The sequence below is a fragment of the Mustela putorius genome, unplaced genomic scaffold (genome assembly GCF_011764305.1).
Source record: "Mustela putorius furo isolate JIRA1106 unplaced genomic scaffold, ASM1176430v1.1 tig00000129_pilon_pilon_pilon, whole genome shotgun sequence".
In the NCBI taxonomy this organism is placed as follows: Eukaryota; Metazoa; Chordata; class Mammalia; order Carnivora; family Mustelidae; genus Mustela; species Mustela putorius.
The window spans coordinates 52,356,200-52,412,691 of NW_025421290.1; the positions used below are offsets into that span (position 1 = coordinate 52,356,200).

Genomic DNA, 56,492 nt, shown 5'->3' on the forward strand with positions numbered 1-56,492 from the left:
GCTCTGTCGGGCAAGCCCTGGCCGCACGCGGGCAGCAGGCGGCTCTTGTGCTCTTGTGCGGGGCTGGCCCGCAGCCTGTAGACATCTGGGGGCTTTTTCCCCAAGAGACTGCAAACCTGCAAGTACAAAATTAGCCACAAAGGCAGAACGGAATGAGAGAAGAAACCGTTTCCAAGGACTGAGGAAGGCGGATGCCACAGGCTCCAGGACGGCCGCCCGCCAGCTGCCCGAGGGACAACCCGCCCCAGCCCGCGAGCCCGTCGAGGGGTCGAGGCCACGCTGTGCGGCCTTCGGGGCTGCCAGGCCGGCGGGGCCCGGGGTCCACCGGCCGGCGGTCCGCTCCGCCCCGCCAGGCTGCCTCCCCTCCCCCAGGCTCGGGGGCAGCGGCGTGGAGCCCCGCGTGCCCTGCGCGCCGCCGGCCGAACCCCGGGTGCCCGCGGCTGCAGAGCGCTGGCGGGAGCTGCGCACGCGCGGCCCGGACCGCCGCCCTCCGGCCGCTCCCCTGCGCAGAGCGGGGGCCGCAGGGGGCGGGCCGCGGCCCGGACGGCGCCTCGCTCCGAGGTGTGCGGGGGCTCGGGTCCGCCTGGAAGCCAGGGCGGAGCGCCCGGAACCGAGCGGGCCGCGGGCCGCCCACCCGCCCTATCCCCGGCGGCCGCGAGCCCCGAACCGCGCCAGCACCACGGCCCAGCCTGGAACGAGCCGCGCGGGGCTCGCGCCTCTCCTGGGCTCGCGGCCGCCGAGGGCGGGGCGGGGCAGGGGGCGGGGCGGGGGCGGGGCACGGAGAGCCCTTGGGAGCGAACTAGGCTCAAAGTACAGGGGCCCCTCATTGGCTGGGCCGGGACGGCCCCTCATTGGCCGAGCTGTTGCCGGGGCAGGAGGAAACCTTCCTTCCTCCCGCTGGGATGGTCACAGGGCCCAGGGGCAGGGCATGTGGCTTCCTGGTGGATCTGCAGTGGTCAGCGAGTGGCGTGGCGTGAGCACTGGCCCCGCCGGCCTCCTGGCGCCGTTCCAAACGAGGAGTCAGTCCTTCCAGCGGATTTGCACACGGCTTCAGGGCTCTTGCTTACTGGAGCAGGTGGACCTCACCTCCCGCGAGAAAGGGCGCTCAGAACCCGAAGAGGCAGGCGGTGCAAGGCTCGGCCTGCCGCGGGCTCCTCCGACGGCACCATCCCTCCCTGCAGCCCCAGGACGGGGGCAGGGAGCGGGGGCTGAACGTGGAAGCCAGTGTGGGGGTCCAAGGGAAACGGGGAAGCTGAACGGACCCAGGGAAATAGATGGGCTCGAGGTGATAACGAACACATGTCCATTTTGTTTGCTGGGTAATTTTTAATTAAGTAATGTGTACATGGCTGATACAAGAGAAAGGTCTTACGCAGGAAAGAAAACAGACCGTTTTGGCTAAGGGCTGGGTAAAGAAGAAAATGCAGAAGCAGGAGCTGGGCAGGGCCGGCCCGCTCACTTATAAACCTGTGAAAAAAATAAAAAAAGGTGTGGGTGTTCCCAGCGTCCGGGGCACGGTCACAGGGAGCACGGCAGGTACCCCAAAGCTCACTTCAGCGGCACTGCTCCACCAACCCCACCATCAAACACCTTCAGGATTGAGAAGTCATATGGGACAAGTGTCCAGATTTAATCCTAGACTTAACCTCTTGCTTCTGTCCCAGCACCAGTGTCACAGGGCAAGTGTGGGCCTTCTCCAGTCCAGTGTCCTATCTGCACACACCGGCATACGGCAGCCTCCGAGCACACCTGCCCAGTGGCCACGTTAGTGTTGACCTTTTCACCAGTGAAATGGGTTTATTCAGTAATGACAGAATTGCAACGTGCTAGGGCAGAACCATAGGCAAGTCCAACAAACAAACAAGAGGAACATTATTTATGGAGAAAGGAGGAAGCTGGAAGGCCTGTTTGGAATGGAAGCCCACTGGAGAGAACCAGGAGTCCTTGATGATGAGGCTTGTCTCTGGCTTGCGGCACTGGGGCTGGTACTTCCTGGTGGGGGAGGCCATGTGCACCTTTTCTGCTGGGGCCCGAAACGGAGTCTTTCCTGTTAAGGAGTCTTCTGCTGGGTCTGTGACTGACAATTCTTGATGTCCAGTGGGACAAAGTGAGGGCCCCCAGTTCGGGCCTCTGCACTCCATTTTACTGAAGTTTCCCTTGATTAATGTCCATACAAGCCGGGGACCCTCTACAGTGCTGAGGGACGCTGGAGGGCAGCGTCTTCCAGGGAGAGGCCCCTTGTGCTGGGAAAACTACACGAGGGGCCCAGAGAGTCAGATCCTCTGAAGGCACCGCCGGAGACACCTGGGGTGGCTGTGATCTTCCGATCTTCCGGTAGACAGGATCTGACCTTCACCTCCAACATATACATATAAATAGGCATAAATAAAACCTTCAGAAATCCCCATATAACTCAGACAAAGACAGGGCTGGCACAGCAGATCTGGTCATGACACCCAAGAATAGAAGATGGGGCTGTGCAAGGTGCCCTGACTGTCACAGGACAGAAGGTTCACACCAGCGTCACATGGAAATTCATGATCTAAGTACACCACATGGAGTGAAGCTTTCTGTAAAAAAAAGTCTTTATTTAAACCCTAAAAAAAGAAATACACCAACTGCAACTGTTTAGGTTGTAAGTTTCTAATGTAGCAGCAGAAAACGTTTATAGAAAAAATAGACTTTTAAGAAAATAGCTGAAAAAATCTAAAAAGATAAAAGTATAAAAAGTTTAAAAAATATATCTTACAACAAAATATTGCCCCAAACATATAAAACTTAATTTAAAAAAGTTCACCTATCTAAAGTTAAAACCAGGCTGGATACAGAGCTGGTGACTCAAGCTCTCCAGAGCGGCAGCAGGACAGAGGAGGCAGATGCCCAGAGCCAGCGGGGGGTGACGACCAGCCTGAAAGAAAACTGCCCAGCCCCCTCAGGGAGAAAGGGGACAGGCCAACCGGATGCTGTTCTGGAACGTTCTCCTCATCACAGACAAGCCAGGCGCTGAGCCAGCAGATGCAGGGCAGCGAGCATCCCAGGCCAAGCACTCTGGATGCCTTAGGAACCCATCCATGACGTGTCCCATCAGGGCACAGCTGCCCGCTCAGGTCTCCACCAGTATCTCCACGGCGTGGTCCAGCTCGCCCAGATCCGACCTGCAGCTGGAACTGGGAGGCGAGGTGGCAGCGGAGGCGAAGGCCTGGAGCCCACTGCCAGGGCCCGACGAGGTGCTGCCCACCATCCCCGTCAGCACGGCATCCAGGTCGTAGTAGGAGCTGTCCACATCTGCAAACAGCTCTTCCACAGAACCCGAGGTTTTGCTCTCCAGCGTTTCAAAGATCTGATCCAGGGACTTCTGAAAGCCCCCTCTGCTCTCTCGAGAGCTGTCCCCTTCCCAGAGGCTGCTCTGCGGGCTCCTTGGCGCCTGTGCCGCGGGCGCCACGGCCAGTCCTGGAACCAGGTCTGGTTGGCCATCTCCCATGTCAGGGGCAGGGCACTCCCCCTCCTGCTCCCGCACAGAGCGGCACAGGATGTCAGTGGCGACGAGGCGGTCCAGCGGCGCCCGCCCTGCTGCCTGCGGTGCCACCGCACGCCAGGTCCCGTCCCGGGTCATCTCCTCCTGGATCTGCCGCACCGTGTTGGCTATGAGGACCGAGCGGCAGAGGTTGGGTTCCACCAGCATGTGGCACAACTGCAGTTTGACCAGGGACATGTCCAAGAGTGACTGGCGCTGTAGGCTGTAGGAGGGCATGGCCTGGGCACCTGCCGAGCAGCCTTCCACGTCCTCCGGCTCCTCGGCACTTTTTCTCTTTAGCCCTCGTGCAAACATCATGCCCTGCCGGAAAGCAAGGAGGAGACCGTTTAGCACATTCCAGAGTGCCCAGAAGACCCTGCCCCGAGACTCAGTCTGCAACTGTCAGAGATGGGCTTGGGACAGGGACAGTCTGGCCCCTGGGGACATGAGGCCCCAGCTTCCGGAGGGAGGGCTCTGATTCACAAAGGAGCTCTAAACCACCACACAACACCCCACCCCCGCCCCGCCCCGTCTCCATCGGAAAAAAGAAGTAGGCTACAAATACGGGAAATACACTCGTGATACCCCCAAATTCTGGGCACTGGCGCCCACAGGGGAGGGGGGTGTGGGGGAAGCGGGGCAGTTGCTGGCCTGGCTGCTGCCACCCACCTGTGCCCAAGCTGATGATGGTGGGTCCCAGCCACAGGCAGCCCCTGTCCCCTCAGGGCTTTCACAGCCCTGCTGAAATGGGCCCCTTGAGTCCAGAGGACTCAACCCTCAGCCCCTCAGCTCTGGGCCCTGGCAGCACCCTCAGCTAGAGAGGGCTGGGGGAGGAACACCACCAGGGCTGATTCCCTGGACAACCGTGTCCCTCCTTCCTCCAAGTACAGCTGGAACTCGGCCTCACTGGGCACAGGTGGGGCCTCCAAAGCCAGCCACCATTCCAGCCTGGAGGACCAGACACCTCGGGGCAGGTTAGGACGCTCCTAGAGGCTCTGGGCAGGCACCGGTCTCATACCACATAGCAGCTCACCAGAACTCTGCTCTCAGAAGCCAAAGTATGAGCAACTGTTCTTCTGAACTGGTCCTAGGTTGAGAGATCTAAGAGAATCACAAAGCAGAGCAGGAAGGGTCTAGGGCCCCGACTCGGTATCTGCACCACCTGGCCAGGCACCTGGAGGGCTACGGAGCCGGCTCTCAGGGCACAGCACCAGCAGGGTGTGAGGACCACCCCTTCTAAAACAAAGATAAGTCATATGCTCAAGTCTCTCTCTTCTCATAAAGTAGCTAAATGTTTTTATTTCAAGTGACTTTCTTTTAGAGATTTTATGTATTTGACACAGAGAGAGTTTGCATGCACAGAGGGAGCAGCAGACTCCCCAACGAGCAGGGAGGCCGATGTGTGACCCCATCCCAGGACCCCGAGATCACGACCTGAGCCAAAGGCAGACGCTTCACTAACTGAGCTACCCAGGTGCCCTTATTTCAAATACTTAATCTGAGTTATTCATAAAGAGGATTAGGTCTTTTAAATTTGCAAATTTTTAGACCCCCCCCCCTTTTTAAGAAAAAGCAGTCCAGTGGCTCTCTATGACTGCTGCAGGGGCTCCCAGAGAGTGGGGGTGGGGGGTGCAGGGGGGGGCGCCCGCGCTTTCTGGGGGCCCCTGAGTTCTGCACCCCTTCCAGAAGCCCCTCTGAGGACTCACTCCTGCCAGCCCCTGTCCCCAGGGTATCCTTTTGATGTCATAGACCTCACCCCCATACATTTAACTTTTTTAGAAATTTTAAAAATTAAGGGACTTTGGGGACATTTATCCTAAAGAAATGAAAACCAACATTCATACCAAAACCTGCACAAGAACGTTCACAGCAGCTCTGACACCAGGGAAACAGTCCAGCACCACCTCGGGCACACGTGGGGCTGCAGCCGCAGAAGGCCTCGCAGCAGCGGGAGGGCAGCGCCCCCAGAGACCCACACCGGGAGGGGTCTCAGAGGAATTATGCTGAGTGAGCAAGCCGATCCCAAACGGTTGCACAAGGTACACACTGCATTTGTGGAACATTGTAAGATGACCTGGATCGGACGTGGTGCGTGCGTCCACCAAGCTACACAGTGCTGGACCGACAGAGCCCCGCAGGCACCAGGGTCGCACCCAGCTGGGAGTCGCAGAGGACGCGCGTCTGTGCACCGGACTCCCACGCGCACCCGGACGGTCCCCGCGCGGTGGCCTGTGCCTCTGTGAGATCAGCGGCGGGAGCGGACTCCCTCCCGGACAGCCTCCCCCAGGACAGCACCCAGGTCTGACTCGCCACTCCGCAGCCCGAGACCCCGGCGCTCGGCCCGGGACCGGCCACGGGCGCGGGGGCCGTTGCCGAGTAAGTGACCGGAAGGGCTCACCGCGCGGGCCCGGGGAAGACTGCTCTGGCTACTGGCACCCAAGGGTTCAAGGGTTGGTTCCGGCTGCAAATGCGACGCTGCAGAAGCCCGTTCTGTCCGTGCGCGCGAGCCCGGGCCGAGAGCTCTTCGGAGGGTCACCGTGAGGGCCCGTCGCACGGCAGGGACCCGCGCTGGGGACAGAGTCCGGCTCCGGGGCGCCTCTTCCCAGCACATCTCACACTCCCGCTCTGGCGACCGGCGCCGACCTGACCCGCTCCGAGGCCCGGGCAGCCGCAGGGGCCGCCGCAACGCCGCCGAGCCGCGCCCCGCGAGCCCCGCGAGGCCAGCGCGGTCCGCAGCGCCGGAGCCACCGGGCGCAGCGACACCCCCGGCCCCGGCTCGCCCCTTCTCGGGAGGCCCAGGGCCGGGGTCTGTGAGCGGCCGGTCCGTGGGGGCCGCCGGCAGCGACGCGGACTCCGGGGCAGCCACAGCCCGCGGAGCGCACGGCAGCGGCGGACACACCGCGGGGGACGCGCAGGCCCGAGGGGGCGGCCACCGGCCCCGGCCCGAAACGGCCGCGCGACCTCCCGTGGGAACCGCCCCGCCTCCGCCCGCCCCGGCCGCAGCGTGCCCGGCCCGGCCCCCGGGAACGCCCGCCGGCCCTCACCGGCCGACCCGCTCCGGGACTAACGAGCCCCGGCCGCGACCCAGAGGCGGAGCTTCGGGGGCAGGGGGCCGGGGACTTCCGTAAACGCAACGTCCATTGGACTAAACTAGAAGCTTAAAGTATAGAGGCTTCCCATTGGCTGAGCTGAGACTCCTCCCTTTGGCTGGGCAGGGACGGCCTCCCATTGGCCGAGCTGTTGCCGGGCAGAGGAAACCTTCCCTCCTCCCGCCGGGAGGGTACCAGTGTCCACCCGCAAAGGGTGTGTGTTCCTGGCGGATCTGCAGTGGTCAGCGCCTGGCGTGGCCTGGGCACTGCCCCGGCCAGTCTCCTGACGCCGTTCTAAACGGTGTCCTTTTACTCATTTTTTACACCTGTTATTCCCAAATCCATTTTTGCTAGTAAAACAACTGACCTTCATTGTTAAGGTGACCACAGAGGAGGAGGTCAGGCTTCCATCTCCATGACAGCCCCAGGAGTCGATGACGTCGGTAACAGTCATCCCCAAGGGACAGGGTCTCAATAACCAACGGCCACCCTAATCCTTGTCCCCACTTCCTAGGAAAACGCAAACGTGCTGCCCACAAAACCTCCAGCCCGCAGCCCCCACCGGGGGCCCTGAAAGCCGGTTCCATCGGCAGCGCTGCCACGCGCCTGTCCCCAGGTGTCACTCCGCAAGCCAGGAGGCGGCCCACTCTGCGGCTGCAGCTGCTTCCAATAAGCCGCCTTTGCTCTTCCCCCGCGGTGCCCTGTTTGCCCAGCTTACTGTACCTAACGGGGGACAGCACCAAAACTGCAAGACAAAACTCACCAGGGCCACCCCACGGAGAAGCAGTTATGACACAGGTTCTTCCGAGCATCTCCCTAAGCTCCTTCTCTGTGCGTGAGAGCTCGCTGCCGGCTCTGCAGGTCTTACCACATCTCCTAGGACACGCAAGGGCTGACCATCACTCCGACAGCCTCGCGGTGACCCTCAGCTATAAAGACACTGCAAGGACTGAGCCTCATTCCGCGCATACACACCACTCACGATTCCCCCACGTACAGTGAGGCTGGCTTCGGACTCTGCGTGCTGATACTGGCAGTACTTGGCTCCTTTCTACCAGTTTCCACCAGGGCAGAGGCAGGAGCATCTGTAAGGCACGTGAGTGAGACACATCAAGCCGCTTTCTACAAGGCGCCATCAGTTCACCCTGCACCAGGTTTCTCTGTATGGATTTTTCACATTTGCGGGTAAGTTCCCCTCCACGTTAGCCACTATCCCAGCTCCATCCTCCAGTTCCCTGCCAGGAACCTGTCTGACCACCCCGGATGTAAACATTATTTTCAGATTCAAAATAAGCAAGTCAAATAGGTAAACTGTGGTGTGTCTGACAGTGGAACACTAGCCAGCAACAAAACCCACAGGGAGCTGCGCGACAACACAGACAAGCCTTCGTATGAAGCAAGCATGAAGAAACAGGTACCGCAGGCTTCCACTGACATCCACTGCTGGAAGAGGTGCAGCTAACCTAAGTCCTAAAATAGCAGAATGTCAGCAGCAGAGGAGCAGGGCGGCAAGAACTCTGCAGGATGACGGAAATTCACCTGTCCCGACCGGAGCACGGCGTTCACAGAGCCCCCAGACTGCACCACTACTAAGTGCTCACTGCACGGTATGAGGTGACACCCTCATTACAAAGAAAAATACATGAAGAAGTTGGTGGGGGGGAGGCTACCACACTAGTTTAAGTCTGAACCATTTGAGATGTTGCCTCCCACACGCTGCACGTGCCTGGATCTCGTTCAGCACGCCAGCACAAGTATGTGCTCAAAGCCACTCTAATTACTCCCTTCAAATGTCCCTGAGCAACTGATAATTTATGCTGCACTCCGTGCAAGAAAATGCTGGCTGACTTAGGACCTGAGGAGGGGTAGCTCAAGGGCAGCACATCCAATGACACGAGCCGACAAGCCGTCACCAGAGCCATGTCGGGATGATGGGTCAGGCTGAGGAAGGATCACGGTGGCCGATGAGGATCACCCTCCTCAGACATTTGTGTTTGGGACAAAGTCAGCACCGAGTACAGACGGTTCTGAAGGCGGCGGAAGTGGGCACACAGACCCCTCCAAGCACCGCTTCTCGGGCAGCCCGGGACGGTGGCCTGGGCGCTCGACCCTTCGAACACAGCACACAGGACGTCCCACTTCCCAGGCTGTCCTAACTGCAGAGGCTGACTCACCACGCAGTTCTGGGTAAAGAAAGCGGCAGGTATTACACAGCTCCGTCTGCTCCACAGCCAGCCAGAAGGGCCTGCTGAGTTCAGTCCCATCAGCTCCTCACGGGTCATGGCATTTTGCTCAAAACCCCCCGATGTTAGCGGACAAGCAGGCCATGCAGGGTTCAGCCCCGGGTCAGAGCACAGCAGCCTCCAGACCACCGGCTGACCATACAGAAACTGGAGAAGACAGGACTGAGGGTCCCATGCAGTGGGTGGAGCCAGGCAAGGGCACTGTGCCCGTTCCCCATCAGGGTGCCCCCCAAACCAAGGGGACCCTGGCCTGGCAGACTCCCCGCAGTTCATGGCAAGCGGCCTCTCCCTTTCCTGTAGCTGCTCTCACGGGCTCTGGCCAGCAACCCCGACTCCAGCAGAAGAGCTTGAAGAGCGGGAGACGGACTCAGCTCGGAGCCGACCCGTCACCGCGATCTTCGGCCGCCACCAAGCATGCTGGTGACTGGTTTTCAGGCAAATCAACGTGAACTCTCAGTTCCTGTCACACGCTCAGACTTTGAAATACCCATCAAAGGAAAGCAGGACGACGAGCAAGGCTGCCGAAGTCCTGAGGGTGCTCCGCAGCCCACCGGGGCGGCCTCGTCTTCACTGTCTGAACTTTCCCTTAAGCGATTACTAAGAAAGCAATTTTGAAAAAACATTGCAGGTACTTTTGTTACTTGGAGTGGAATACACAAACTTTCTCTGCCTGGAAGCCCCTTCCCTCAGGAAGCTGGAAAAACCGGGTAGCCCTCTTTCCAGGATCCAGCCCGGCCTTTCCGGGAGGCCATCCGACGCCCCGGAGCCTCCGCGTCAGTTGTAAGAGGCAGGGCTGGAAAAGGGCGTCCGGCACGGACGAGTCAGGGCCTTCAAGCCTCGTCTTGCAGCAGAACTTCTTTCCTCCTCTTGCGTTCAATCGACAGTTAACGTCCTGCGCAGGCAAGGCCAGGCCCCGGAAGAGGGACCAGGGCTGGGACCCGCGGCACGTGGACCCGGCGACCCAGCACGCTGTGACCCGCAGCTCTCTTCGCGGGACCGCGCTCTGCAGACGACGGGGAGCGAAGCTGGCCCAGCCGGGCCCGCCCCGCGCGGCGGAGTGTCGGGGCGGCCGGGCACAGGACGCCCGCGGGAGGCCGTTCAGCGGCCAGCTCTGGCGATCCTCCCGCCCGCACCGCCCAATGTCCGCCTCCGCGGCCCGGGGCAGCTGCAGCTGGACCGCACGGCCGGCGGGCGGGGGAGGCCACCGAGGGCCGCCACCGTGCGCTCCCCGGGGCTCCCCGGCCAGCTGCAGGGAAGCCGGGCCGCCAGCCCGGGGGGCACCGCAGAGCGCCCGCACCCTTCCCCCCGACGCAGCGGAAGCCCCGACACAAAGGGACGGAGCCAGAGCGAAGCCGCCCCCGGGTGCCCGAGCAAGGTGCCCCGGGGGGCCGCCGGGGAAGGCTCCGCTGCCGGCGACACGCGCTTCTCCGGAGCACCCGGGGTCCGGCGTCCGGAAGGCGGACCAGGTCCCCGCGGGGGGCAGTGCGGGGCCGTCCGGGCCGCGCCGCACACCCCGCGGGCTGGGCCGGCGCCGACCCGGGCCGCAGACGGGGGCGCCGCCCGCAGCCGCGGTCCCGCCGCACGGAGCCCGCAGCGCGCAGGCAGCCCCGGGCCAGGCCCCGCTGCGCGCTGCACTCGGCGCCCCGCAGCCCGGGTTCGCCCCGGCCGCCCGAGCCCCGCCGCGCCCCCGCCGCGCCCCCGCCCCGCGCCCCCGCCCTGCCGCGTCCCGGCCCCCGCCCCGCGCGCCCAGGCCCGCCCGCCGCCGCACAAAGCCGGCCGCGCACCGGGGCGCTCACCTGGCCGCCGCCGCCGTCTGCGCCCGCGCCCGCCGCCGAGGGAGGGGCGGGGCCGCGCGGGGCGGGGCGGGGCGGGGCGGCTCCGCGCCCACAAAGGGTCGTCCTGGCGCCGGCCGCCCCGCCCGCCGATTGGCCGAGCGCGGGGGCGGGGCCTCCGGTTCAAACCGCGGGCGGGGCCTGGCGCGCGGTTCCCGCGCGGCCGCGTTGGCCGTTGGGTCCCGCGCCCTGGCCGCCCCGCCCCCTCCCGCTCCCAGGTCTCCGCGCGCGGCAGCAGCGCGCCTGCGCAGGGCCGGGGGCGGGGCGTGGCGGCCGAGGGTTGGGAAGCGGGGCGGGAGCGCGGGGCCTCGGAGCCGCGCGCGGGGGAGGCGGCGGCGGGGGAGGAAGGAAGGGGAGGGGAGGCGAGGAGGGGCGTTGGGGTGGGGGACCGGTGGGCTGCAGGGGAGGGGAGGACAGAGGGACCCGGGGGGCGGGGCAGGGGCGTGCGGAGGGGAGCGGAGGGGATCGGGTCGGTGGGCTGCAGGGGAGGGGAGGCCCGCAGCTCCCGCACAGCCGCGCTCGGGACAGGGGCGGCCCCGGCCGGCACGCAAGACGCGAAGCCTTAGACGTGCACGGAAGTCTGTAGGATCGCTTGTTTGTTTGGGGGCGGCCGGCCCTGCCCCGGGCGGGGAGCGAGGCGGGGCTCGGCCCAGGGTCCTGGGATCACGGCCTGACCGAAGGCAGACGCTCAAGCGGCCGAGCCCCCCGGCGCCGGGTCTGCCGGACGCGTTTCCCGCGGAAGGAGGTCGTCAGCGCAGTCCCGACTCGGCTCGCTGGGGCGGCGCGGCCGGGGGCCCGCAGGGCGGTGGGATGTGGCGTCGGGAGCCCTCGGGTGAGCCGGGCTGGCCGCGCCGGCACCGAGGGAAGGGGCTGAAGAGGGGGAGCCCCGGGCCGGGGGAAGGTGACACAGTGGGAGGGGGGCAGGAGCCCACGGGACCCTGGGCAGCGCAGGGCAGGTGCCGAGTGGGGCTTGGACAGCAGGCGGGCTGGAGAGGGGATCGTGGCAGGGGACAGGTAGGGGTGGAGGTGGGGATCGTGGCAGGGGACAGGTAGGGGTGGAGGTGGGGATCGTGGCAGGGGACAGGTAGGGGTGGAGAGGGGGATCGTGGCAGGGGACAGGTAGGGGTGGAGAGGGGGAACGTGGCAGGGGACAGGTAGGGGTGGAGAGGGGGATCGTGGCAGGGGACAGGTAGGGCTGGAGAGGGGGATCGTGGCAGGGGACAGGTAGGGGTGGAGGTGGGGATCGTGGCAGGGGACAGGTAGGGCTGGAGAGGGGGATCGTGGCAGGGGACAGGTAGGGGTGGAGAGGGGGAACGTGGCAGGGCCCCTTGGCTCCTGCAGTGCTGGGCGTGGGCGCCCGCGGTCTGTGACTCGCACAAATGTCAATGTTGGCCTGTGGGGGTCCCTAGCCCCAGGCCACACAGACGTAGTGCACAGACGGTGCACGCGACAGCAAGATGAGCACACGGTGGGAGCTGGACACGGTACTCGGCGGGCTCAGAGCGGAGGGGAGACAGGCCCTTTCCTAGAGGACAGAAGACGCTGCGGGGCCGGCTGCGCAGGATGGGGCCTCCTGCCGTCCCGCGCTCGGAGTCAGAAATACTGTGTGGGTCAGCCTTCCGGGGCCGCCAGTCTCCTTCACCCAAAATGTCCAGAAAATGAAAAATGAAGGGCGCCCGGTGGATCGGGATCGAGCCTCGGGTCGGGCTCCCTGCTTGGCGGGCAGCCTGCTTCTCCCTCTCCCTCTGCCTGCTGCTCTGCCTACTTGTGCTCTCTCTGTCTCCCTGTTAAATAAATAAATCTGAAATAAAAGTAAGATCCTAAAAAAAAATTCTCCCACTGCCCCTGCTTGTGTTCCCTCTCTCGCTGTCTCTTCCTCTGTCAAGTAAATAAATAATCTCTTTAAAAAAAAGAAGAAGAAGAAGAAGAAAGAAAAATTAACAGACACACCAGAGCATGAAACCTAAAGTAAGGGAAAAAACAAGGCACCCCCCCCCCAAAAAAATAACATACAGAAAATGGGCTCACAAGTGATCCTGATATCGGAGTTCTTGGACTCTAAAAACAGCAATCATTTTATTCATGAAATTAATGACAAGGAGAATGGGAATGTATTAAAACGACTCGGGGGAAATAGCAGCGACCCTACACAAAGATCGCTGGGTAACAGAAGGAACTCTTCTCAACGAAGGGGACGGCGGAAGGAGGGATCCCAGGCTGCTCTCACAGCCACCCTTGAAGCTTCCAGACAGTATCAGCAACTCCAAGTCCCACGATGTGCAGAAAAGAAGGGAAAGCACAGCCAAGGCAGGGCTGCTCCGGGACACAGAAGGTCGACCTTCCAAACCAAACAAATGTTAACAAAATGAAGGTAGAGCTGGAAATCTCAACAGGTGGAAAGAACCCCTCGACGACACTCAACCCCGTTCACGACAAAAGTACTCAGCAAACCGAATGTGCGAGTGTAGGTTACGAACGGCCCACGACACCCCCCTGCTCCAACGCCCACTGCAAGTTTGGGGCCACCACGAACACCCTCGGTTCAATAATTCACTACAAAGACTCACTAAACTTGCCAAAACTCACAGTCGCAGTCATGGTTTATTACTGCCAAAGTCCTGCAAGGGCAGGGTCCAGGCAACCCCCCGTGCCCCCTGCCCAGGGCTTCCACACCAAATGGCCCAAGCTCCTTCCAACCCCCCCGACAGCAGTCACCCCTGGCAGGCAGGACATCCCGGGGGGCTGGGGATCCCTGTCAGGGCCCAGGGGCAGAGACCAGACCACCTTGGGCAAGGTTCAAAGGGACTCCCCTTGCCTGAATGAAGCCTATTTACAACCCATCTACATGTGACCCTGTGGTGCTGTAGCGAAATCATGAGCTGCCTCCCGTGACCAGGAATTAGGGCAGGTTTCTGCCCGCTTTGAGCAGAGGTCTGCGGGGCAAGCAGGCAGAAGAATTAGAAGGTACAAGGCCCTGAAAGGAATTGGGATCATTATTCCCAGAAGATGAGTGTTGGGGTCTAGAAAATCCAAAGAATCTCATCCTAGCCAGCATGGTTGGTCACCCACAGATGGGTTGTCACATAGCAATGGGAGGGGGACACCCTTCCACCCATAGCAAATCTCCACATAAAGAGGTCAAATGAGTGAAAAATTAGGCATGACCATCAGATAATCCTATTTCCATATACAAGTAACAAGTCAGTATAGAATTTTAAAAAATGGTTTAATGATACCGTTTGCAAAGCACCAAAAACATCAGCACCAGCTGTGTGTAGCTAGACGCACGCGGCTGTCCAGGAAGAGCGGGAAACACGGAGGGGAGCGGTCCGGGACGAAGCTGGGGAAACAGCAGGCCCCCGGCTGGAAGACCCCCACTGGAAGGACAGCGGTTCGCTCAAGCCTAGCTGTAGAGTCCGTGCGATCCCTGTCGAAACCCTAACTTGTCTTCCTGGGGACTGACAAGGTCGCTCTAAAATCTGCAGGGAAAGGCCCGGGGCCGGGGGCGAGCGGACACTGTCCTGAAGGGCATCCCGGCCCTTGAGCTGGGACAGCCACTCTGGAGAACCGCAGGGCAGGAGTGCACATGGCCCAGCGGCCAGGGCCGTGCCCAGCAGAGGCACGGACACGTGTTCACAAAAACGCTGGCGTGGGAATGTTGATAGAAAGGGCCCTTGGGGCACCCAGGGAGCTCAATGGGTGAAGCGTCTGCCTTCTGCTCTGGTCGTAATCCCGGAGTCCTGGGATTGAGCCCCGCATCAGTGGGGAGCCTGCTTCTCCCTCTCCTGCTCCCCCTGCTTATGCTCTCTCTCCCTCTCTCTGTCAAATAAATTTTGAAAATCTTAAAAAAAAAAAAAAAAAAAAAGGCTTCCTCCATTATAGCCTCAAACGGACAAGCGGAGAGCAGCCCCGTGCCCCCGCTGGAGAGCGAGCCGGCCGGATGAGCACGCCCGGCACTGGCTGAGGGCAGGCCATGGCCACACACGGAGGAAGAGGCCCGTCCCACAGGTGCGAAGGTCTGAGCGGGGGGCGCCGACCTGTGCAAGGGGCACGGTGGGGTGGAGGGTGGCCCAGCGAGATTTCTGGGACCCCATGATTGTGCATACTTGATCTCAGGGCAGGGGCTTCCCGCTGGGAGCATTCTCTCTCTCGAAGGCGGCGTCCACAGAAGGCTGGCCCTGAGGCTCTCAGTCTCCGGCCATGCACAGACGCAGACCCTCGGAATTACGTGTTTATGACCCGGTCCAAGAGTCCAGTCTTTCCTATAATAAGACCATACTGTGGCTGTCCGGCCTCCTAGCAGAGCCCTTTCCTAGGGGAGCACGTGCCCAGCCCCCTCGAGGCAGGAGGAGGCAGCCACTGTCCCACATACCCCGCCGGGCTGACACCGGGGCTCTCCTGGGACTACGCCTTGGAGGTCCATCTGTCTGCCCCGGTCTCATGGGTAGAGGTGAGGTCGTGGGGTGGCAACAGGCACAGGCACAGAGGAGACTCCGAGGCCGTGGGCCAGGTGACCCTGTCCCAGAGATGCTCCAGGCCTGCCCGCTGGCATGGACCCTCGCCAGACCCCAGCCCTGAGACCCTGCCACTTTTCCCGGCATCTCCTGTCCATTCCTGGAGGGGATCCCCCTGGGCAGGGGACATGTTTGCTGCCAAAGAAAATAGGTCAGAGGGTCTATCACCAATAGGCCTATGACCTCACCCGTCCGGAGTCCTCCCCGAGTCCTTCAGATGTGGCCAGAGTCGGAACTGTGCTCTGATGAGTGACCTCCTCACTGTTGTGAGCGTCACTGTGTGCCCCGTTTGGGGGAGCTCTCCCCACGACACACCCTTCGTAGTTAGAATCCTGGAAGGTTCCCCACTGGGCTCTGTGTTGTCTACAAAAACCCCAGCATGACGCAGAGAGGAGCTGTATCTGGAAGAGCTCCTGCCGCTGCGTCGGGAAGGGCCGCGGGGACGGAAACCTGCCGCACTCCCAGGAAGGGAGGGTGGGCAGGTCTGGGGGGCAGGGAGTCTGGCCTCCTCCCGGCACCCCCGGCCCCTGCGGGCCTCTGTCTGCACGGCTCCCCTGCCTGGGGCTCTATCCAGGGACCCTGTTGTCCTCTCCTGTGCAAACCGCCCCGTAGTTCCCCAGCTTCTGTGTCCTGCCCAGGTGAACAGCCCAGACCCTCTCGGTGCCCCAAGAAACGCTCTCCCAGGGCCAGGCATTGGCCTTTGGTGCCGCCAGTCCCAGCCAAGCAGGGGGCCCCACCCGCCGTGTGGGTCCAGGCCTCAGGGGCAGGCAGAAGGGCATGGGACCCATGGCAGCCCATCCCCCCAGCACATCCTTGGGGAGCCCATGGGCCCATGGTCCCTGAACACACAGATGCCACCAGACCTGGGTGGGCAGCCGAGGGATCGCCCTCGGGGTCCCCTCAGGCCTCCCTCCTCACACTTCTGGGACTTGCTTCCCCGCACGACCTCCCCGGGGGAGTCCTGTAGGTGGGTGCCCCGGAGGGCTGGGAGGAGTTATATTGAAGGGGCCTGGGTTTCCTTACGCGGGCAGCCACTAGCGATTTCCACAGTCACCGTCACCATCCACATCGGCCGCTGGGTGGCCCCATGTCCAGAGTCCCCGGACGCCTGGGGCCGCCTGCCTGCCCTTCCTCCAGCCCGTCTCGCTGGTTCCTCCTCCTCTCCCTGCAGATGTTGGGGTGCTCCGGGGCCCGGGCCTCCAGCCACGTCTGTGCACACCCACTTCCTGGGCTGCCTCACAGTCCCCCAGGGAAGCGCCGTCTACCCCACAGCAAAGAGCGGACGGTGCCCAGTGGTCCCGTTTCCCATCACGTTCACCCACCACCGGGGCAGACGGGGCTCTACCAGGGTCCCCAGGACTCCCTGCGCCAACCCAGAACCTGGGACCGTGACTATGGCACCTTGCCGGTCGGTGGCTGTGTTGTTCTGTGGCAGGGTGACCCACCACCCAGACGTCTGCAAGGGCCTGGCCCGGTCACATGAGCCCCTGAAAGAGCCCCGTGGCAGAGGGGAGGCCACAGAGGCCCAAGCAAGACAAGGACTGGGGCACCCGCCTCTGCTGCTTCTGAGGAGGGAGGGGCCGCGGGAGACGGTGTGTGGGCACCCCGCACCGCAGAGGGCAGCCCCCGGCAGGCCAGCAGCCGCAGGAAGTGGGACACTCCACCGGGCGACCCACAACAGCAGGAATGGAGCCCGGCACCCGCTTCAGCGTGCAGGACCCCAGCTTCAGCCGAGGATGCTCGGGCCGCATGCCTGATCCGTGTCGCACGTCTGACCTGCGGACGGCCAGCGGCGTCCCCCAGAGCCACCCCTCCTGTCTCGCTTCCCTCCACATCTCACGGACGCTGGCAAAGTCACACGCCTGAAACAGAAGTGTCACGTTTCCATCGCCAGTCCGGTCAGCCACCTGCGCTCGGCCAAAGACCTGGAGGTCCTCCCAACACCCCTCTTCTGCTCACATCCACCTCCCATCTGCCAGCCTCTGAGCAGAGCAAGAACCAGCGCGCTCACGCCAGCCCACCGGCCGCCGCCTCGCTCGGACCTGCGCCGGGACCGTCCTTCCGCGGCAGAGCTCCCACGTGCCGGCCGGACTGTCGGCCTCGCGGGCCAGCGGCTCCGGTGGGTGCGTGGCGCAGGCTACTAGCTGGAGGTCCTGGAGAGTAAGGGGCAGTGCTGGGCTGTGAGGCCGGGGAGTGTGGCTGCAGGCCGCCGGGACAGGCTCCTCCGTGGGGACAGGCCCTGCGGCAGGGACTGGGAGCAGAGCTCGGCGGGGTCGGAGGGACGGCTGCGGAGTAACGACGCATGTTCAGCCGCATGCCACCCCCACCACCGTGGTGCCCGGCCCGTGAGCCAGGTCCACGAGGAAGACAGACCCGCAGCCGCACGCGGGGTATGTCATTCTCCACGACAATGAAACAGCGCACACCTGCGCGGCGGACGGCTCTCTGGGCTCCCGCGTTCTGCCGTCTCCTGAGCAGAGGCCTTGGCGGCTCTTCCCAGGGTCGCTGTGAGATCACCGGGAAGGACAGGAGCACCGACTCTCCCTCGAGGAGGAGGACAGACCTGCTGTCCGGGATCCTGCTGGTGCCTCGGCCCGGGACCGGGATGAGCAGGCTTGCCCCCAGCGTCCTGGAAGCCTGGTGGTGTCCGGACACAGGCTCCCGCCCTGTGCGCACCACACCCGCCCGGGCTGAGGGATGCGGCCTGAAACGGACCCGCTGCCCCGCCAGTGACCCTCTCCCGTGTCCCAGGTCTTCGGCCGGCCTCCGGAGCATCGGCCAGCATGACACGGAGCGCCCCTACCACTTGCAAACAGGTGAAACCTCAGCCCTTCCGGCTTCACACTCAGCTCCGTTCCCTCCTTCCCCTTCCGTCCTCGGAAACCAGCCTCCAGCCCCCAAGCCAGCAGGTAAATCCCGAGTGCCAGAGGCAGGGGGAAGGGGCTTGAGGACAGGCTGACGCCAGGTCAGGCCGGGGCCGGACCGGGCTGCAGCTGGACGTCACAGAGCACACGGAGTTTCACGCACGCAGACGTGGAGAGATGCGGACGCGCGTGTGTGTTTGTGGAGGCGCACACACCGTCCAGGCTGGAACCGGCCACCGGGCCCCAGAGCACATCCCCGGCCCGGCTCTTGCTCTCGTCCTCTCCGCGGAGAGGAGCCGGGGCTCCTCGGAGGAAAGGCTGAGCCGAGTCAGCTCAGCACCTGGTCCCAGAAGGTCAGGACGCGTCCACACAAAGCGAGATGTGTCAGGAGGACTCAGGAACCCGCCAGAAGTTACGGAGGGTAGTGCCTCGAGCAAAGCAGCGGTCCAGCGTCCACGCCGACACACATTCAGACGGAAGACACCAGCCTCCTCGAGCAGCTCGCACACTCTCCCCACAAACTGCTTATGAACTACTGAGCACCGTGGGCTCAGCAGCTCCCTCCATGCTGGGGGTGCTGGCAGGTGCCGTCCTACCCCAGCGACAGGCCACCACAGGAGCCGTGCGGGACTCCACGAGCAGTGGGTGATGGGGAGCACAGGGACTCCCTCCCCGGCGGCCTGCAGACGGGCGGCAGCACAGGAGACAGAGCAAGCCCGGCCAGGGGTGCTCTGCAGAGACCCCCGGGGACGTCACCGAGACAGTGCGCGTGTTCCATCGGCGGCGATCGGTTTCCTGACCGTTAAAGCCGCACACAGTTACGCAGGAGAGAGTCCCGTGGCTCCGGAAACACTCTCTCGGGTGATCAGGGCAACGGGCGTCGTGTCTGAAATAAATAATTATACTGAAGAAAACACGACACTCAGGGAATCTTCAGAAAGAGAGAGAACCCAGAGTGTTTTTGTACGAAGTGTACCACTTTTCTATAAATTGGAAATTATTTTGAAATAAAAAGTTGGATAAAAGCAAAACAGTTCCACATAGTTTCCACAGGGGCCTACGTAGGCAAGTAAATGTTTAGGAATCGTCTGGACGGTTGTGCAAAAGCGTGTAACCTCCGACGTCGAGGAGAGCAGGGTTGCAGGCCGCGGCGGGAGGGCGTCAGGGCTGCCGTCCGCAAGGGGGAACGTGGCAGCCGCGTGAGCAGAGCAGGGGCAGAGCGACCCGAGACACAGCAGGAGTGCCGTGGGGGAGGAGGAAGGAGGAGACTGGGTGGGGGCGGCTGCCCCTCCTTGGAGTGGAGCAGGCCCGGGCGCAGGAGCAGTGCTGGACTGGGGGGAGCGTCCCTAGCCCTGATGAGGCCAAGGAGTGGGATGGCAGGGCCTCGCCTCTGCGCGTTCTGCTTCCATGGCTTTGCCCACAGTCTCCGAGTGGCTGCTGCGGCTCCGGGCCTTGCACCTGGTCTCACAGCTGGTCCAGGGGAAGGGAGAGCCTTTCCTCCAGGAAGCCAGCGGACTCCCCGGCCCTCTCACTGACCGGAATGGGATACGAGCCTTTCTGATGGCACTGGGCGGAGACCAGAGGTGCTCGTGTGTGGACTTAAGGTCCTCCTGGGAACTTGTTACAGAGGCAAATTCTCTGACTCAGAAAGCCTGGGGCTGGGTCGCATCCCTGCTTTACCAGGCCCCCTGGGTGACCTGGAAGCAGGCTGCCCTCAGAGCCCACCCGGGGCCCACCCGCAGGGCAGAAGGGGCAGGGCTGCTCCTCCCCAGGCCCGTCAGGCGTGACTGTGACAGAGGACAGTGACTTCTCCCGAGTGAGCCCTGCTGACCTCCCCTGCTGACTGCAGGGGCTGAGGCTGCTGGAAGGTGGACCCTCGGCCGCCCTGCCCGCTCTCCTCCGTGTCTCAAACCGCACGGGGCTGGGTCCGGGCCTCTCCCGGTCCGGGCCGGGGTTCTCAGCCCGCCCTCCTTTGAGCCACGGTGGCCCCGGACTGCCCCTTTGGGACATCACCTCCGGAGGGGCCCTGGACGCTGTGGCGGCCACCTGCCCCCTCCCAGCCCCTAGCTCCTTGGCTCTGTCCTTACAGAGGCCCCGGCTCTGGGGCATTTCACAGAGCTGGAACCCACGGGCTGTGACCTCTCGTGGCTGCTCCCGTCACTCAGCGGTGTTCTCGGTCCCTCCGCGATGCCGCCTGTGTCCCACCATGGGGAAGGCCGCCCGTGTCCAGCCTGTGTCCAGCCTCTGGCCATCGCGAGTGTCCGCGTGCTTCCAGCCGCCGGCGGCCTGGGGGGCGGAACTGCTGGGCGGGGTGGTTCCTGGGGAGCTGACCGAGGAGCCGCACCCGCTGGGTTACCGCCAGCTCTGGGTGGGAGCTCGGGCCTGGCCACACCAACACCCTTCCCCTCTGACCGGCTCTCGGGAGCAAGGGGGCCTGTCTTGAAGGAGGTGTGCCAGACGCGTCCTGGGAGGGCTTCCTCCGCCACCGCTCACCTGGCCGCCGCCACGCTGCCCTGCCCGGGAGCGGAGTCTCTGCCCAGTGGCCTCCACCCCCTCGCCGCACCCCTGCCCCTGCGTCTCACTGGTGGGGGGCGGGGGGGCGATGTCACTGACCACAATACTGTGGCCGTCTGTCCCTTGTCACCACGGCTCAAGGCCACCCCTGTTCCTCCTCTTCTCAGACCCAGCTCTGGGCCCAGGGGGCTTTTGGCGTCAGCCCCAAGGTGGCTGTTCTCCGCCTGTCCTGTCTGTGGTCCCCAGGCCTTCCTCCTGGAGGCCCGGCTGGGCTCGGGGCCGGTCGGCGGTGCTGCCCCCTGGTGTCTGCGCGCTGCACCTCCAGGGCCGCCCCCGGAACATGTGGCCTTTGTCAGGAATGGACCTGGCATCCTCCCCAGACCCCAAGACCAGCGTCTAACTGACTCGGGGCACACCCTCGTGTCAGGCCAGCTTGGGCCAGGGACATGCATGATCTCAGTGTCCCGAGCAGCCCGGGCAGGTACTGTAGCCCTTCCGGGAAACGGTGAAGAGACGTGTCCACGGAGCTGTCCTGCGGGCCCTGCTTCGGAGGTGTGTGAGCACACCTGCGTCCAGCGCTCAGGCTTCTGTTGGGACATTCCATGGCCAGTGCTCCGCACTCCCTGGCCGTCACCCCGGAGGGCCTGCATGTGGCTGCCCCAAGGCCCTTCCCTGCAGCCTCCCTTCCGAGGTCAGAAGGCTTCAAGCTGGGGGAACTGCAGCCTTTCTAGACCCACTTCGGACCACAGCACCCTAGAACTCCCAGGCCACGTCCCCCGCTGTTTGGCCTCTCCTGAGGGACGCACCCAGGGTGCCACCAGCAGGGCCAGGAGACTGGGGTGGGCTGAGGAGGGGCCCGACCCCGTGCCCAACCAGGTGCATCTGTCAGGGCAGGAAGCAGGAGGACGTCTGGTCCATGTGGGTGCTGAAATGTGGGGTGAGCCCGGCTGGGTTCCCGGCCAGCACCGAGCTCACCCACACATGTGGCCGCCTGTCCCCCACGGCTCCTTGAGGAACAGGAAGGGGACAACTCAGGCAAGGCCCTGTCCCGGGAGCTGATGGCAGGACGCTCCCCATCCCGGGGAGCCCACCCCGTCTGAACACACCTGAGGAGAGAGCCCAGGAGGGTAGGGTGTAGGCGTGCGCCCCAGGTGGTGGGGGCCATGCTGCGGGGGCCTCTGGGCTCCCACCTCCAGCACTGACCGCGGGACGGCGGGGGGACCTTCCTGCAGCGCCCCAGGCAGCATTTTGTGGCAGGGACTGATGAACGGGGGAGGAGCGAGGCTCAGAGTGAGTGTGCGTCAGAGGGAGCAGGTGGCTGGGCGAGGAAAGGTCTCGTGCGCGGACACCTGGTCTGGCCACTAGGTGACCCACGGCAAGCACGGCTCCCCAGAGAAGTTTCCGTGAACAACAGGAGTCGGATGGAAAGGTGAAGGGTCTGCGGTCCGTGAGTGAAGACAATGCCAGCATTTGCATCGGGGAGGGAGCACGGCCGGCGGGCGGGCTGACGCAGGCTGGGCCCTGGGCCCTGGTCCCCAGGCCAGCCCTTGCCCGCATCCTCCCCAGCTGGGATCTGGGCCCGCTGCCCTCTGCCTGCTGCCCCCAGGACTTGCCCTGGGTGCCCCCGCATCCAGCAGGTACCTGATCCACGGCATCGGGGCCCCCAGGCAGCCCCCCAGCTAAGGTGGACGCAGCCTGCCCACCGTGGACAGCGGATTGGTTGGTGTCGGAGTGCGGACACCAGAGGGGGCTGGGCCCTTAGCACAGAGCTTCTCCTTGTCCCCATTGGTCACTGCCCCTCCTCATACACATGTTCTAATTTCACGGGTCCCATGCCGTCACTGCAGATGCCCCCCCAGACCCCCCACCCTAGGGAAGGAGACCCTCCTTCTGACCCCGGACCGGGAGCCCTGCCTGCCCTGGCTGCAGCCTCCAGACCCCGCCCTGCCAGGGCCCCGCCCGTAACCGGCTCCGCCCCCATATCCCCGCCCACGCGGGCCCCGCCCACGCAGCTGCCGACCTGGGACCTCTCCATCACCAGGGTGGAGGCTGCCCCAGCACCGGGCCACTGGCCACCTGAGGAGGCATCCACCAGATTGTGCCAGAGCTGGGGCCACTCGTGCCAGCGAACCCTGGCCCACCTGCTGTCCTTCCCTCCCGTCTTGAAAACACTGGTCCCAGGGCAGTACCGAGGCTCCACGACCGGGCGGCTTGTGGCAGCTTCTCAGGCTGAAGCATGGAAAGACCCAGGAAGACCCCCCCAGGTGGGACACTTGTGCACCTGCCAGGGGCCCTCAGACAGCCTGCTCACCCTGGTGCCCAAGGGGCAGGCTCTGAGCTCCCCGAGGAAAGAGGACAGAGAGTGGTCGCCCCGGCAGGGCACACTGGACCGGCAGCACCTGTGCGTCCAGATGGCCACTGGAGCCCACATGTGGCCGTGAGACAGAGAGGAGATGCAGACAGGCTCCCCCAGAAGGGCCGTGTAAGGGAGGCAGAGACTGGAGGAGGGCTGGGGACGGCCAGCATCACCGAGGCTGGGACAGGTCCTCCCCAAGCCCCCCAAAGGAGCCAGCACTGCCCACACCTTGATCTTGGACTTCCAGCCCCAGAGCTGGGAGAGAACACGTCCCATTTCGAGCCCCCCGGCCTGTGCTAATTGGTTACAGCAGCCCCTGCAAAGCAGCGCACGGCACACCGTGGAAGGCTCATAGTGCCTGCCGCCAGCACACAGCTCTCTGCCCAGCACAGAGCACTCCAGACGGTTCCCGGAAGCCACGGCCCATCACTCGGAGAGCCCAGGGGCGCACACCCCTCCACGAGAGCCCTGGAGGAAAGCGTGTGCCCAAAGAGGTTAAGGATATCATTTCATCAGAAAGGAACTTGGGGCGCCCGGGGGGCTCAGTGGGTTAAGCCTCTGCCTTCGGCTCAGGTCATGATCTCAGGGTCCTGGGATTGAGCCCTGCTTCGGGCTCTCTGCTCAGCGGGGAGCCTGCTTCCCCCTCTCTCTCTCTGCCTGCCTCTCTGCCTGCTTGTGATCTCCGTCCAACAGATAAGTAAGAAAGGAACCTGGGACTGGCGTGCATTTTGCATCTTTATTTCCAGGCTTATTTTCTAAATGTATCTGGTCGGCGTCTCTCGCAGCAAGAAAGGACAGCGGACAGCTAGCTGCCTTACAGACACGAGAATGTAACGTGGCACCATGGCCCCATACCTGTAAGGGCAGATGCCTGGGGGTGCCTGGGCCCTCCGTGGGGCGTGCAGCCTGCCGGGCCCCTGCTTCAGAGGGCCTGAGTGGAGGTAGTGGTCAGCCCCCGAAGCTGACTGGCGAGGTAGGTGTCATTGACCCTGTACAGGCGGGAAAGCTACGCCGCCCCATGACCTGGCCGTGACGAGGCTGGCCGGGGAGGGGCGGGACCCGAGTCCGGGCCTCGTGGTGGGCCTGGCTCCATGCCCCACCTGCACTCCTCATCTTGCCGCAGGGCTGGAGGCCCGGGGCGTCACCTGCTCCCTCCTGATGCCCCTTTCTGAGTCCTCAGCGTCCGCTTCCCTGACAGTAAGGCCAGGGAGCCTCCATGCGGAGGATTTCTAACTCTTCTCTGAGACCCTTTGCCGGCCCTGTCACCCCCTACCGGGGTGTCCACCAGCATCTCCGACCTGGGCACCCTCCAGGAAATACACTGGCGGCCCTGCTGGGAGCTCGCCTGCGGGGTCCACAGCAGCCTACGTCCTCTGACCAGCTCGGCACAGAGCAGCCTGGGGCCCCCGGAGCTGGGCTGCTGCCCCCACTCGCAGACCTCGGTGGTCCCCCCACGAGCAGGCACCGTGTGGACGGCCCAGTTGGCCCAGGGCCATCTTGAGGCAGAACACAAAGGTCCCATGTTGTACAACCACAGTCATCCAAGCGGTGCTTGTGGAAGAGCACGGAAAAGGAGGGTATCACGGTGCCATGCCCGGGGCATGGCACGGGCCAGCTGCTGGCAGCCCCAGGCAGCCCTGCTGTTTGCTAATAGCTGGGTGAGCCAGCGAGCTTTAGAGCTGAGGAAGAGGCCGTCCTGCCTGCCCTGCACCATCAGGTACCCACATGCGGCCACCTTCTGTGTGGGGCCCAGTGGGACAGCCTAGGCGTGCCGGGATCCCGAGGGTTAGGGCTCATGGAGGGCATGGCTCCAGGAGCGGGAAAGCGGTGGCGTGTTTTCCAGAGGGGACTTCACAGCCAGCACCGTGGACCCTGGTCGGCAAGTTCAGTGGGTGGGGAAACCACACCCCAGGCCCTCCGGCTCCCGTGCCGGACACCCTGCCCTGCAGGACACCGGGCTCAGCGGGACTCTTCATCCAGCCTCTCCAAGGTGTCCAGCGATGAGCTCCATGTGGCCGGCCCAGACTGCAGGGGGTGGACGGCCCCGGGGCACGTGGAGTCATTTGTGGGCAGCGTGGGTAGTGACAGCTCCTCTGAGCCCCTTGAACATGTGTGCTTGGGGACGTCGGCGTTCGCGGAGCACTTTTTCCACCCCCTGTGGATTCTGGACACTTCTTGCCGTGAGCAGTCCGTGGCCAGCACGTAGATGATGGGGTCGGCCACGCTGTTCACCGTGGACAGGCACAGGAACACTGCGGAGAGCCGGCAGAGCTTGGCTTCGAAGTCATGCGCGACGTCCGGCTGGCCCCTGTAGTAGGAATGGGCCACGGCTTTGGTGAGGAGCACCAGGTGGTATGGAGCGAAGCAGACCAGGAAAATGGTCACGACCGCAATGGCCGAGCGTTTCACCTTCGTCTTCTGGGCGTCGCTCAGGCCCGCGCTCCGCTTGATGCTCCTGAAGATGCGCCGGTTGGTGAAGGCGATGACGGCGAGCGGGCCGGCGAAGCCCAGGGTGAAGCGCAGGTAGTAGTACGCCACGACCTCCGTGTCCATCGGCGCCTCGAAGCACGTCGGCTCCCCTCCCATTCTGAACACCGGGCTGTGGGCCAGCCCGACCAGCACAAAGACGGACGCGGACACGAGGACGGCGGTGCGCGGCTGGCGGCGGCCGCGGCTCTCCAGCGCGTACACCACCGCCAGGAAGCGGTCGCAGGAGATGCAGCACAGGAACAGGATGCTCACGTACAGGTTGCAGAAGAAGATGTAGCCGGTCACCCTACAGGCCCAGACGCCCAGCGTCCAGCGGTGCTGGTTCTGGATGTAGACGGCCCAGAGCGGCAACGTGCCGATGTACAGCAGCTCGCACAGCGCCAGGCTGAATAGGTAGACGGCCAGCACGTTGCCCTGCAGCGCCTGCAGCAGCGTGAGCCCGGCCGTCATGCAGTTGGCCGGCAGCCCCACGGCAAACACGGCGCTGTACACGCTCACCAGGAACACTCTGGTGTCCTCGAAGGACGCGTTGCAGCTCAAGGCGCCCGTGCCGGGAAGCCCGGTCACTGGCACGGGGCTGGTCACGGTGCTGGCGTTTCCTGCGGGACAGAGACAAGTGTGAGGACGGGTGTCCCTGGGAACACCCCGGGGAGACGTCGTGGCACTAAGAAAGGGCGAGACTCGAGCCGGCTCCGAGCCGGACACACCAGGGGCAGGCACTGCTCCGAGTGGGCTCCTTAAAAGGCCTCTCCCATCTCTGGTCTCCAACTAGACAGCATCATGAACGGATGCACGGGCTGGGGCCAGACCTGGTCCTTGCAGCGCTCCGAGGTCCCCTGCCGAGCGAGGGTTGGCACTCCGTGTTCCCGCGGGTGGGACACTCCACCCGCCCCGGCCCCGCCTGCCACAGTGCCGTGCTGACCAAAGCCGGCCTCGGCTGCCGTTAGGGAGGAAATGACGAAGCGCCCGTCGTGCTGACGGTGGGCGCACCCACTTTTCCTTGAGGTTCTCGCAAGGTTGGCTTTCTCTGTCGTGACCCATGGGTAAGGGGCCCGAGCCCTGGTTGTGGCTGCAGAGGAATCGGCCCCGGATCATCATATCCTGATGCTTTTCATCTCCACGGCGGGCGGGATGACCGCCTCCCCCGAGAGCTGCCCATCCTCAACCCAGAGCCCGTGAACGGGGTCACCTCGCCAGCTTCTGTGCAGGTCCGGCTACTCGGCCAACGGGGGTGAGGACGCAGCTGACAGAGCAAGAGGGGGGCGGTCTCGGATGACCCGGGGGCCCGAGGTAGGCACGGGGTCCTTGCGTCCAGGAGACGGGTGTGGAGGGACTGGACGGCTCCGGCAGCCACTGCGGCTTGGAAGAGGGAGGAAGGGGTCGCGAGCCCCGGGATGCAGCGGCTTCCGGAGCCCAAACAGTCAGGGGAGCGGCTTCTCCGCCGGCACCCCTGATGGAGCCCGTGGCTCCCGCCAGGACAATGACGATAGTGAGTTTGCACTTTGTAGCCTGTACACTAGTAGGAATTTGCAGCAGCAGCCGTAGGAAGGAGCCTCGTCTCTAATAACGCTGTGAGTGGGAAGTCCGTTCTGCGGGAGATAAACGAGCTCTCTTTGACGACTGTGCACCTGGGGTGTTTTCTCCCAGGCTTCTACCTCCACACGTCGGCATCCCCACGCTTGCGAGAAGTTCCCGCTGGATTCGGAAACCGGATGGTCTGCGCTCCGTTCCGCTGCGGTCGTGCACACCGACACGGTTTTGTACACACCCCCCCGCGCCGCTGTGTGGCCCCGACTGCCCTTTCTGTTTCTCTTCCCCTTCCCTCTTCTGCTGCCGGATGAGCTGTGCTCCCACCCCTGGGAAAGACGCGGTGAAGACCTGCTCCCGGCGGCTCAGAGCGCCGCCGGGTGTGGAGCCAGTCTTTGCAGACGCCGTGGGGTTACCAGGAGGTCATGCGGGACGGCCCGAAGCCGGGGCCATTCACGCACGGGGACGCACACCGGGCAGACCCTGGGAGGGACAGGGACAGGGCGGCTAGAACCGAGCCTCTCTTCCGGACGAGCAGGCACACACTCCCTCTGGGTTTGTTCAGGTCTTGAATCCTGACTCCTGCCTCTGCTGGCGGGAAACGACCCTTCGGTCTGTCTGTCTTCTCGCAGGGACCACGGCGGAAAGAGACCGTGCGCCTTTGCAGCATCTGGAGCTCGTCAGAGCCTGCAGCCTTCCGAGCGTGTGGGAGCCCTGGGCAGGGTCCCTCCAGTGCCCCGACTGGCCCGCGCGCCCCTCCAGCCCGGGCGCGGCAGCTCCCAAGTTTGTAGCCTCTTGCGTGGACGCCATTGTCCACCCTGCGTGGGACAGGCCACGTGGCGGGGCTCCGCCAGCTCCGCCGGCTCCGCTCGCCCCCTCTGGCCTCAGGACCTCCTCCGCCCACAGAGAAGGAGCGCAGGACACCTCTTCACCCAGCTCCTGCGGCGGGTCCCCAAGGGTCTGCTTTAGCTTCAGCACACAGACGCCTGTCCTGCAGCCTCTAAGGCCGTGAGGAGCCGTCGCCCCTTGGTCTGACCTCGGAGCCTCTGCGTCTCAGAGCACATAAATGCCACCGTTGCACACAGACCCCCCGTTTGGCCCCTCAGGGCTCTGCTCCCTGTGCCAGCCGCCCCAGGCTCCAGGTCCCGCCGTCGGCGCTCGTGGCCTCCGGCCTGTCCTCCATCTGTTCATTCTCGCTGGGAGTCACCATGCGATGCTGCGAGGAGTCCAGGGCCCAGAGACGGTCGGCACTCTGCAGTCCCAGCAACCCCGACACCCCGGGGACCCGAGGGGCCCTGTCCGTGCACCGTCTCGAGCACCGTCTCGAGCACAAACCCAGCCCAGCACCCACGGGGGAGACCGGCTGTCATGGAGGGAGCCCTGCCGCTAGGTGGCCTGGGCTTCAAGGTCCTTCGTAGCAGGAGCGTGTTGAAGCTGGCTGATGGGCTAAATGGGTGTCCCAGGGGAGGGCCCCAGTGTCCCGTCCAGGCCCGGTCACAGGGGCTCCTCCAGGCCCCGCTCTAGTGCTCCTTTGTCATGGAGGACCCTGGAGGAAGGTACGACCCGAGACCCTCCTGCCAATCACCACCCCATCCAACGGCACGGTCGCGCTGCCGGAGCCCAAGGTCGGTCCTCCCCTACCCTCCCTCACGGGTGCTCCGGAGGGGCAGGGGACAGGGTGGGTGGATGAGTGCTGTGCTGGGGGGTGACCGCGGCACTAAGGGTCGGGACATGGCCATGACTCACACGCTCTCTGGGGACCCGCCACGGGGAACGAAGCTGTCACATCCCAGCCACCTCCCCCTCCTGCCCAGCCTGCCCTCCTGGTTCGCTGACCGCCTGACCTGCACCCACAGCCTCCCTGGACGCTCTCCTCCCCGCCCTGCCCTCCTCTGGAACCCATCATGGAGATGAACATCTGTGTCCTTCGTGCCCACACGTGCTTCCCCGAGTCTGGGCTCCTGGGCCCCACCTTCCCCGCTGCAGTGTGCTCATGCTCCTGAGGTCAGCGGGGAGCCGTGGACGGCCGCCAGCCCAATGCCAACTCAGGCCGCTGGCTTCTGGGGCTGCGGCAGCCCCCTCCTCGGGGATGGCGCAGAAGGTGGCTAGTGCTTCTCTAGCCTGGTGGCCCCAGAGTCACCGCACCGTGGCCTCTCCCTGCAGACGTCCAGACAGTGAGGAAAGCAGCACATCCCAAATGCTGACCTGGCCATGGGTGTCCGGCCGGGGCTCCTGCGGGCGCATACATGCCTCGAGGGGCCTCCGCGGCCTGGCCGGGCAGGGCCACTGAGGCAGGGTGCAGCGTTTTCCCTGCTGGGGCTTTGTCCTCAGGCCTCCCACAGTGCACCCCTGAGCGACAGGGTCGGTCAGCCTCGCGGCGGGCCCCAGCGCCCCGGCCCTCCACCCACTCGTCTCTCCGGTGCTCTCTTTCTGGTAAAACACACACGATGGAAAAGTTACCGTCTGCGTTTTCACGCAGGCAGCTCAGGGCCGTCCTGACGTTCCTGTTGCCGAGCAGCTGCCCCTGCTGCCCCTGCACAGGACGCTTGTCTCCGGTGAGACCGACGCCCCGTCCCCATGAGGTGGGGGCTCCTCTCTGCCGCGCTGCCGCCTGCCCCCCGCGCTCCAGATGTCCCCTACGTGGGTGTTCTTGGGCCCGGATTCTCTCCCTCAGACCTCGTCCTCGAGGGCCTCCCACGCCCCAGCCGGCGGCAGGCAAGTCACAGCCGCGTGTGGGCTGGAGCCATCCGCGCCTGCGTCGGTCCGCAGAGGGGCACCGGCCGGTCCCCACGAGCCGTGCTTCGGGCCGGCCGCCCGCTGCCCTGGACGTGGGCGTGGAGCGCCGCCTCGACACCCTGCTTTCACTTCTTTCGGGTAAACGCCCAGAAGTGAAATTGCCATATCACAGGGAAGTTCTATTTTCGGCTTTTTGAGGAACCCCCGAGTGGCCTTCCCCAGCGGCCGCTGGCCCTGCGCTCCCGCCAGCAGCGCTCGGGTTCCAGTTCCTCCCCAGCCTCCCCAGCGCACAGCACAGCGTTTGGGTTTGTAGGAGTCACCAGGTGATGTGGGCGGGGTGGCCGTGTGGCCGACCTCCCTGGGCCCTCCCTGCCTGAGGCCCTGGACAGGTGCAGCCACCCCCACGTCCCCGCGTGCAGGTGAGGCGCTGGCGCTCGGGGGCGTGAGCGCGGTCAGGCCAGCTTGTGCCTTCTTCCCCCAAGACTGGGGCAGTGGCGGCCGGCAGGTGGACTGGCACAGGGAGAAGGCGGCGCCGCGGTTCTCAGGCTGGAGAGAGAGGGCGCCCCATCTTTGCTGGGGCTCCTCTGCAGGTCCACACCGGGGACACTGACCTCGGGGGGAAAGAGCTCCCTGGTGGGGGCGGATGAAGCCCCAGGAGATGGGGTGAGCCAGCCCTGGGGCTCCGCTCTGCCCCAGAAATGGGCGTGCTAGGAGGCCCCGTGGCCCTCAGTCCTGGTCCTGGTGTTTTCCTGGCACCTCGGAAGAATAAAAACCAGACACCTCCAGATGTCCCGATGGAGGGCCTCCCCCATCCCCGGTTAGGAGGTAGCTTTTACTTCAGTAGACCTGTTTTTGCACGCTACGTTTTGAAGTAAGTATCCCCGTTTGAGGCAAAGCACGGAAACTCTCACAGGCTCCCTTCCGGATGTTTAAAGTCGAAGGAGACACGACGGGAGGCTCTCACCTGGCGTGTGTGAGGGTTCCAGAATCATGGTGGCTCCCGCAGGCTCTCTAGCGCCCGTTGTGCATCTCGTCGAGCCTACTGAGAAGTTTGCTCCGAGAGTTCAAAATGATCTGGAGAAAGAGGAGGAAACGTGACTTTGGGGAAATCAGATTAAACCACATATTAAGTCGGGACGCCTGGGTGGCTCAGTTGGTTAAGCAGCTGCCTTCGGCTCGGGTCGTGGTCCCAGCGTCCTGGGGTCGAGTCCCACATCGGGCTCCTTGCTCGGCGGGGAACCTGCTTCTCCCTCTGCCTCTGCCTGCCATTCTGTCTGCCTGTGCTCGCTCTCTCCCCCATTCTCTCTAATAAGTAAATAAAAAGTTTAAAAAAAAACAAAAACCACAAATTAAGTCATTCAGCAGATGCTTAGTGAGCAATCACTCTATGCCAAATCTTGTATTTATCCTGTGGGATACAACAGCTGGTCCCTAATATGTAAAGAACATTTACAAATCAATAAAAATAGAAAGTTTCAAAGCCAATAAGCAGATAATTCACAAAAGAAATAAAAACAACTCCAAAAATTAAAAAAAGATCAACACCACTTATAATCAAAGAAGCATGCACATAGACATCAAAACGGCGGGAGTCTGCCTGTGAGGTTGGCAAAAATAAAGAACCTTGATTCTTAGTGTTGGTGAAAGTGAGGAAGTGGGTGCCCTTTCCTGTGTTGATGGGACCCTCAACGGGCACAAATGTGTTGGGGCACAATTTTGCAATGTGCTTCCCAAATCCTCAATGGTTTTAACTTTGATCACATAAAATCCTCTCCAGGAATTTTTCCTGGTGACATAATGAGCCCAGACATGACGTGCGTGTGACCTGGAAGTGCTTCGGAGCACATCGCCCGTGGAGACAGGACTAGGACCCCCAGGCAGCGCCCGGTGTCTGCAGAGCACGGAGTGGGGGCCGGTCTTCAGGCACCACGGGCCCTGGTGGGCGGGGGCGGCGTCCAGGGTGCCGGCCACCTTCCCCCTCAGAGTCGTCTCTAAACCAGCTCTGTCCTCGTCAGCCCGAGAGTCCGGCAGGAGGCACGCACTCTACACCGTTCCTCTGACCGGCCAGACGGCTCACGCGGAGCCCCAGGGCCACTGGCTCCTGCTCTGCGAGCCCGGGCTGGGCCCAAGGGGCTCCCGTGCTGGTTCCTCCCCACCCCGGGCGGCCTGCTCAGGGGGCGACGCCCATGGGGAACCGACAGCTGCGCACCAAGAGTAGATGAGCCACCGAGCCCCCCTTGTGCCGGTTTTTCTGGCAACTACTGTGGCCGGGATGAGTGTCTAAAGCCACAGAAAGCCTGGTGACTTAGCAGGGAATTCAGGTTGTACCTGGGGAATCCAGACAAAGGGAGACTAGAAACAGTTGTTCCCCAAGTGGTCTTAACCTTCTCAGGCTGATGGTCCCAGATAGGCCGGCAGGACCGGGCCCGGAGGGTCACTGGGCCTTGCCTGTCCTGCCCCAGGTCTCAGATCGGCCCCCCAACCACCTGCACTGGGAAGTGGGGCGGCCTTTGGGGGCTCTCTGCCTGAGGTCTGTGGCCTGGCCCCGGAGGACCATGGGCGGGAGTCTGCCCTTCGAAGAGATGGGCCCGATGCTCCCAGCTGTCAGGCAGCAGCACCTGCGAGCACCCGCCCCCCAGCAGAGACCCAGTGGCGGGCAGCCACTGCGAGGGGCCCCCCAGGGAGGTGTGGCTGGGAGGGACCCGGGGGCCTGTGAGCCCAGGAGCCGGGGACGGACATACCAAGCTCGCCCCAGGGCCGGATTTCCTTCCTCAGACGGGTGAGCTGCCTGGGCCAGGGGCGCGGGGAGGTCGGCAGTGTTCTGGAAGCTGGGGGCTGCCGTGCCCCGGGGGCTGGGCTGCCCACTCACACGGCTTGGTGCCTCTGGAAGCCACGTCTGCACACGGCAGAGGAAGCGGTGGCGCAACAGAAAATGCGTGTTCTGCTCCTGCGCGAGGCCCGCGGGCAGACGGGCCCTCTCACGGGCTGCCCGAGGCCCCAGGGGCCCGCACTCTGGGGGCACACACAGGTCAGGGCCGAGTGGGGCTCCTGGAGGGGATGCGGGACCGGCTCACGTGCCAGGTGCCAGTGTCCAGGTCTGGGGACAGCCTGGCTGGACAGAGGGGACAGGGATGGGGAGGGAGGACCCTGAAAGAGCCTTAGGGCCGGCACCAGGCCCAGGCCGACAGCTGGGTGTGGGGGTGGCCCAAGAGAGGGGTCCCAGCCCTGCCGGATGCTCTGACTTCGAGCACCGCTGACCCGCCGCCTCACTATCTAGCTGCACGTGCCTTGCTCCCCAGAGCCTGTCCTGTTCCCCGCCCGAGGGATGCGCAGCTTCTGGCCTCCGCCCACGGGCCCCCTTCCTGGACCTGTTTCCTGTCTCCCCTGCCCACCGCCCGACTGCCCCTACCTTCTCATACTTTCCTGTGTTCCCGGCCCTCTGAGACGAGCAGGCCCCAGAGCGGCCCAGGGTTAGGCTAAGGGCCCTTGCGCCATCCTGCAGCTAGAATGCTGGGCGCCCAGGCCCAGGAGCTGACCTCCGTGCCCAGAACGGTCGGGGTGGCGGTTCTCTGTTCCCTCCCAGAGTCCCCGCCCCAAAGCAGCTTGGCTCTTCTCTGGGCCAGTCCTGATGGTGAGTCGGCGGACAAGGGCTGTGGGGGGCAGCCCCTGTGCTACCCCGGGCCAGCGGCGGGCCATCCTGGGGATCCACAGAGACGGGTCTCCGCGGCAGGGCAGGTAGAATGACAGACCCTGTGGGATGGCCCAACTCAGCGGTTGGCTGCTCCCAAGCCTGGGGCCAAGGGAGGGACAAGCCAGCCACAGCTGCGGCGCCAGCCTGGGCCTGCCCCCCAGGGGTCCCTGTGCTCAGTCTGAGCTCGGTGGCAGCTGCGGTAGCCACAGAGCGATGGGGTGGATGGGCCCAGGTCAGCCCGAGGTCTCCCTACCCCTGCCCCCGGTCCTTTGCCAGCCCTGTACACGCGTGCCTCGACATCCCCAGGAGCCCGTGGACCCTGCGTCCTCCTGGCCAGACCAGATCTCTCTGCCTCCAGCTGCACCAGGTGCCCCTGCGGGTCCCAGTGTGCCTCCCCCCGTGAGCCCACCTGCCCAGGGCCGGCTCACAGTGCTGCTGGCTCTGCCCACTGTCCCCGGAGAGGAGCCCTGCCTTCGAGGCCTCTGTCCCCCGCGCCACGCCCTGGATTTGCAGCCCGGCCCTCAAGCCTTTCAAGACACATTCTTTACCTTGTGCTGTGCGGCTTCTCAAGCAGAGCCAGAGGCCCGGGATTCTCACCTGCTTCGGCTGCCCTGACGTTTGTGCCAGCGGCGGCCCTCCTGACCGCTGTTGAAACCCCAGGGCCGGGACCGTCTGCCCCACGTACCCCGGCGGGACGTTCTGGTTCTTCCAAGTTCCCCACGTCCTACATCCAGTCCTTCCGTCCCTCCTTCCGTCAGGATTTTATTTGTTTGACGGAGGGACGGAGCACAAGCAGCGGGAGCAGCGGAGGGGCAAGCAGGCCCCCTGCCGAGCAGGGAGCCCGACGTGGGACTCGATCCCAGGACTCCGGGATCTTGACCCGAGGCAGACGCTTCACCGAGGAGCCCCAGGGCGCCCCCTTGACTCCGGGTCTGTGCTCGTGTTTGGGGTAAATGCTGGGGAGGGAGTTGCCGAGTCGTCGGCCCCAAAGGCACACCAAGCGCGTGGACTCCCGCTTCTCTGCTTCCCATTCGGGTAGATTTTTTCCGTCACCTCCGCGCCCAGCATGGGGCTTGATCCCGCCGTCAGCCGGGCGACCCCGCCCCAGAGATCTCTAAAAGCACGGCTTAAAGTCTCTTCTGCGTTTCTTCTGTTGGCGAGGAGGCTGACACCCGCACCCTGTCCTGCCCCCCCGCCCGAGGTGGCTCTGCGTCCACCTGGCCGGTCCCCTGAAACATCACCTCGTCACCCTCCTGAGCACAGACATGCCAGAAAGTGCAGCCCGACTCCTGCCCTTGGTGGCCGGCCCACCCTTCTCGGCAGACGCGGGAACACCCCGCTGGGCCATGCCCTGCACCGGAAGTCATGCTGAGAGGCCTGCCGGCTGCCCAGCCCAGGACCATGCCCAGGACCAGGCCGGCCGTGCCCCCGGCAGGAACCTCACTGTCCCTCCTGTCCTGCCTCTTGGCCACGTGCCCCCGGGCCAGGCAGCCCCTGGAGGCCAGGGAGCCTCGTACATCCCCCGCACCACCCACCCCGGGAACCAGCCACAACCCTGCCGCACCAGGACGGCTCCAGGGACAAACGGGCCCCTGAACCCTCTCTGGCCCTGTGGGCCACGGCCATGGTGAGCCCGTCACAGACGGGGACCTCAGGGTGCAGACAGAAGCTGCCGATCCTGTCAACCGCACTCCCTTCTGCCCTCCCCCGTCGCGGCACACTGGTGCCCCTGGCTTCTCTCCTGGGGAAGGACCCCAGGCTGAGACCCCAATCAAGCCCCACCTTTACGCCAACCAATCGCCTTTGCTTTTAGACCCCACCTGTCACCACACTGCCCCCCCCACCCCACTGCCCCCCAGCACGTGGAGCCCATGACTTACTCGGGGAGGCAAACCTCACACACACGCTCTGTAGGCCCAGCTGAGAACTTTCCGGAAGTAGCAGGGTCCTACTGCTTCCTTTTCAACTCCCCCACCGTAAACCGCCGTGGGTTTGGCCGAGGTGTCACCGAGCTGATGCCTCGGAACTTTCCCGGGCAGATGCAGGAAACACCGGTGCAGACGCACTTCTCCTCGGGGCTGTGCCGACACGCGGAGACACTCCTCCCAGCTGGGGCGGGGCGTCCGGCTCAAGGGAGCTGCGGGTGCCAAGTTCCCCAGACACGACGGGGTGGGGCTTGGGGAGGGACCCTCGGAGAGGAGCTCCAGCTTGGGCTCTGCTCACGGTGGCCCCAAGACAACTCCTGCCCCAGCACCCCGTTCGTCCTGCCCCTGGGACAGCCCCAGCCACGTCACGTGGTGCCTGCCCGCCCCGCTTCCCGTCCTGGCGTGGGGTCCCACCCGCGGAAAGGGGCCGACACATTCTGACCTTGGCTCCAGCCCTGGCCCCCTAGAGCTGATCGCAGCCGTGCCCAGGGACTCTGCAGGGACTCTGAGGGGGGTTTCTCTGGGAGGGGCCGCATGGACTCCCCGGGACACCGCGCCCCTCACCAAGGCCCTGCCCAGTCCTGGCAGGCACGGCTGCTTGTCCGACTCCCCGGCAAAAGCATCTTGGCTCCAAACACCCTACCCCATTCTCCTTAGAAAATGCCCTGGGCTGCAGGCGGCTCCCTGCCTTACCAACCACCCTCTGCCCGGTGAGCTGCTTCTGGGCTTTGCGGGGCGACAAAACCACGTCTCCCACCACCGTCCTGGCTCTTGGACCCCCCACAGCTCCGAGGTGATCTGTGCCTGCTGCAGGGATGGTGGGCGGTGGCCCACGCCGGGCACGTACACACCCCCAGGAGGGTGCGCCCCCAGTCCGCACTGTCTCCCAGACATGTTCAGGTCACTGCCCCCGCCGGCTGCGGGGTCCTGCGGCTCCGGGCGGCTCTCCCGCTCAGCACCGCCCCGACCAGCGGCTTCTCACAGGTGTGGGCGGCCGCCGTGTGCCTGGAAAGCTGGGCACAGAGTGGGTATAGGTGGGAACGTGGGGCCTCCCTCAGCCTTCCAGAAACCCCCGCCTGGGCCTGGCCACTGCCCTCCCTCGGGCCCAGGACGGCTCTTCCTCGAAGGGCGGCAGCGGGCCGAGTGAAGGCTGTGGGCGGGCCCCAGACCCGCCGTCCCTTGGCAGCAGCCACCAGAGGCCCGGGGACCCGTGGGAGGCAGAGCCTCAGCAGAAGCAGAGCCCACACCAGGCCAGCTGGGCCAGGGGTCTCCAGGGACACTGGGTGTCTGTGCTCGTGGCCCAGGCCCTCCTCTGGGACCTGCTCCTCTCGGGACCCCCGCTCAGGTGTGGAGCACAACCCGGACCAGTGTCCCCTCCGAACCACGGCTGGACGGTCAAGGGTGGCCACGGATTCAAGCGGGGCCTTCAGCCCGAGGGTTTGCATTATCTCTTCTAGGGCACGAGTTCCTGGGGGGAGGACGCGGCGGAGAACCAGGGATGAGCTCCAGGGGTCTGGGCCCTACGCCTGAGGGCTGACCGTCTTCCAGCCAGGGGGAAGGGGGACCCACAGCCTCCCAACGATACCCTGGGGCGGGTCACTTACTTCCTGACTTCTGCTGGGCAGGCCGAGGAGAGCTGGAGCGCTCTTCATTTACCAGCCAGCGCCTCCTCTCTCCGTGTCAAACGGGTCCCACGGGTTTGAATTTCAGAGGGTGCGAACGGGTGTGCGGTGACAGCTCTCTCCTGCCACCCTGCTCCTGGCTGTCTCGGGGCGTCTGCGCACCCAGACGGAGGTGTTCCTTCTCCCAGCCTGTGAAGTCTTCCTAATGAGGAGGAGGGAACGGAACGAGCCCTCCTGTAGCCACCGCCTAGACTCAGCCGGTGTGAAGACCGCGGACGGGCTTCACCCAGACCCAGCCTCCAAGAGCTCTCCCGTCGACCAGAGGCAGACGACACGCACAGCCAGCGGGGACGTCCTCCACGGGCAACTACGGACTTCGAGTCTCTGAGTGACCCTAAAGACTTAGAAACTTTTGGGGCACTGGGGTGGCTCAGTGGGTTAAGCCTCTGCCTTTGGCTCAGGTCATGATCTCAGGGTCCTGGGATCGAGCCCCACATCGGGCTCCCTGCTCAGCGGGGAGCCTGCTTCCCCCTCTCTCTCTGCCTGCCTCTCTGCCTACTTGTGATCTCTGTCAAATAAATAAATAAAATCTTAAAAAAAAAAAAAGACTTAGAGATTTTTGTTTTTGTTTTGTTCTTTGAGATTCGATTTATTCACCTGAGAGCCAAGCAAGCCCAAGCCAGGGGAGGGGCAGAGAGAGAAGCAGCCTCACTCATGTGGACAGACCACGGCTCCCCGTCCGTGCTCGTCAGTGGGTCCCGGGCTGTCGTCTCCTGTCGGCTGCTGGGGAGGCGGAAGCCCCAGGCTCCAGGCCCTCCGTGGGTCTCAGTGGACCACAGGCATCATTCTGGAAGACACGGAAGCTGTCCCAGGACCCAGGTCCCCCCGCCTCTGCGTTCACCGGCGGCCCTGACTGCTCCCGCCGTCTCCCCGCTCCCTGGGGCTCTTCAGACTCAGGGGCCGGAGGAGAGGAAGGCAGGGGGCTGCCGGGGTTTCCGGGCGACCCGTGGCCCTCAGATGAGGGCAGGAGTTCCCCCAGCACCAGCATGGAAGGGGTTTTCGGGGCAGCTCCGAAGAGAGCCGCCCTGAGAGGGAAGAGGCTGGGGGCGGAACGGGGCTTTTGAGAGGGACCACCCCGAGCGCTCAGTGATTCTGAAAGTCTCTTTCTCGGGCCCTGTTCCTCTGACCAGGCGCCTGCTGAGTGGGAACCGAGGGTCCTGACTCAGCCCAGGACGGGCCGTCCTCCTCACGACCGGCAGCCTCCCCCTCTGTGCCTCGGGTCGGGAAGGAAGAGAGCGGACAGCGGCAGAGCCCCTCTGCTTTGGGGAGACATCCCAGAACTCCCGCCCAGACTCCTGGTCCTGCGACCTCGGGAATGCGGGGCTGGGGCCATGCCTGGCTGTGGGGTCGCCGGCTTTGCTTTGACCTTTGCTTTGGCGCGGACTGGCCCCGGGGGCAGGTGGGTGGGGGGCACACAGCCAGGCCCAGGGATGAAAGCGCCCCCGGATGAGGAAAGGGTCCAGAGGGGCTGGGGGAGACCCTTGAAGGGTTGATGGACGAGGAGGGGCCCCGTGGAAACCACAGGAAAGCCCCTGCCGTCGGGCCTCATCCTGGAAGCAAGATGGCGGCAGAGGACTGAAGCCGTCACCGTGTGACTCCAGGCCCACCGGCATGAGCGGCAGCTGTGGCCTCTGCCCCCATGGACAGGACTCCAGCCTCCAGGGGAGGTCGTGATGCCGAACGCGGCTGGAGGAAGTGCTCACGGCAGCAGGTGCCAAGTGACACGCTGACATTTTGGGGATACTCGTTCATGGGTATCTACTGGGGGCACCGAGGACCCCAGAGCCCAGCAGAGGGGTCACAGCCACGCCGGGTCCTGCTGGAGTGACCTGCTGCGGGCCCATCTGTTCCTCCCTTCGGTGGGTTAGGCCCGCGGGTGGCGGGGTCCACAGCCCATTTACTTTGGTGCTCCCAAGTCCACCGTCCTCTGGGCAGACCCCCTCAGTGGGAACCGCTCTCAGAAGAGACCCAGCGGCCTGCCACTCAGGGCCACTGCCGGGTGGGCGTTTGGGACACAACTAGGGCTCCCCGCACACAGAAAGGCCCGCCCCAGGGGGTCACGGAGCAGGCGGGAAACAGGACGACAAAGCTATGGAAGAAAGCTGGGGTTTTCACGGTGTGGGTGCCGTCCGGGGGCAGAGGACGGCCGGGGCAGCAGGGGGCAGCGGGCTCTGGAGGGACAGACGGCGGATGAGCACACCCCTGGGCTGCGTGTGAAGCCACAGACCCAGGAAGTTCACGGAACACTGCCGGAGGACATCCCGGCTGCCCCGGACACAGAAGGACCTAAGAATCTCCCAGAGCACCCAGGCCCCTTCTCCCCTGGCCGCTGCAGGAAGCTCTGTGCAGACGCCCCGCGGAAGGCAGACAGCCACGGAGACTCCGCGTGGAGCACCGCGTGGCCGGGCGGCCAGCAAGGCTCACAGAACGGGGTGGCCCAGCGCGCACCTCCTTCTCTGGCTCATTCCCCCAGGTCCCCCTGCCAAGGTCAGCAGCAGATGCGAAATGAAAACTCGGTCCTTCCCGCTGGATTCCTCCTGCCTCAAGGAGACCCCCCAGCCACCCCCACCCCCACGCAGCACGGCCAGGCCAGGGCCTTGCCCGGTGGTCCCCGACCAGGGCAATATCTCCCCCAGGGGTGCATCTGGCCTTCCTGGAGACATTCTTGGGTTTCACAGCTGGGACGGATACTCCTGACGTCTACGGGGACGTCTACCCATGACCCTGCACACCCCGTAAGGCACAGGCCACCCCCTCCCCGCCATGCATCACCGTGCTGGGGGAGCCCTGATGGAGAGCGGGCACGGGGGAGGGCTTGCGATCACTTTGCGCGCCCCCCGCCAAGGCAGAGGCTGCAGCTCGGAGCCCCCACACTTGGCCTCGTGCCCTGTCCTGGGGAAAACCTGGTGCTGGGGACGGAGGCCTTCAGCGGCGGCCCACGGGGCCTGGGGGAGCCCCGGCTGCGAGGTCTTCACCCCCGGCCTTCGGGACCCTGGGCCGTCCTCCTGCTGCTGCAAACAGGAAAAAGCAGAAGTGAACGGGACCGGGGAGTACTAGGGTGGGGCCTCCCTCCCGCCCGCCCGCACCCCCCAGGCCGATCCCTCCTAGACAGCAGCCGCTCTGAGACACACTGGTGGTGCCTGACTGAACCCGCCATTCACAGCGGAAACAACTTGGTTTCCTCTGTAGGTAACAGGCCTCCAGCCGTCCTCGGTTCTCAACAGCCTGGTAACACCCAGGGCGGGGGCCAGGCCGCGGGGCCGGGGCGCGTCCAGAGCACCTGCTGTGTGCACCACCCTGGGCAGGTTCCGAAGGGCAGGGGACCTCCGCCGGGCCCTCCGGCAGCCCGCAGCCCGGGGCGGGGCCCCTCACGTCAGCGGCGCCAGGGAGAGCTGCTGGGGGCTGCGGGCTGCCGGAGGGGACGGCCAGAGTCCTGGAGGGGGACCAGAAGCCGCGGGGGCTGGGGTCTGCAAGAATGTGGGGGCACAGGGACCGATCGAGGGGGGCCGGGAGGGCGGGTGTCCCTGGAGCTGGCGGGGAAGGCAAGAGTGCTGCGCCGGGCAGCTCGTCCCGGGGCTGCCCGGGAGAACCTGTCAGGGAGGGCTGTGAGGTCGCGTCCCACGCCGCTCTGCCAGGTCACGGGAGGACAGGGCCAGAGGGCAGCGGGGAGGCTGGGCAGTGGCCAGGCCTGAGAACCCGGGGCCAGGAGACAGAGAGGGTCAGGAGCAGGGGACCCACTGCCCAGGGCCCGGAGGGGTAGGGGCTGGGCACTGCCCAGGGCATGGTTACACGGGGGCCACAGAGGACGCTCGGGACCAGCAAGGCTGACACTGCCGGTCACCTGCCCACGGTGAGATGGGGGCAGGGCAGAGGGCAAGGGGGTGCCGCTGACCTACCCAAGGGGTCATGGTCGGGGCTGGAGGGTGGAGGGAAGGGGCGCGTGTGGGTGTGAAGCCCTACCTCGCAGGTGCCCCCATCATGGGCTCCGGACGCCCTGCCCCTCCCCCCCAGAATCCAGGTCAGAGGCGGGAGCGGCCTCCACTTCCTGCCCTTCACCTGCAGACTCCACGGCCGCCCGCCACCGCCACCTGGGGCCGGGGCTTCCTTCCGGGGTGCAGTGGGAGTACCCCCTGGACGGGCACAGGCACCTTCCTCCCTCCCCTGCCGGCGAGCACCTGGAGAGCGAGCCTCGCTCCTCTCAGCCCCCGCGCACTGACACTCCCGCGAGCTCATGTGCACACACAGGAGCCCTGCGCGGGCAGCGCTCTGACTGCGGGGCCGCCTTCCTGCTCCGGGGCCCCAGGGGGCTGCCGGGCTCCTCCGGGCTGGGTGGGCTCCCCTGGGTGAGAAGCAGGTGAGGCGGGCCCCGGGGCTGTCATGCCTAGGCCTTGGGCGGAGCTGCCCCTCTGGGACAGAAGGGCAGGGCCGGGAGCTTGGGCAGGGGCTGTGCTGAGCAGGGACACCGGCGGCAAGCCGCACCCCGTCTAGATTCCTCTCCACGCCACGCTGCGCCTCCCGGGCCTGCCCCTGCCCATCGCCCCAACCTCAGTCTCTGCGGGCCACGCTGGGGCGGACGGGACGCGTCCATCTCCCTGCCACCATCGGTTTCCTCGCTGTTGGTGTCTCCTGAGACCCCACGGGAGTTTTAGGACGATTTTTCTATTTCTGCAAGAAACGTCACTGGGATTGCGGAGAGCCTGGAGGTGGCTTCCGGCGGGTCTCCATCCGACAGCACCGGCCGCGCCTCAGGTCGGCTCCATTGCGTGCCCCACCCTGGGCGGCTTCTCTGTGCCGAGCTGGTGCGTCCCGTCCCGGAGACGTGAGCCCCTCCTTCTCCTCCAGGCCACAGACAAGGAAATGCGCTTCTCGGCTTTGTCCTGGTTTGCTCTGCGTCTGCGGAGGAGCGCGGGGCGTCTGGGGCGGACTCCGAATCCCGCCCCTTCCCCCGACTCCGCTTCTCCTGCTTCTTGGGACAGCGTCCAGTTTCCCGCGGGCGGGACCACGGCACGTGCAGACGCAGGTTTACTTCTTCTTTCCAGGCTGGACGCCTCCGACGGCCTGCGGCTCGTTCTGCGCAGAGTCCCCGGTCCTGCTCACGCGCGGGACCCTGCCCAGCAGATTAGCCTTATTCTGCGAAACGGCAGCCCTGCTCCGCAGCAAGCTGTGGCTTCTTTGTGGAGGCTGTGCACCCCTCTTGGAGCCTTGGGGTCCTCGCTGGTTCCCGGCACCACTGTCCAGCCCTGAGGCTTTCCTGTGGTGGGGAGAGATGATGGCTGTTCCAGAAGACCCGGTCCGTTGCCTCCTTCGGCCTCTGCAGAGTCCATTCTCGCCTGTGGAGCGGGTCTACAGGTCTACAGAAGAAAAACAAATGAATCTTGTCCGTACAGGGACCACCGCCCGCAGGAGAGTTTCTAAGACAGAACAGTGGAAGGAGGCACCGCTGCCCTTCCGAGCCGCGGACGGGGCTGGGGCTGGCGCCACCGTGCGGGCGGCGGTCACACGGCCGCGAGAAGGAGGACAGTCGTCCGCGGATTAGATGCCCGCCCGGCCGCGCAGACGGGCCACTCACGCCAACGCTCTCTGATGATACGTCTTATTCTGGCAAAGACTCCCAATTTAGGTTCCTCTAGGTATTTAGGGAAGAGAGAAAAGTTTCTCCTGAGCCCACAGGGTCTTAATCACCTCCAGCTCAAAATAGCCTTTATACCCAAATGGCGTATTTTAGGGAGAGTCGTCCTGAACCCCTTGACACCCATCCACCCCCCACGCCCCATCCCTCCCCCCAGCCAACCCCCCAAATTCCCTCTTCCATCTACCCACCAGTCCGTCCAGCCGTCTGCCCAGCCTGCCGCTGCCCGTCTCTCTGTCCGTTCACTCGCCCCGGCCCTTTTCCCCACAAGCCTCCCTTTCCTCCCGTGGGGGGCTGACCCCCACTGACAGCGCTGCTTCCGGGTCCTGTGCCCTGGTGAACGGGAACCCAAAGGACAGAGGTCCTGTAGTTGGGTCCCGGGGCTGCCACCCGCCAGCCACCCCCAAGGACGGTGCTGCTTCTTTCTGTGCACGAGTTCCCGACCAGCGAAGGGTCAGCGGTCTCCGGCCTTCCGAGGGCTCAGAGGTGGCTTCCTACGTGCCAGGCCGGGGCCAAACCTTTCTCTGAGCCGTGCAGGGTGTGGACCACCGAGGCTGAGTTAACCCCATATTGCACAGGCTTAGCCCTGGGTTCTCGGCTGTCGAAACCAGGCACCGTAGGATGTGTGGAGGGAAGAGCTTGGGAAAGGCAGAGACCTTGACGGCTGGGACGTAGGGTGGCCGGTGGGCAGATCCTGGGCATTGAGGAAAGCCAGAACTCTACTGAAGGGTAGATTTCAGTCTGGATGCCTCCGTTGAAGTTACCGGGTCATAGATAGCATTTCCGCTCACCGGGCTCTGGGACGACGCTCTTCCTGCCATCCGGCGTTTGTGCATTTCTCAAGGTCAGGAGGCTGTTCGAGTGTGTACCCGGCCCGGGATGCCCTGGGCCCAGATCCTCAGGGCTCGGCTTGGGCTTAGGAGCCATCTGTCTGCTGACCGTGCTCGGTAAGCCAGTCCCGGGGCAGCCGCACTGTGTGGCTTCCAGCCCAAAGTCTGGGTGGGCAAGGCGGGCACAGAGGGGTCAGGGGCAGCCTAGGGGCTCCTGGGGACACAGACCTGCCCTCTCCCTCACTTCCCACAGCGGCTGGGCCCTGCCACGGGCAAATGAGGCCCCATATCCCTGCTCCCACCTGGCCCTGGACCCCCCCAACCCCGAGAAACACCAGTGGAAGAAAGAAGCAGGGCACAGGTGCGGTGGCCGGCAGCCTGAAGACAGGACCCCCCTAACTCCTGTAACGCCCTTGTGCTGCTTCTGAGGGGCAGCAGGGCTCTAGGGAGTCCGGCCCCACCTGTTCCCACCTCCACGGAGCTGGGCCTTGGTGGGGCGCACGTGTGCGGAAGGGGTCCCTGGGCAGAGGGCCGGCAACATCCACTTGGAGGGAGAAGCCCTCCCCGGGGTACAGTGCCCTCAGGATGGTGCCTGCGACAAAGCTTCGACACAGGGTGGTGCCTGCGACAAAGCTTCGACACAGGGTGGGGGGGTCCCTGCTGCGGGCCGCCCCCCCACCTCCCAGCCTGCTCCCCAGACAGTATGTGACTCATGGCTCAGGCTGTGCTGGTGCAGGGAAGTTTGCTGGGAACTTTGCTTGATGACTGGGGGAATCCCCCAGCTGCCTCCAGACAGAAAGTCTACAAGATATTTCTACAAAGTGATTGACATTTCCCCAAACCACAGACCACGGAGGGGCGCCAGGGTCAGGGTCAGCTGGCCGGAGCACAGAGGTGCGCCCCTCCCCTGCTCTCTCTAGCTGTGGAGAGCCTCTGGCCCCCAGATCCCTGCCACCTCCTGGCTTACAGCTTGTCTGTGGAGGGGCAGGCCACAGTGCCTGGGACAGGACGGACAACGTGAGGCCAGCCCGGGGCCAGCGGGTCTGGACGTGCTCCATGGTATCCCGTCTGTGAGCGGCCAGGCCCTGGTGGACGTGCTCCATGGTATCCCGTCTGTGAGCGGCCAGGCCCTGCTGGACATGTGTCCTACCTGCTGCTGGGCCCCAGAGCCCCATGGCTCAGCCTGACCAAAGCACAGGGTCAGGTCAGGAGCCTCTAGTCCCAGAGGACACTTTGCTGGCTCAGCCACTGCCCTAGCGGAGCCCAGGGCTCACCTTCCCCTCCTGCAGCTCCGCAGGAGTCGCCCGCCCCTCCACCCCCTTTTTCCTAGGAGCCAGGAGGGACACCAGCCTAGGAGCTCCCCTGTCCCTGACCCCACTTTGTTGGGGAAGCGAAAGCACAGGGAGCCAGAGGTGGCCCCATAGAGGCGGGGCTGGGGGAGCCTTAAGTTTCCTTCCCCCAGTGACCCCAGAGAGCCTCCTCCCTGCTGGGCTCCTCCACAGGGACTCCAGGATGAGCTAATGTCCGCATCGAGCTCCCCACCTGTGGTCCCACCAGGCAGCTCCCCAGAAGGGGTGCTCAGGCCGGAGACAGCCCACCTAAGGAACAGGGTTCCCGGCTCCAGGCCCCAACGACCGTCCCTCCCCGCCCTGCCCTGCCGCCTGGTGGCCGCTGCCCGCGCTGCGCCTGCGGGCCCGGCTCGGCGGTCACTCCACGCTGGCCGCGCAGCGCTCACCCCCCAGTCCGAGCCCGGCGCCTCCACGGGGGAGGGGACCACCCGCTCAGCCCGCGCCCAGGGCTCGCTTCTCCCCTCCAGTGCGGCGCAGCCCCGCAGGAGCTCCTGGGGCTCTCAGCATCGCTGCGCTGGACCCGACCCCTGCGCTGGACCCGCCCCCTGCGCTGGACCCCCCACTCCCGCCAGAGGCGCTGCAGACCTGGGGCCTCAGTTTCCCCGGCAGTGAATGGGCCTGCCGCGCTCAGAGGTGCAGGGAGAGGCATCCGCCCCGGGGGAGAGCAGGGGTGGGCGGTACCTGCCCCCGCAGCGGATTCAGGGATTCCCGGCTCGCTGCCCTCACCCCTTCAGGGCCCGGAGCCCTCCTGTCCCGCGCCGCCTACGGCCCTGCCCCAAGCGCCCCAGCCTCCGGTCCTGGCCAGGCAGTCCCTGTGCCCCCACCCGACCTCCCCCGGCCCAGAGGCCCGGCGGGCAGCCCGGCGGCGGCGCGCACACCCACCCTGACGCGCGGCCGCCGGGAGCGCGCCGGGACCTGGGGGGCGGCGGGCAGAGCCCTGCGGGGCGGGGCGGGGGGGGCCGTCGGACGTGTCAGGCCAGCCGGGGCTCGAGGCCTGACCCCGCGGGGCCGGCCCGCAAGGCGGTGAGCGTGAGTCCCCCGGAACGTCCCTCCCAGCCCCCACCCAGGGCGCGGAAACGGAGGGGCTGAGCCGAGACCCGCCCCCCCAGGGCCGCTCTGGGGGGCGGGGCGGACCCCCGACTCCGCTCCAAGCCCCGGGGCCACCCGCCCCCTCGGGAATGCGGCGCGCGGCGCCAAACCACCAGCTGCGGCCGGGGGGCGAGGCCGAGCGCGCTGACGCTCGCGGCTGGAAGTCCCTGGGGAGCCCGCGGCCCGGCCGCAGGAGGCCGGATCCGCGACGCCCTCGGGGTGGGCCCCGACCCCTGCTCCCGGAGCCAGCCGCCCGGGCCCTTTCCTCCGCCGCCCGCGGCGCCCCGGGCCCGGCGCCTGGCTCCCAGCAGCCTGGGACACCTGACCGGAAGGTCTGTGCCTCCGTTTCCCCACTGCGCCCAGGGCGTTGCTCCCATCAAATCCGGGTCGCTGAGGATTGGGGACCGTCTGGAGCCCTGGAGAGGCACCTGGGGCACCTGCTCCGCGAGGTCGTTCTGGGGCAGGTCCGCGGAAGAAAAAGGGAGCAGGGAGGACCCAAAGCCACGAGCCGACTTCTCCCGCCCCCCACCCTGGGTTCCAGCACCCGCGCGCTCACGCCCACGCGTGCTGGTGTGCCCTGTGCGCCCGCGTGTGTGGAGGTGCGCGCTGGCGTGAACACGTGCTCACCAAAGTGGCGCATGTCTGCCCTTGGGCGTGTGCGTGCACGCGCGCCCACAGAAGGTGCGTCCGTATGTCTGTGTGTCCACAGGAGTGTGTGTGCGTGTGTTTGCCAATCCCACCCCTTAGGTGGGGACTGTGTAAACATTTCTCAGATGCCAGCCCCTGGAGACGCGGGGCTCCTCCTCCTCCTCCCCTCCCTGGCCTGCCCTCACTGGCTCTTCTGGGATTCTGGGGAATTACAGGGCACCCCACGCCAGGGGAAGGCAGGCTGGTGTCCCAAGCACAGATGTGTGGCCAAGGGGTCCCAGGTGACAGCAGGGCCCAGAAAGGAGGGCTCCTCTGATCCACTGTTTCCAGGGAGGAAGTGTCCTTTTAGGGGTGGACGGAGGCAGTCACGGCCAAGACCACAAGCCCTAGGGTGCAGGGAGCCCCTTCCCCAGGGGACGCTGAGCATGCCCCTGGGGTGAGTCAGGTGCCCTCCCCAGCAGACCCCACATCTGCCTCTCAGCCCTCCCCTGTCCAGCACCCCACGGGCCTCACCATGGTGGAGCTGAAGGAGCAGGGGCCACAGGGCTCCAAGCCAAGACTTGTCCCTTTGCCCTGTGCCCAGAGACCAGGCAGGAATTGCCACCACCCCACAGCCGGAACCCTCGCTCAGTCCCAGACCCAAAGGCCAGAGAAGGCCTGGCCTTGCCTGCCGTGTGTCTACGTGACCATGCCGTGTACCTACGTGCCTGCGTGGCCCCTGCCTGCCTCCCTCCCCCCTCGCTGTGGATGACTGTGAGTCTCTCCCTGCCCCGACTCCATTGGGGTTTGACCAGCCACAGCTCACTGGCTCTGACCCCGAGGCTGGACCCCAGGCCGGGACAAGTGGGGGGCCTGGGCAGACTGGGACCCCCACGTGAGCCTCCTCCTTCGCTTGCTCATCAAGTCCCTCCCTTCACATATCTCCAGCGACGCTGGGCCTCCCGGGTCGGTGCTGTGATGACCCCACGGAGGCCAAGATAGGGCCAGGGGGGAGGAGGTCTGAGTGGGGAGGGGCGGGGGAGGCCTCCTGTGGCCACCTGGCACTTGGGTCTGAAGGAGGGTGAAGCCGTCTCTGAGAAGGCCGAGGGCTGGCGTCCACGTCCCCTAGTCTGGTGGCCCCAGGGCAACAGACTGGCCTCATCGGAGCACCGTTGCGTCATCTGCCGGGAGCCTCTCCGGTCCTGCAGCTGGGGCTGCCCCTCCTCTCGAGGGTGGACCCTGTCCCTGACCCCGATCCCTGCTTCCCCGCGGGGCGCAGTGTCCCTCAGCGCCGATGGCCTTCAGCCGCCCTCGGGATCTGCTCCAGGCTCCTGACCGGGCATGTGCGGCCCGCCCAGCGGAGACCCTGGCAGGAGACCTGTTCTCCCCAGACCCTCCATCTCTGCGCATGGACCAGCCCCCCAGGAGGCCGCTCCAGCCCCGCAGCCCCTCCCCCCAGGCCTGTCCTCTCCCCTTGCCTTCTTCACCTGTCCCCTGGACCTCCTGGTAAAAGCCACGCCATCACCAGGGGCAGGGGACAGGGCCTCATGCCGTCGGTAGCCACCAGGGGGCGCGTGTCTTGGACGCGGCCTTAGGGTGCATCAGGAGGGCTGAGGGGGGAGCTGGGAGCTTGAGCCCAGGACACTGGCCCTCCGCTGGCGCCTTCCAGGTTTCTGGAGAGCTCTGCCAGGTGGCCACTGCGAGCTTACTTCCCAGGTGAGGAAACAGGCCAGAGAAGGGGGTGCAGCCCCACCGCGCTCCAGGCTCTCGAGAGCACAAGCTCTAGGTCTTCAAGGTTTCTCCATGTGCACCTGGAATCTGCTGTGTTGGCTCTACCTCGCTGTGTGACTTTGGGAAATTCTCCTGACCTCTCTGGGCCTGTCCCCACCTGGGAGCTGGGGTGGGGGTGGGAGGTGGGAGGGGCCAACTCCTGGGCAGAGCACGGTGGCCGGCCGGGCTCCCACGGAGGCGGGGTCTGCAGGGCCAAGGCAGCCCTGCTTCGGCCAGTGGGGGCCTGACCCTCCTGGGGAGCTCCGGAGCTACAGCCAGGACAGGCAGAGCGGCTTTCCTGCCAGGGAGCTAACTACCCCAGGCTGCATGCACACACGTGCGTGCACACGAGTGTGCCAGGATCCTGCTGCTACATGTGACACTTGCAGGGGACGGCCCCCCCCCCGGCTCGCCCTGCCCCTTGCCAGCTGGGACAGGGCAGGGTCTGCCAGCCCAGGGTGCCTGGTGGCCATCAGGGCTGCGTCTCCCCTGGGGAAGTAGTGAGGGGCACTCGGTCCCAACCCTCCATAGGAATCCCCACCTGGCAATGTGGACCCCTCCTGGGTCCTCCTGAGACCCTCGAGGGAGGGCAGCAAGGGTGAAGGCCACAGCCAGGGCCGGGCAGAGGGTGCCCACCTACCTGGGAGTTGGCAGAGGCACCGTTCCCACGCTCCGTGGTGCCAGTCTCGGCACTCAGCCCGGCCCCACCCTTGCCTTGTGGCGACCAGGGCACCCGGAATGTGGCTGCGGATTCCGTCCCCCGGGGCCACGGATTCCTGTCTCAGTGGGCGAGGGCGGAGGACGGCTTTCCGCCCTTTGATCCCTGCCAACTCCAGGGAGCTGGGCGCGCCCAGGCCTTGCCAGCCAGGCCACAGGGGAAGCTGGGGGAGGGGGGATCCAGGCGGGTGCCCTTGGAGCTCCTGACTCTCCTCTTCCCCGCGGGGGGAGGTCCTGGCTCCTCACCTGTGGACCCAGGTCCGTTCCCCACCTTTTGCCTCCCAGCGGCACACGGCTCTGCCCCCTCCCAGCCTGCCCAGGCGGGGGAGGGGGCCGGCCCTGGCTCTCTCTGCCAGACTCTTCCCGACCTGCCAGGCCATGCCATGATCACCACCCACCACCCCCACATTCCCTCTTGAGGCCAGCCTGGTGCTGAACCATCCAGTACGAGGAGGGACCCCAGAATGTCCTGGGCCTCACCCCAGCGTGCCACAGCCCACCAGGCGGACCTGAAGGCCCTCACCTTCGCCCTCAGGTGGACTGGTCCCCGACCCCTGGCAGCCCCTCTGAGCCCGCGACAGCTGCCCACTCAGTGTGCCCCGTATTCAAACGCCACCGGGCACTCCTGACCCTGGGACAAGGGGCTGCCCTCTGAGCCGGAGCTGGGGGCTGCAGGGGTGAGGCAGAAGGACCTGGGGGCGGCTGGGCACTGCTTTGCCTCCTCCGCCAGTCCTGCCAGGGGCTCCCTCACCTGCCAGATGGGAATGACAGCCATTCGCACCTTGTGCCAGAGGCCTGTCTGGGACCTGCTCTATCCGCCCCATGCAGCCAAGGAGAGGGGACTCGAGCTGGGCCCCAGCACTGAGGAAGGGGAGGGCCCAGACCCGGAGCAGGAGCAGCCTGGCCCTTGGGGAGCCGTCCCAAGATGGCCCCCAGCGTGTCCCAGCAGGACCGGGATCTACCTGATTCCCCACTGATGTGCGGGCCCGCTCCCCAGCCGGGCAGTCCTCTTGCCACAGAACTGCCAGAGACCTGGAGTGTCCTTCTGGGGCGGGGGTGCCTCTCTCTGAGTGTGTGGGGTGTGGGGAGCCAGGCCGGGTGCACCCACGGGAGAGCAGGAGGCCTGTGCCCACCCAGCAGCCCGCTCTGCGTCCCTGTGCAGGGCAGGGCTGGTCCCTCGGGTGCAGGCCCGCGATCCGGACGACGTCTCCGCCCACGTGGAAGACCCGGGTGCGGCAGGGCCCACGGGGAGTCCGGGGCCTTCCACGCCCCCGCGCTCCATCCCAAGCCTGTCACGGCGAGCCCGGCCTGCTCCGACGCCCGCCCCGGGCCCTGTGCGCATTCCTGGAGAGGCCGGGAGCGGCCAGAGGGGCCCGCGGGCCGGGTTTGGGCCGCGCCGCCGAGGGCGGGCTGATGGAGGGCCCCGGAAGGGGTGATGCCTTCCCGCGGCAGCACCCCCAGACGGCGGTGACCCAAGGTCGAGGCTCCTTCTTGGCCGCTGCAGGCGCAGACCCGCGCGCTGGGGGAGGCACCCGCGGGCCAAGCGGGGGCTGTGACTCGGTGGGGCTGGCTCGGGGCAGGGGGCAGGGTGGAAGGGGGAGGCCGTGGGCCCAGTCCGCGGAGGGGCGGGTGCCCCGCGGCTGCCGGAGGGGGTGGGCGCTGCCGAGCCGGGGGAGCGAGCGGGAGCAGCACTGGGAGCTGGCGGAGGCGCGAGGGGCCTGTGTGGTAGAGGCAGGGTGGGTGCTGGAGGAGGCGAGGCTGCAGGGGGGAGGTGGGAGCTCCAGCCAGGGTTCCATGGCCTGCGAGGCTGAGAAGCCGGTGTCTGGGCTGGGTGTACCTCCACTCCTCAGCCCTGCCTCCGGGTGTCTGTTCCTTTAATACAAACCCCTGGGTGCCCGGTCCTGCCGTGAGCTGCATGGGGGCTGCCTTCAAGGGGCTCAGAACCTGAGAGGTCTGCGGCAGCCGGAGTCTGGGAGAGATGCTGGGGCCCTGAGGGTCAGGGGGCGCCCTGCAGGCCGACTGAGCCTGGGGATGGCCGGAGGGCTGGCCGGGGCAGGCCCCCACTGCGGCGCTCCGGGCCTGCTCGCTCCCGGGTGCTCTGCTCGCCTGGGCTGACACCCAGACCCCAGCCGCAGCCCCAGCCCCAGCTTGGGCACTGGACACACCCACATTCCACAGAGGGTCCTGACAGCAGAAGGGCTGCTGGGGTGAGAGACAGAGAGAGAGAGGCAGGAAGTGCCCGGGGCAAGGGGAGTCTGGGGGGGAGGGGGTGCTGGAAAGGCTCGGGAAGGGCCCCAAGGAGCACAGCAGACCCCCGAGAAGGGCCTGGTCTCCTGTGCAGAATGGTAGCTGCTGGAGAGAGGAGCCTGGGGGGCGGCCGTGAGGGCAGTGGGGAGCCCCAGGAGGTGTTTGATCAAGGAGGAGTGACATTGTCAAAAGATCGCCCCGACAAGCAGGGAGAAAGCGTGACACATGGGGTTGTAGAATAAGCCGTCCTCAGACTGGACCAGGATTGACTGAATACATCTCCTGTGGTTGGATACTGAGGTGGTTCCCAGATAATTCTGCAGTGAAAATCACTGTCCATCGCTGTTTGCATTCAGAGCCATTAAAGCAGATTCCAGAGGGGAGTAAAGGCTCCTCAAGATCATTGCCTGCTAATGGAGCGCTGCCCGCTTGGCACTCATCCCGCAGCACCCCTGCAGGCCTACGGGCTCCCTCCAGCCCTCCCCCAGCCGCCTCCTTCCCTGGGACCTGGTGGTCCCCCACTTCCTCGTGAACCCTCATGGAGCCTGGATCCCTGATGGGGGCACCAGCCTCGGGACCCTCTCAGGATCCCGCACATAGGCCCCATCACTCCACGCCCGTCCCACTCCCTCCCCTGTGCTCCTAAACCCCCGTCTGAAGAGGAACAGTGTCCTCACCTGTCCTGCCCTGTTTCTGCTCCGGCTTTGGGCCTGGCGGGCTGCCAGGAGACACCCAACAGGATCCTTCCCAGCTAAAGCCTGCAACAGCTCTCCAGAGCCCCCAGATTACATTCTGGTCCCCGGGAGCCCCTGCCCCACCCACCCACCCCGGCTCTGCTCAGCTATGCACAGACCCCCACGCAGGGCCCGTCCTTCCTCCCCCGCTGGGACTCAAGTGCGGCCTCTTCTTCAAAGCGGGTCCTGCTGCTGGTCCCCCATAGGCCTCCGTGCCCCCTGCGGCTACACACCTCTTCCATGCCCCTGGCCCGGGCTGCGTCGGAATCACCGGGCAGCCCTCTGGCTTTCCCAGGGCCGCAGCCACACCCCCTGTCAGAGCCCAGGTCAGACACGAAGGGTCCACAGAATGTCACCCTTGGCCCAGGCCCTTGGCCAGGACGCAGCATCCCAGAGAGGCCTGGCCACAGGCAGGACGTCATGCAGCAAGTCCTGGTCCAGGCGGCAGAAAGGGGCGTCTGCTGGCCCGCCCGCTGCCGATGCCCCTGGAAGTTCAAGCCCCCCATTGCCCCCGGTATTTAGGGTCAGGAGGAGCTGCCTGCGGCTCTCCTGCAGGGGTTGGCGCCAGGCCCCGCACATCCTGCACACGAACACGCGCGCACACACACACAGACACACAGACACGCAGACACACAGACACACACACAGACGCTCGGCTGAGCCAGGCGTGGATGGACGCGCTCCGGCACGCCCTGGCATTCCCGGCCTCACAGGTCAGGAAGAACCCCGTCGGGCCCGGTCAGCATCTGGATGTCTCTCGGCGGAGCTCGAGCCACAAAGGTGCTGAGCAGAGAAGCCCAGCGCAGCCCGCCGACCTGTGAGCCACCGTGGCGGGCAGCGTCCATGGCGCTTGTTCCCGGAGCCACAGAGCCCAGCACAGGAGGGGTGGCCTTAGGGAAGGCCGGGTCCCGGCACTGCGGCTGGGTGGGCTGGGGGACAGCCCTGGGGGACTGACTCTGGGGGCCACGGCAACCTCAACCTGCCGTGGGCCAGCTGGGATCAAAGGCACACCCAGCAGGGCCAGGATGCCAGCGGAGCAGAGAGTCATTCGACTGCTCAAAGCCTCCTGCACGCCTCCAAACCCACAGGAATTTGGGCACCAGACCCGGCAAGCACGGCTGAAGCATCACCGGGCCAGGGTGCCCCGGCCTTGCCCTCACCACCTGGCCTCACCCACAAACCTGGCACAAAGAGATCTTCTCTTCCAGTCTTAAGGCCTGGAAAGATATTTTCAGTCTTAGGGGTTTGGGGGTTCCCCCATAAAGGACTGTGGGTCCTGAATTAATCTTTTCAAGGAGTTTGTTTTTAAGTCGTCTCCACACCCAGCTCGGGGCTTGAACTCACAACCCCAAGGTCGAGAGGTGCTTGCTCCACCGACGGAGCCAGCCAGGCGCCCCGCACGTATAGTTCTTCAGTCACGTCTTTCCTGGGTTGGGTTGGGTTTGGTTTATCCCCAGTGACTGAGGGAAACCCTACTGGTTTTTGTATCAGGCAACCCTGCTGAACTCAGAGGAGTGCCAGTAGCTAGTCTGCTGCTTACTGTGGCGTTTCAGAGTAAGTTATCGCGTTATCTGAGGATACAAGGCACTGCAGTTGGGTCTCCCTCCACCTAGCTCCTGACCCACTGGTTTCTTTTCCTTGCTTTATTGCATCGGACGCGCAGGCTGACCCTGAGCGGCGCCCGTGAGCACGAACACCTTTGCTCGAGGGGACACGTCCCTCGTACAGCTGCAGGTCTGCAGGAGGTGGCACTCGCCACGCTAAGAAATTCCCTCTGGTTCTTGTTTTTTACGCTCGGTTTGTTGGTGTGTTTGTTTTTAAGTCGTGGGTACGTATTAAACTTTGTCAAATACTTTAATCTGCATGAGTGTAAGATCGTAATTTCCTTCTTTAGCCTGGTGAAATGCTGTGTGTGATCTCATGTGAACGATGTTCATGCTCCCGAGATAAACTGTGTGTGACCTTAACGCACCGTTGGATTTGGGTTAGCGAATACTTTAAAATCTCGTGCTTACACCTGAACCTGGTTTAGGATTCCATGATCTCGTGCCCCCTATTCTATTTCTGTTCTGCCCTCCTGAGGCGGGCTGGACCCTTTCCCTCTAGCTCTCCTTTCCCGGAATACTCACACATCATGTATTATCAGCTCCCAGGGGGCCGGCGGGTCTCACCGTGAAGCCCACTGGCTGAGGGGCTTTGGGAAGCCCACTGGGAGAGAGGTTTGATTACTATTACGACTTTGGAGTGTATTTCAGTGTGTTTAATTTGCCATAAATCTATGTGCTCGCTGCGTTTGCAGATTTATTGGTGTGCACTTTTTTCAAAATGTCTCCTACATTTAGAATAACCAAGGTTGGGGCATCTGGGTGGCTCCGTGGGTTTAAGCCTCTGCCTTCGGCTCAGGTCATGATCTCAGGGTCCTGGGATCGAGTCCCGCATCGGGCTCTCTGCTCAGCAGGGAGCCTGCTTCCTCCTCTCTCTCTGCCTGCCTCTCTGCCTACTTGTGATCTCTGTCTGTCAAATAAATACATAAAATCTTTAAAAGAAAAAAAAAGAATGACCAAGACTATAGTTAATCCCCTTTTCGTCCTACATGTTGATTTTTGCGCGCGGACCAGTCTTCAGAGAAGCGTCTCCGCAGCCGGCTCGGACTGCGCCGCCATGGCCCCTTTGCTGCTGCGCTGACTGGGCGGCCTGACTTCTCTCCTTCCTTCATCTCCGTCGAAGCCTCAGCCTCGTCTCTAACGCTGCTGTACGCGCGTCCCACAGATCCGCCCTTGCCAAGGGCCTGTTATTGTCAAATTCTAAGCAGGTTGTGGTTCACTTTATCAATTCCTCTTCAAACACCGTTTCGTACTTTTAAAAAGTTCCCAAATGCTGCATTGTCCTGGCCGCGCGTCAGTTCCTGGTCTCTTTCTCGGAAAGGAAAGTGCACATGCAAATGGTGGATACACGAGAGCGGGGCGGGCGGGAGCCCCGAGAACCTGGAGCCGCTTCCACGCCCAGCGTGGAGCCCGACACGGGCTCGGCCTCAAGGCCCGGAGATCAGGACCTGAGCTGGAACCAAGAGTCTGACGCTCAACCCACTGAGCCACCCAAGGGCCCCTTGGGAACTGTGTCAGGATTGATCCCTCGTGTCGGTAACGGCGCACCGGGTGTTAGAGCCGGAGGACAGGGCAGCACCTCCTGCCCCGCGGCACACATCCAGCTTCCCGGGCGGCGCCAGCCAGCGTCCCCCTGCCTCCTGCGTGCGCTGGGATCGTCCAGGAGCGGCCAGCGTGGCGGCACAGTCGCATTCCCTGGCTCTGCCCTTACCTTCCACAGAGTCCCCCGGCCGGCTGGTGGCTCTGCCCGGGAGACGCAAGCGGCCCTCTGAGAGCAGCAGAGACCACATCCGTTTCTGCATACAGTGCGGGGCAGCTGCGACCGCGGTCTCCCCTCCTTTCCTGCCGGGAGCACCGCCGCGACTGGGCGCCAGGAGGCATCTTGGATGCTGAGTCTACGAGGCCAGGACTGGGCCATGTCCTTTGGGTCTCTTGGGAGGAAAGGAACCCCCATTCGGTGACGTGCCGCAGAATTAGGTTTTCTTTTGCCTGGAGCGGCACCACCTCTGGCACACGCCCCGTCTCACCAGGACTGAGCCCCCGGCCGCGGCAGCTGTCTGTCTGGGAGACGGTCCTGTGTCACAGGGAGGGACCTTGCTCCTTCTCGCTCACGCAGGGGCACCCCCCCACCCCGTGCACGTCCCCCGGATCCCGCCCCCCCCCGTGGGCCTGTGGAGACGCCGCCAGGGTCGGGCCGTTACGGACGGAGCCGTGATGACCGGCCTCGCGTGTCTCATTGCACGCGTGTGAAGTCCCACCTGTAGGGTGAGTTCCCGGTGCCGGCGCCGCTGTGTCCGGGAGATGCCGGAACGCGCTGTGCCTCTCGCTCCTCCGAGGCCCCACACGGCGCTCTGGGGCTGCGGCTGCCCCGCTCGCCCTCTCGGGAGATTCTTGTTAACTCCGTTCCGCGGCGACCGCCGTCGAGAGCTGAGGTCAGTGGGCCCTTCCCTCTCGTTACCCTCCCGGCAAACAAGCGGGTTTTGTCCCGGCCACAGGCTGAGATACTGTTCGTAGCAGAATCCGAATCGGTCCTCCTGGTGGGGGTTCTGGGATTTAATCATATCGTCTGTGAAAACCAAACTGTACTTCCTTCTGTGCGATTGTAAAAAGATTTTGTGGTTTTTTCTTTTTTTTTTTTTTTAAAGATTTTATTTATTTATTTGACAGACAGAGAGATCACAAGTAGGCAGAGAGGCAGGCAGAGAGAGAGGAGGAAGCAGGCTCCCTGCTGAGCAGAGAGCCCGATGCGGGACTCGATCCCAGGACCCTGAGATCATGACCCGAGCCGAAGGCAGAGGCTTTAACCCACTGAGCCACCCAGGCGCCCCAGTGGTTTTTTTCTTTTAATTTTATCTTTAGTCATGTCTACACTCAAGGTGGGGCTCCCGCTTACAACCTAGAGGTCAGGAGTCGCACAGG

General features: G+C 64.6%; 2 protein-coding genes across 6 annotated transcripts; both read right to left on the reverse strand.

Moving 5' to 3' along the window:
* Positions 1 to 1,306: 1,306 nt before the first annotated feature.
* Positions 1,307 to 10,737, reverse strand: CDCA4 (cell division cycle associated 4). Of its 3 annotated transcripts, none has more exons than XM_045074547.1 (2): positions 10,643 to 10,737; positions 1,307 to 3,835 (listed from the first exon to the last, which is right to left on the reverse strand). In XM_045074547.1, the coding sequence occupies exon 2, from the start codon at positions 3,830 to 3,832 to the stop codon at positions 3,104 to 3,106; it is 729 nt and encodes a 242-aa protein (XP_044930482.1). In that variant the 5' UTR covers positions 3,833 to 3,835; positions 10,643 to 10,737; the 3' UTR covers positions 1,307 to 3,103. The 3 variants fall into 3 exon arrangements, with proteins under 3 accessions (XP_044930482.1, XP_004754621.2, XP_004754627.2); XM_004754564.3 differs by lacking the exon at positions 10,643 to 10,737 and adding an exon at positions 8,778 to 10,334; XM_004754570.3 differs by lacking the exon at positions 10,643 to 10,737 and adding an exon at positions 4,548 to 4,849.
* A 2,000-nt stretch (positions 10,738 to 12,737) lies between these two features.
* GPR132 (G protein-coupled receptor 132) lies at positions 12,738 to 36,023 on the reverse strand. Of its 3 annotated transcripts, none has more exons than XR_006605072.1 (3): positions 35,251 to 36,021; positions 30,644 to 30,753; positions 12,738 to 13,016 (listed from the first exon to the last, which is right to left on the reverse strand). XR_006605072.1 is itself a non-coding variant. In XM_004754572.3 (3 exons), the coding sequence occupies exons 2-3, from the start codon at positions 30,669 to 30,671 to the stop codon at positions 24,886 to 24,888; spliced, it is 1,158 nt and encodes a 385-aa protein (XP_004754629.1). In that variant the 5' UTR covers positions 30,672 to 30,753; positions 35,251 to 36,023; the 3' UTR covers positions 23,649 to 24,885. The 3 variants fall into 3 exon arrangements, 2 of the variants coding, with proteins under 2 accessions (XP_004754629.1, XP_004754630.1); XM_004754572.3 differs by lacking the exon at positions 12,738 to 13,016 and adding an exon at positions 23,649 to 26,015 and having other exon boundaries at positions 35,251 to 36,023; XM_004754573.3 differs by lacking the exons at positions 12,738 to 13,016; positions 35,251 to 36,021 and adding exons at positions 23,649 to 26,015; positions 32,421 to 35,237.
* Between the last annotated feature and the right edge of the window lie 20,469 nt (positions 36,024 to 56,492).

Coding starts and splice junctions, on each gene's coding strand:
- CDCA4 (XM_004754564.3), bottom strand. CDS start 9,119: ATGAACTGCGGGGAGTCTGCCAGGCCAGGGTCCCCTTGGTTTGGGGGG. Junction 3,836..8,777: donor TCTTTACCCAGAACTGCGTG/GTGAGTCAGCCT, acceptor GCTTTCCGGCAG/GGCATGATGTTTGCACGAGG.
- GPR132 (XM_004754572.3), bottom strand. CDS start 30,671: ATGATTCTGGAACCCTCACACACGCCAG. Junction 26,016..30,643: donor GGAACCCTCACACACGCCAG/GTGAGAGCCTCC, acceptor TCTGTCCCGCAG/GAAACGCCAGCACCGTGACC.